This window comes from Aegilops tauschii, chromosome 2 (genome assembly GCF_002575655.3).
Source record: "Aegilops tauschii subsp. strangulata cultivar AL8/78 chromosome 2, Aet v6.0, whole genome shotgun sequence".
NCBI classification, from domain to species: Eukaryota; Viridiplantae; Streptophyta; class Magnoliopsida; order Poales; family Poaceae; genus Aegilops; species Aegilops tauschii.
This window is the reverse complement of record NC_053036.3, coordinates 472,920,447-472,990,998: the sequence shown is the minus strand read 5'-3', so window position 1 is coordinate 472,990,998 and position 70,552 is coordinate 472,920,447. Positions and strand designations below refer to the sequence as shown.

Here is a 70,552-nt window from a genome sequence, read left to right as displayed (position 1 = left end):
GGATTTGTCACTCCGTGTAAACGGAGAGGTATCTCTGGGCCCACTCGGTAGGACATCATCATTATGTGCACAATGTGACCAAGGAGTTGATCACGGGATGATGTGAGTTACGGAACGAGTAAAGAGACTTGCCGGTAACGAGATTGAACAAGGTATAGGGATACCGACGATCGAATCTCGGGCAAGTAACATACCGATAGACAAAGGGAATTGAATACAGGATTGATTGAATCCCCGACATCGTGGTTCATCCGATGAGATCATCGTGGAACATGTGGGAGCCAACATGGGTATCCAAATCCCGCTGTTGGTTATTGGCCGGAGAACGCTCGGTCATGTCTGCATGGTTCCCGAACCCGTAGGGTCTACACACTTAAGGTTCGATGACGCTAGGGTTATAGGGAAAGTATGTATGTGGTTACCGAATGTTGTTCGGAGTCCCGGATGAGATCCCGGACGTCACGAGGAGTTCCGGAATGGTCCGGAGGTAAAGATTTATATATGGGAAGTCCTGTTTTGGTCACCGGAAAAGTTTCGGGTGATATCGGTAATGTACCGGGACCACCGGGAGGGTCCCGGGGGTCCACCAAGTGGGGCCACCAGCCCCAGAAGGCTGCGTGGGCCAAGTGTGGGAGGGGACCAGCCCCAGGTGGGCTGGTGCGCCCCCCCACCAAGGCCCAAGCGCATGGGAGAGTGGGAGGGGGCAAACCCTAGGTCCAGATGGGCCTTAAGGCCCACCCTAGTGGCGCCCCCCCTCTCCTCCCCTTGGCCGCACCCCTTGGATGGGATCTAGGGCTGGCCGCCACCCCTTGGGGTGGGAACCCTAGAGGGGGCGCAGCCCCATCCCCCCCCCCCCCCCCTATATATAGTTGAGGTCTAGGGGCTGCCCAAGACATAAGAACGTCTCTCTTTCGGCGCAGCCCTACCCTCTCCCTCCTCCTCCTCTCCCGCGGTGCTTGGCGAAGCCCTGCGGGATTGCCACGCTCCTCCATCACCACCACGCCGTTGTGCTGCTGCTGGATGGAGTCTTCCCCAACCTCTCCCTCTCTCCTTGCTGGATCAAGGCGTGGGAGACGTCACCGGGCTGCACGTGTGTTGAACGCGGAGGCACCGTTCTTCGGTGCTCAGATCGGAATCAACCGCGATCTGAATCGCTACGAGTACGACTCCCTCATCCGCGTTCTTGCAACGCTTCCGCATCGTGATCTACAATGGTATGTAGATGCACTCCCCTTCCCCTCGTTGCTAGATTACTCCATAGATTGATCTTGGTGATGCGTAGAAAATTTTGAATTTCTGCTACGTTCCCCAACAACTACTCCCCAGCTCCCCATGTATAGTAGCTAGGGTTCGTCGGCTGGTCCAACATCACCTACTATTATAGAGGAAGTGCCACTCGAAAAGTTGTCCTGATTTATGCCTCGGTGGAGGTATACATTTTGTTTCGACAAAAAGTACATGGTGGTTGTGCGGTCATTGTCCATATGCTCCTATTGCTGCTGCTAATCTAATACTATCACTGGTTAAATGAAGAAATGCTTTTTTTCTCGGGTATCCTGGTTTAGTTCCCATCAAGATAATCATGATGCTTCTGTTTGTGGGTGTACTTTTCATAATTCTTATTGACAATTGAGATGTCGTTGTTAATCTTGTAAAACAAAGTAACAACACTATATCCCATTTTTATATTTTTGGAAACAGCGATGCGTATCTCCATACCTGGGCATGTCTTCCTCAATTTTAGTGGAACTGCACAAAATTGGATGGCCATTGTTGTTCCGCCTCACTGTCCTCTGCCACGTGGTTCTTCCTTCCTCGAGCTTGACTACTGAGAAGAAACAGACCACAGTGAGGATTTGTCGAACTTCATAGGTGCCTCACCCAAACTTGATGCCAAATGGATGATGCATCACCACGATGACCTATCGATGCTCATGGTTGCGTCGGCTGGTGAAGCTGATCGATTTTCAATGAAAAACCAGCTGTCTTCCATCAGTGCTCTTTGCTTGTTACCCACAAAGATGATATCCTTCGTCAGTTCACCTTGGTTGTGTTGTAGACGCAGTCGTCTTTCACATTGGTGCAATTTTATCACACAATTGGCTATGAACCAAATGTTTCCTTGAAGAAGGATCGACGTTGGTACTAAGAGCATAAGTTTTGTATTGATTTCTAAGCCTTCTCACAACTTTGTCTCCAGCTCCCCTGTAATTTTCTTTGTCCAGCTATTAACTTTGATTAAAAAAATGGTGTGGACTAAAAACCCGGATGGACATAGTAGCCCTCCATTTTTATTTACTCCGCATATTAGATTTGACTGAAGTCAAACTTTGTAAAGTTTGACCAAGTTTAGGCCGAACACAACAAACCATAATTATTAGAGAGGGCAAACTGTACATACTCTCAAACCTTTCCGATAATTGAAATTAAAATTCTTTGTTTGTACACACTCTCACACGTTTTCGATAATTTGGCGCATGTGCAGTTGTTCACTTAAGGGAGGGTAGTGTACCGCAAGTGAAGGACAGGAAGTGCGACCAGGACGCGTGGATCGTTAGTTCATCGGAAGTACTCCCTCCGTTCCTAAATATTTGTCTTTCAAGTGGTTTGCAATGGACTACCACATACGGATGTATATAGACATTTTTTTACAGTGTAGATTCACTCATTTTGCTCCGTATGTTGTCATTTGTTGAAATCTCTAGAAAGACAAATATTTAGGAACAGAGGGAGTAGTAGTTTTCTTCACTGGTACGTTAAATAAAGAGTTTCGTTTCGTACTTACACAATTTAAAACGATTGTTATGGAGAGAATAAGAAAACCACTCCACTATATATTAGTCGTATACACGAGTACTATATGGACGCAGCTTCATTGACTTTAGTGCACCTGCCTTTGGATTTATGATAGGTGGGCCCAAAATGTGGCTGGCCCACCTGTCATACAGCCAAAAGCAGGTGCAGTTAAGGCAACGGAGCTCAGTCCGTACTACAATATATATATAAGCTGGAGCCTCAGCGCTTGTTCGCTAGGGTTTGCACTCTCCACACTCTCGTCGCACTACATATATATATACACGCTGGAGGCCCAGCGTTCTTTGCTAGGGTTTGCTATATTCACTGTCTCTCACCCTCTTCACCAGATCTAAACAAGATTGCGTTGTGACCTCTGTCTCTCTCACCCCCCTCACACACAGCTGGCGAAGGAGGCATCCGGATCCCGTCGCACCGGGAAGGGGAGGAGGTGCAGTTCACTCTATCGCCTTCGGCGAGGGAGGCAATCCACTGCCGGCTGCGCTTTTCTCTTTCACCCAGCTCCTGTGCGGGAGGTCCACCGACCCCTTCTTCCTCGCTGTCGTACGTAGTGTGAGCAGATCCGACCTCCCACCGCACTCCTTGCCACATCCCGACGACCCTAAGGTATAAGTTTCTTCGAAACCATCATTGGTCTAGCTGCATGCTGATCTTTTTCGATTCTGTAGTCGAATCTAGGTCTTGGTTCAAAGAGGAAAGAAGGGTGCGGTGGGGTGGAGCATGAATCTAGGACGTGGTTCAATGAGGAAAGGAGGGAGGGAAAGTAGTATAGACTAGCTATCCAGCCGCTTTGTTGGTCGAAAAGGGAAAAGGGGGGGTAACCCAGTACACACATCTGTAAGGAACCCAACTCTTTGTTGAAAAGGGAAAGAAACTGGGGGGTCGGGTAGTTTGTGCAGGACTAGATTTGCTGCCCTCACATCAGAAAAAGTTTCAAAGAGAACAAATATGGGACCAACGCAGATATGCTTCTTGGCTACATACGCTGCATCACCCATTTATACGTGTGGACGCACATGGTGCTGGCATGTCCCATGTCCCATCCACATGATCGTGCAGTGTGTTTTGAGATGTTGTGCTACTTGTATTGGTACTGTTTTAAATAAATTTTGAATTGAAGCTATTGTATTTTAAGCAATGACACTCTCAGAATTAACTACTGAACTATTTTAAAAGAATTTCTCTATTAATATGAATCAATGCAACCGTTTTAGAAATGCTACTGTCCTATACTTTGTTTTCCATCAAGATAAGGTAGATGCTTCTTTTTGTGGCCGCATGTTTCATCCTCCTTTATTGGCAGTAATTGTTTCCTTTTTTGCCTCTGTTAAATCAGGGATATCTATTCAACTTGTTGCTATAGCAAACTTAAATGTCTCACCGGCGACTTTACTTGATTTCAGAGTAACTGCACAAAACGATATTGGATTTCCTATTCGTGTTGGCAGATTCGTACGTGATCTTGTGTGCGTCATGACAGGTTGGTACTTTCCTTCATCCACATGATCGTGTAGTGTGTTTTGAGATGCTGTGCTACTTATATTGGTACTGTTTTAAATAAATGTTGAATTGAAGCTATTATATTGCTGTCCTTTCCCATTAAGTAGTGAACAAAAATGGGACCAACCCAGACATTATGCTTGTTGCTTTGTTACAACAAACTCTGCATCACCCCCTTTATAAGTAGATGGAAGCACATGTTGTTGTTGCGCCCACTCTCCCCTGGAACTGTTTATGCTTTTTGTTAATCTAATGCCGCTGGTAAAATTAAGCAATGCCACTCTTAGAATTAATTGCTGAATCTTATTTCAAAACTGCAACACTTGTTAGGGATTGGCGGGATTACCATTTTTGTGGCCGCATGTTTCATCCTCCTTTATTGGCCAGTAATTGATTCCTTTTTTGCCTCTGTTAAAACAGGGATATCTATTCAACTTGTTGCTATTGCGACATTTTGCTTTGCTTAATTTTGATGGAACTGCACAAAATGAGACCGGATGTCCATATATGTGTTGAGATCTCTTTTAGATCCACCTCAGGCGTTGTTTCAAATCTTGGTCTTGAAAGGTCAGTACCTACTTTCCTTAGAATTAACTACTGAATCTTAGTTCAAAACTGCAACACTTGTTAGGGATCGGCGGGAGTACCATTTCTGTTAGGGATCGGCCGGAGTACATGTTTAAGAAATGTATTGTTCAGATAATGTCTCTGTTATTATATATCAGTTACAGTGTTTTATAAATGGTACTATCCTGCTTTGTAGTTTTTTCTACATGTTTAACCAAGGTATTTTTAAGATAATGTCTCTGTTAAAATGAATCAGCCGCATTGTTTTAGGAATGATACTTTTCTGCTTTGTCGTTCTTTATACATGTTGAAACAAGGCATTGTTAAGATAATGTCTCAGTTACTATGAATGAATCACACTGATTGAAAATTGCTACTCTCCTGCTTTGTTTCCCATTAAGATAAGGTAGATCAGTAGATGTTTTTCTTCTGGGAGTACAAGTCATCAACCGTTATTTCTCAGTAATTGTTTCCCTTATACCTTTTGTTGCTTACAGGGATATCAAAATTAAAGCTCGGTTTTATTCCGACTTTGATTTTAGTTGAACTGCACAAAAGGAGCCAATGTGTCTAAGGAAAACTGCTGCATTAGTGGGTCTAGTTGGTCTTACCACTTTGCAGAAAGAAGCAGTCACTATTTGCGCTACATTACACAAGGAATGATTAAGAAGCTTTACAGAGTATTAGTAGACGCTGGTGACATGGCTAGTCTGCAGAGATGGCTGCTTTACTTGTGGTTCGGAGGAACACTGGGCAAACAAGTGCCCAAACAAGTACCAAAAAGCGAGGACAGGACTCCAAGTCTGTCAATGTCAGTCTACGCAACAATGATGGGGCATCTGGGTATGGTAATCTGTTTACCGTACTTTCAGTTTGTTAGTCCACCGATTGGTGGGTTGACACTGGGGCCAATATTCATGTGTGTGCTGATGTGTCTTTGTTTTCTGGCAGCATATAAATACGAAATCCACAGGGATGCGCAGCTTGATTTTAGTGGAACTGCACAAAATATTGAGATGGTTCGTGTCCTCCATAATAATACTTCATCATGCACAATACATCGAATGGTTCTCTAATCATTCGTCGTCACCTTGAGCCAGCGAACTATCAGATGACAAACTGATGACAAACCCTGCCCGTTCCACAATCATAGGCATTACATATTTTGAATGGGAAAAGCTTGTCAAAGTTGACATTAGTTTAATATATTGGAATTGGAAAACCTTGTCAATTTTTGCTGATTGATGTTAGCCAGAAGACATGCATTTGATATGAGCACCTTTGTTTTCATGTGAGAAACGTCGATCATTTTTTCCTATTCTTGTCTTCAGATCAGAAGTAAATATTTACTCTGCTGAGATGCATAGTCACATGAATGTTGACTTATGTAAGATATTTTAGGAGTTTGTTCTGAATATTGTCTATGTAATGCCAGGCCTTGTGTTTGATTGCAAAGTTGAGCTTGGAATGTTGTGGCATGCGGCATCACGAGCTGTTCACCGTGCCTCCTGAGAATAATGCTTCGTATTGTTTTGCATGTCGATCTAATGCCAGTGAGTTGCTTGTTAGGAAGATCATCCTCTTCTGTTGTTTCCGTGCTTAAGAATTTCATCGTCTTATGTTTCATTCATAGCCTATACGACAAGTCGGGTAGGTTAGACGTGAAACCATATGATCTTCCGACCAACTCATCATCTTAGGTCGTGATTGGATCGTCGTTTTCCAACCAAAACCGCTTGTAAAACTGACGCTTGTAAATAAAAGCAGATGGTCTCGGGCGAAGCGCTTGGTTGGTCGATTTCGACTAGTAAAATATACACCGGTCTCTCAAATTACACGCGTAACCCGCCGGTTTTACTTACAGACCTCGGGCCCTCGGTTCCATTACGCCTGTATTTTACGCGTTGTTTCCGATGACGAGTAAATTACACCTGTATCTTAATACAGTTGTGAAATAAACCAGAGCTCCCAAGCGCGGCCTTACCTATTCATGTTGTCTCAGTCTCTCGAAGGTGCTCATAGTCCGATGATCCTGGCTTCCTGAATGAGCAGCGGGCGCTGTATCAGACCATCCGTAGGGCCCGCGAGGCCCTCTCAGTCGTCCTTTGAGTTGTTGCGCTCGCCGTGGCGCCGAGCATTGTTAACATGGTCAATGAACATGAGGATTCAGGAGATGACTTTATTTTGCCTGGTTGACAGTAGGGACCCACTAGGGCCATAGCCGTACGTAAGCAAGTGCCTCCTTATTATGTACAACTATATTTTTTTGCTTCCTCCTGGTTTCCTGACATCACGGTCCCACACCATTGTCAACCTATGTAGTCAATAAACGAGAGAATTGCACAAGGTGCGGCCGACAGCTGGGACCAAGCAGCTCGAGCAATATTTGTGTTTTTGAGGCGTGAGTACTGCAGAGTTTTTCTTGGCGATGTTTTCGTTGTTGTTCAGAGGAGAGCAGGGTATTAACTGGGCGGGCTGTGGCCCGTCTAGCCCAGGACAGATATCCAGCCCAGATATTAATTTTTTTTAAGATGAAAATGGCTAGCCCAACTATACGTTTTTCTGAGGAATACCCAAGCAAGGTCAACTTGTTATTCTTCGCCCGCTGGGCTGCAAATCTTTCCTAGGAGTGATGCATTAGGCTTAACAGGAAAATGGGCTTTAAAAAATAATAAATGGGATGTAATTATAAAAACTGGGCAGTAACTATAAAAAATGCACCAAGCACAGAATTAGTTTATAAAATATTATTTATGGATTTTGAAAATCTTAATTTTTAATTATTGCGCGCGCAATGTTTCGTTAGATTTTTACGTAATACAAACTTATATTTAATCTGACTAGAAATTTCGGGATAAAAATATTTCGGATCCCATCAAAATGTGGGAAATTTTTATTGAATTCTGTCTTGAACGGTTGGTTGAAATTATTAATCGTTGAAAATGGGCTGTACTTTTAACAAACTGTAAATGGGCTGTAGTAATTCCATTAGAATTCAAAAATGGGTTGTACATTCTTACAAATCGCAAATGGGCTATAAGTTCTCTCCCACACACTTGTGGGCCTGCTAAATTGACGCATCCCCTAAAAAAGAAGTTGACGCGTATGCAAGGCTTTGTCAACTTATTATAGTCAACACACGGTTCTAGCAGCAGTGGCCGTTGGATGTCCATCCAACGGATGCCGTGCTTCTTCTTCAATCTCGGATATTCTAGCTTCACCCGCCCAAAAAATGATTCCTCCCCCTGACATCTGGGGCGCACCATTTCGGAAGCTGACCTGTGGGCCTACTAAGTTGACGCGTACCAAGGGCTTTGTCAACTTAGTCAATATGAACGATTCTAGCTGCACTGACCGTACGATGTCCATCCAACGGCCGTAGTGCTTCTTCAACCTCTGGTCTTCTTGCTCCAGCCGCCCAAAGGAGCGTCGGTCGTGCCGCGTGCTCCTGCCTCCCGTGGCCGACTGTGATGCCGCGGAGGCCTCACCGCCCCCTACTACTCCCACCGCTGGCCAGGCCATCCCTCTACTCACCCACACCCCTGTTATTCCGCTGCGACGGCAGCCTCACACCGCAGCCGAACCAGTGAACCCTCGTACTCCTCTCCGCGCGAGCTTCCACTGTCGCCTTCCCCGGCTCCGCGTCGTCCCCTTCCTAGGCCTCGTCGTCGTCCACCGCCCTGGTGCTCTCGGCGCGGCGCGGTCAACATGGTCAAGGAACGGCTTCCATCGGACGTGGACTGTACGTGGAGAGGCTGACAGCTGGGTCCACGACGGCAGCAAGGAAGTGCCTCCTTATTACGCGCAAAATAATGATTCCTCCACCCGACAGCAGGGACCCACCGGACGGGCCATCGTATTTCGCAAAAAAATGTTTGCCCCCTGACTGCTGGGAGCCACCGAACGGGCCACCGTATTGCATGAAAAAAATGTTCCCCCCACTGTCAGCTCGGACCCACCGGAAGTGCCTCCTTATTATGCACAAAAAAATGAATACTCCCCCTGCTGGTTGGGACCCACCTTGATGGGAGGCTGACTTGTGGGCCTACTAAGTTGACGGGGACGGAGTGCTTTGTCAACTTAGTCAATATGAACGATTCTAGCTCCAGTGACCGTACGATGTCCATCCAACGGCCGTAGTGCTTCTTCAACCTCTGGTCTTGTTGCTCCAGCCGCCCAAAGCAGCGCCGGTCGTGCCGCATGCTCCTGCCTCCCGTGGCCGGTTGTGCTGCCGCGGAGGCCTCACCGCCCCCTACTATTCCCACCGCTGGCCAGGCCCTGCGGCGACGACAGCCTCACACCGCAGCCAAACCAGTGAACCCTCGTACTCCTCTCCGCGCGGGCTTCCACTGCCGCGTCTTCCCCGGCTCTGCGTCGTCCCCTTCCTAGGCCTCGCCGTCGTCCACCGCCCTGATGCTCTCGGCGCGGCGTGGTCAACATGGTCAAGGAACGACTTCCATCGGAAGACTACTGTCGTGGAGAGGCTAACAGCTGGGTCCACGATCGCAGCAAGGAAGTGCGTCCTTATTACGGGCAAATTAATTATTCCTCCACCTGACAGCGGGAACCCACCGGACGGGCCACCGTATTTCGTGAAAAAAAACATTTCCCCCTGACTGCTGGGACCCACCAGCTACATCTTCGCACGCAAGGAAGTGCGTCCGGGCAAAAAAATGATTCGCGCCCTGACAGTCGGGACCCACCTGGTCGAAGCGTACGTAGCGTTGTCATTCTGGCCGCGAACGTGTACGTACATACTGGTCGATGTAGAGGCGCGCACGTGTCGTAGTAGAGGCGCGCACGTAGCATGTACACGTACGTACAGCGGCCAGGGTGCAAGAAAGTAAATACGGCCACGTACGTACATACGGGTGGGGTCTCGAACGCCTACTCGCGCGTACGTACGGCCAGGGCTCGTGTACATGGCTGGGTCGGAATGGAGAAACAACGTCGTCGTCGTGTTCATGGGGAGGCAACAGAATGCGTCGTGTTCATCGGGAGGAAACGGAACGCGTGGGAGCCAACCGGCTTGGACGGAACAACTGATGGAAACGAGGCCTGGCGTACCGCAGAACGGAGGAAACGGCCTTGTGTTCGACCGGCCACGTTCGAAACGGGATCCTGTTCATCGGGAGGGTCTGGCGTACCGCAAAACGGAGGAAACAGACCTCCTACGGTCGAAATGGGGGTCCTGTTGATCGGGAGGGGTGTGGCGTACCTCAAAACGGAGGAAACGGACTTGTGTTGGAGCGCTACGGTCGAAACGGGGGTACTGTTCATCGGGAGGGGTGTTGCGTACCGCAAAACGGGACTCCACGGGATACTGTTCATCTCCACCGTCGACCCCCTCCAGCCTCCACGGGCTACTGTTCATCCACCGTCGACCTCCTCCAGCCTCCACCTATGACTGTTCATCCACGGGCTCCTGTTCATCCAGCCTCCACCGCGCGCTACTCCACCGGCTACTGTTCATCCAGCCCTCTCCACGGGCTCCTGTTCAACCACCCCTCCACGGGCTACTGTTCATCCTGCCCTCCACTGTCTACTGTTCATCCTGCCCTCCACTGTCTACTGTTCATCCTGCCCTCCACGGGGTGGTCCTATTCATCCTGCCCTCCACGGGGTCCTGTTCATCCAGCCCCAACCGGCTCGATCGATCGGGGTCACTGTTCATCCAGAGGCAACATCGACCGGCTTCAGTTAGCAGCAGTAGGGAAGGAATCGCTCGATCGGGTTCAGTTAACAACCATCGATCGATCGCTCGGGTTCAGTAACGCGTAGCCTGTAGTGCAATCGCTCGGGTTCAGTTAGAGCCCAACGCCTCGCTCGGGTTCAGTTAGAGCCCAACGCCTCGCACACATGCGCGTACATACGAGAGAAATGCGCATCGCTCGGCCCCCGACCACCCACCGTAACCGGGGACTCCCCGATATTTTCCGCGCCCTCGCTTCTAGCACGGTTTTTTACGTCATGGACGGCCCAAAGAATGTCATGCAGCTGCGTCTCCGGCCCGCCCAGGACGAAAAGCCCATTTTCTGTCATGATTTTTTGTCATAGAAGTAGGACCCCACCACATCTATGATGATACCGGGTTTTGTCACAATTATCGTCATAGAAAGTATGACAGAAAAGATTTTCGTTCGGCCCAAAATGTCACGGATGTGTCTTTTTTTTATAGTGATATGACCGAGGTGTGTAACTGTGGAGGGGGGCACCGCACACGGCTAAGACAAATCTTGAGTGCCTTTGGGGTGCCCCCTGGCCATGTATATGAAGGAAGGGAGGGAAGAGGTGGCCGGCCCAAGGGGGCGTGCCAGGTGTGGGGAATCCAAGTAGGATTCCCCTCCTCTTTCCTATTCGGAGTAGGAGAGAAGGAAAGAGAGGGAGAGGGAGAAGGAAAGGGGGGCCGCGCCCCCACCCCTTGTCCAATTCGGTTTCGGCGGGGGGGGGGGAGGCGCGCGCCACCTCTTGGCCCTTCTCCCCTCTCTCCACTAAAGCCCAATAAGGCCCATTACTTCTCCCGGCGAATTCCCGTAACTCTCCGGTACTCCGAAAAATACCCGAATCACTCGGAACCTTTCCGATGTCTGAATATAACCTTCCAATATATCGATCTTTACGTCTCGACCATTTCGAGACTCCTCGTTATGTCCGTGATCTCATCTGGGACTCCGAACAACCTTCGGTACATCAAATCACATAACTCATAATACAAATCGTCATCGAACGTTAAGCGTGCGGACCCTATGGGTTCGAGAACTATGTAGTAGGGGTGGGCATAAAAACCGACGAACCGAAAACCGAACCGAAGCCGATACCGAAAAAACCGAATTTTCGGTTTTTCTTGCTGCTACAGGAAATTTCGGTTTCTAGCTCTATTAACCGAATTAAATTCGGCAGGTTCAGTTTAATACCGATTCACCGAAACAAAAACCGAAGTTAACCTCGACGAACAGCACAAAGCCTGGCTTCTTGGTGCCCACCACGTAGCTAACGACAAGAAGCATAGCCAGGCTACAGCCGCTCGCGAGTCAATGCCGGCAATCACGTGTGGCCGCACTCGCTTGGGTTGACCACATGTACGTGGTACTATGAAGGAGGCCTAATCTTCTTGTGCATGGCATATCCCAGCCCATGCCACTCTTCGGCAAAAAAAAGCAGTGTGCGTGCGAGCGTCCGGCCAGCAAGACTTTAGTCCCACATCGCCTGGCTGTTGAGAAAACGTGGAGACTTGCGGCTATATTAGAGGGTACTCTGACCACAGTCTGTAGAGGCAAGGTCCGATCGGTATTAACCGAATACCGTACCGAATCAGTCGGTTAACCGAATTTTCCGATTTTTAATTTATGTTGGCATTTTCAGTTTCTAGTTTTGTGAACCGAATTTGAATAAAAACCGAATGGTAGAAACCAAAAATTCGGTTTATACCGAATGCCCACCCTTACTATGTAGACATGACCGAGACACATCTCCGGTCAATAACCAATAGCGAAACCTGGATGCTCATATTGGCTCCTACATATTCTACGAAGATCTTTATCGGTCAAACTGCATAACAACATACATTGTTCCCTTTGTCATCGGTATGTTACTTTGCCGAGATTCGATTGTCGGTATCATCATACCTAGTTCAATCTCGTTACCAGCAAGTCTCTTTACTCGTTCCATAATGCATCATCCCGCAACTAACTCATTAGTCACATTGCTTGCAAGGCTTATAGTGATGTGCATTACCGAGAAGGCCCAGAGATACCTCTCCGATATACTGAATGACAAATCCTAATCTCGATATACGCCAACTCAACAAACACCTTCGGAGACACCTGTAGAGCATCTTTATAATCACCCAGTTACGTTGTGACGTTTGATAGCACACAAAGTGTTCCTTCGGTATTCGGGAGTTGCATAATCTCATAGTCAGAGGAACATGTATAAGTCATGAAGAAAGCAGTAGCAATGAAACTAAAATGATCATAATGCTAAGCTAACGAATGGGTCTTGTCCATCACATCATTCTGTAATGATGTGATCCCGTTCATCAAATGATAACACATGTCTATGGTCAGGAAACATAGCCATTTTTTATTAACGAGCTAGTCAAGTAGAGGCATACTAGGGACACTCTGTTTTGTCTATGTATTCACACATGTACTAAGTTTCCGGTTAATACAATTCTAGCATGAATAATAAACATTTATCATGAAATAAGGAAATAATTAATAACTTTATTGTTGCCTCTAGGACATATTTCCTTCACATGGTTGGTGGCATGGTCTTGGGATAGGTCTCCCACACTCTACACCGTAGGTCTAGTTTTGCTTGCAATGGCTTTGCTATTCTATTGGACTGAATTATTGGTATGTGCTCATTTGAGTTTGACTCTGTGCATCTTGGTTGTGTAGAGGCTAGCGTGTACTTATTATGTTTTTTATTCTTTTGATGCTACATTTTAAGTTAATAAAATACGTCCTTTATTGAAAAATGAGTGATTAAGGGAAAATTAGGATGTCGTTGAGACCAGGCCTCATGTTATTTTGTAGTGCGGATTCAGCTGCTTGGTTTGGTATCAATATTTGATATGCCAAATATTTAGATGCATCATAAGTGTCAATTTTAGAATTTTGGCAATATCATAATTTTTGTATTTTGTTACGGGATTGCTAAATCTCACTCGACTTAACCAAGTCTCAATCAAGGCTATATCCATGGGATTTTACATCAAGATCCGTTCAAAATTTTCTTTTTAGTTTTTCTTTCTTCCTTTTTGCGAGGAAGTTTTTTTTCTTACATGTTATGTCACTTGACTTAGATTTGATTAAGTCTCAGTCGACTAAGACCTAGACACTCCCTTTTTGTTAGCATAATTGTAGGTAAAGTAACCGATGAAGTCGTGTGCCCATGCCCAACGACAACGACATGTATTTAGGGACATAGAGACGACAGTAAAGAGAAGATGCATAACACTGCTGCATGCATCTCTTAATATATCACTCGAAGGAAATAAGCCTTACATGTCGTAATGCATGTCACCCAGCATAATGATGGATGAAATATAAAAGAAAAAGCATAATGATGGATGCAAAATTACTAATTATAAGGGAGAAACTACCGCACCCCTCTTTGGCTGTAATAAGTATTAAGCCGACTGACTTAATCAAACCTTCAGCTCTTATTTTACCGTAGTAACTTTTTTTTTTCTGAAAAGGGAGTACCCAGCTTCTGCATCACAATGCACAAAGCCATTTTACCGTAGTAACTCAAGGCAGCTTATTATAGAAGAGCCAAATGCAGCATCCCCAGCACCAACTAAGATTAATTAGTTAATCAAGCCAGGTCCACCCTCAAGCTTAATTAACTAACCAATTAGTTAAGATGGGTGATGCATGAAATGAGATCACTTGCATGTGGCGACGAGGACCCTCCTGGGCGCCAGCGACGGCCGGCGGCCGTGGAGCGTTGCGAGGTTGTCGAGGATGAGCACGTCGCCCTTCTCCCACCGGAACTGGATGCTCTCCTCCTCGATGATCTCGCCGCACCGGCGCACGAAGTCCGCCGGTATCTCGGAGCCGTCGGCGAACGTGGCGGAGCTGAGCTCCTTGCCGTGCATCCCCACCACCGTGTTGAACCACATCCGCCGGCCCTTCCGGCCCGGGAACACCCGCGTCAGCTGCCTCGGCCCGAGGATGGTCCTCACGCCGCCTTCCTCCGGCAGCCACTCCACGTCCATCCCCAGCGCGCGGGCTCTCTGCTCGGCCACGGCCTTGTCGGTGGTGGCGAAGGCGTCCTCCCACCCTCGCCCCCGCATGGACTTGGTGTCGTCCTTGCTCAGCGCGGTGAAGGTGTAGCGGAGCCCCTTGGCGTCCAGCTCCTCCACCATGTCCGGGAACTCCTGCAGCGCGCGCTCCGTCACCCGGAAGCTCGGCACGAACGGCGTCTCCCCGCCCTCCGGCGGCGGCACCTCGCAGAACAGGATCACCTTCCCCGGGAACTCCTTGATCTGCACGTTAATTCGTTACACAACAACACGGCGGCAATGGCGCCGTCGCCGCCCGTCCATCAATTAATGGCGAACGAGCGATGGGAGCAAGCAGGATCGAGCTGCAGGAGCACTTACGAGGACCATCTCGTGGTGGTAGTAGATGAACTCCTCGAGGGGGCCCTCGTTGGCGGTCCAGATGCGGCCGTGGACGTGGGTGCGCGGGGCGGGGCCGACGTACCGGATGTCCGGCCACCCGAGCGCGTCCACGATGGCGTCGAACTCCACGGCGTCGCGGACGCCGAAGCCGCGCAGCAGCACGCCGCTGTTGGCCACCACTTTCTCCTCCACCCACTCCCGGTTGGCCACCAGGGCCGCCACCAGCGCCTTGTGGTCGTGGCCGCTCACCTCCTCGCTGCCCGGCGTCAGGACCAGTGGCACCTGCTCGCCGTCGATCACCACCTGGCCCTTGCACTCGCCCAGGCCGAAGAAGCCGTCGCGCGAGGCGGCGACAACAGCTGCAGCTTCTCCCATGGCGCTGGCCTAGCTTCTGAGCTCTGATGCGTGGATTGGTATTTGGTAATTGGTAGTGCGTGCCTGACTGCCTGTAAATACATGGATATTTATACAGCGATACGGTGACAGTTTGGAGGTGATCTCGAACAAGGTTTGTGATGGAAACCATGCAACTCGTTTGACCTCTGTGATGCTTGGTTACCGTGGGAGATAGAAACAAGCTGATCAATCAACAACACGACAGTAAATTTTCATGAAAGTTCCGTTTTCTTTTTGTCTGGATCGAACACGAACAAAGTGAAGAATTGCGCCGCTGCTATTGACCCGGGCGACCGAGTGCGCGCATTGCCATGTCGTGCTGACGCCCTGGCTGGCGTCCATTGCATTGCGTCCAGCGCGCCTCGCGCCATAGCGCAGTACAAACTGACGGATTGATCAGAGTTTCGGTTTACTGGCCGGATCGAGCCTTAAAAACAGTAAAAACAATAAGTCCTAATCGAAGAGACAGTAAAACTGAGGCACGTACAACCCACAGCCATTTGACGTCATCAGTCGTCACATAAGCGATCGATAATGTTGAAAATCCGATGTCAGATTTTTTTTAGCATGACAAATTGAATGTTTTTTATAGCAATTTAGGTGTAGTGAGGAGGGCAATTTTTTTGTAAAGTATGGCAAATCCTGACAACAAAATGAATTGCCATATACTTGCTAAAGGAACTTGTCCCTTGTGACAACTAAATTTGCCATGCTAAGAGCATCTCCAACAGCCGCGCCAAACTAGCGCCGCGCCGCAAAATTGCCCGTTTTAGCGCGCGCACAACCGGTATAGTTGCTCCAGCGGGCGCACAAAAACAGCGCGCGCGGCATATGTAGTTCAGCGCGCGGGCCGAAACTCAACCGCGCGCCGCTTATTTGCTGCGCCCGCTCCCGCGCGCTCGCTCGCAACTCCCACCCCCCATCCAGCCGCGCCGCCGCCGCCGACCGCGCCACCCAGCGACCGTTCCGGCGCTTCCCCGGCCTATCCCCGCCCTGCGGCGGCTTCTCCGCCCCCCCCCCCTCTAGTCCCGCCGCCCCTCGCGCGCGTCCGTCCTCCGACGAACAGCGCCCGCGCGTTCGCTGCCGCTCGGCGCCCGCAAGGTGTTCGACAAAACGCCTAGAAGGTATGTATTGCTCAAAAGCCATGAATTTCATGCATGTTGATTGTAGTTTTTATAGCATAGTATTGAACATTGTAGATGAGTTCGTCGTATGATTCTTCCGAAGAAGAATTTGATATGGAAGAGGAGGAGGATCTTGCAATGATCCTAGCTATGCATATCAATAAAAAACCGAAGCACAGTGGTTCGGTTATGGGTCGGCAGAAAATTTGGAGGGATAGGATCGATGCCCACAACAGATTGATCAGGCATTATTTTGCGGAGAATCCCACATACCCCAAGTCGTATTTTCGTCGCCGGTTTAGGATGAGCACCGAGTTGTTCAGGCGCATTGCAGAGAAACTAGCGAGCCATGACCGCTTTTTTCAGCAAAGGAGGAATGCCGCCGGAGAGCTCGGGCATAGCACTTTTCAGAAGGTGACAGCCGCTTTGCGTATGTTGGCATACGGTATACCGGCTGATCTAGTTGATGATCACTTGGCTATGGGTGAGAGCCAAGCCATCATGTGTGTCAAGCGCTTCGCAGTCGGAATTGTGCAAGTGTTTGGCAGGAGTATTTGAGATCTCCCAATGCTGAAGACGCCGCAAGGCTATTGGCGATGAACAAAGCTCGTGGCTTTCCTGGCACGCTTGGCTCAATAGATTGCATGCATTGGAGTTGGAAGAATTGTCCAAAGGCATGGCATGGGCAATTCCACGGCCAAAAAAAGGGTTCCACTATAATCCTTGAAGTGGTGGCCGATCAAGAGACTTGGATTTGGCATGCATTCTTTGGAATGCCTGGATCTTTGAATGACATCAATGTTGTCAACCGGTCACCATTGATGAATAAGATTGCAAATGGTGAGTTGCCACCGGTGCAGTTTGTAGCAAATGGCCGTACATACAACTATGGCTATTATCTAGCGGATGGCATCTATCCAAAGTGGCAAACCTTTGTCAAGCCGTTGAAAAAGCCAGAAGGTAAGAAAAATCTTGATTTCCACAATGCTCAGGCGGCGGCTAGAAAAGATGTGGAGAGAACTTTTGGGATTTTGCAAGCCCAATTTGCTATTGTGAGAGGACCGGCTAGATTTTGGGATCAGAAAATGCTTTGGTACATCATGCACGCTTGTGTGATCATGCATAACATGATCATCGAGAATGAGCGTGGCCAAGATGTAGACTACTCTCAGTATGAGCTCTTGGGACATCCCGTGCGAGTGCGACGGAGGGCTGAAAGGGTGGCCCGTTTTGTTGCCTCCTATCATGCCATTCGACGTCCCGCAGCGCATAATGATCTTCAGAAGGATCTCATTGAGGAGTGGTGGGCATGGAATGGACGACAAAGAGCATCATGATTTGTGCGTTCGATATTGTATTGTTGAACTATTTGTTGTGTTTATTGCACTATTTGTTGTATTGAACGATAAAATGTTTGTTTGAGTTGTAATAACGAAATTGAACTATTTATTTTGATTTATTTTTATTTGGTTTGATCTTTTTGCTTCTGTTTTGAAATGCATATGTTGTTTGTGCGAGAGTCGCGCGCGCTGCTGGAGCGGCGCGCGTGCTGCTTTTTAGCGCGGCTGCTGGAGCCAGCGCTGCACGCCGCGTCAAACCAGGCGATGGACGCGCGGCAAAGCAGTTTTTTGCGCGCGGCGCATTTGGCGCCTGTTGGAGATGCTCTAAAAATCTGGGGTTCGTTTTGTAGTGAAATCGGATGCTCCACATCCTCATGTCGTTCATCTGGTGGCTGATTGAAAGCACAGATTTTTTGCACTTGAGACCCAGTTTTGTCAGTATTCTCCAATGTTTACGGGTCATGGATTAATTTTGAGAAAAGGCATCAGCCCGACTTTATAAATAAAGCCACCAGACAGTGTTTACAACAAAACAATCACCACAACAGAGCAACGGCCACCACAGAAAGTTAGGACAGGACGGGGATACATGGCGCCCAGGCCAAAGACAGCACGCATGCCGCAAAAGCTAAGAAAGGACAGGATAAGCACGACAAAAGGAACCACCAAGTTCCTCTAGCCATGGATTAATTTTGTCTCATCATGGCTCCGCCCTTACTTTTCACCGTCACCAAGACGGGACCTTCTATTTAGCGCTATTTAGCGCGTAGCGTGCTAGACAACAAGCAAACGCGCATGTCGGGAAGAGTTACTTGCGGCTAGACCCGGCTCTGAGGATAAGTCATCTCTGAAGTTAAGTCGTCTATGAGGATAAGTCATCTCTGGAGTTAGGTCGTTTCTGGAGTTAAGTCATCTCTGGAGTTAAGTCAGTCCGCTACAATCTTGACCCGGCTACAATCATGACCCGGTCTGCTACAAGATCTGGACTTAGACAAAATTCCACCAAGGAGTCCAAAACTCCAAATACAAGACGGAGACCTCAAGCTTGGAAGACATGGAGGATTTAGAGTAGGACTCCGACTGCGGGTATAACCTGAAATCTCTTGTAACCCCAGGGACACAACTATTATATAAAGGAAATCCCTGGGTCATTAGAATGGTAGGTTTTTAGACAGATAAGTCTCGAGACAGATGTTTTGACAGGTCTCGAGATAGATGTTTTGATAGCTCTCGAGACATAGGTATAGAAATAATGCCCTTGTAATCAAGACCACCACAATTAATAGCAATCAAGTAGGATGTAGACTTTTACCTCCACCGTGAGGGGCCCAACCTGGGTAAACTCATGTCTTCTCGTTTCCGATCAACCCCATCCAAGCTTCCACCTAGTAGCGATTACCTCACAACTTAGTCTTCTCACGAAGAAATCTGTGGTGACAAAACCACAACAACGCAGGTTGGCGCATACTATTCAGCGGTCCCACTTACACAATTTTGTTGTATTTTTTCTAGCACGAAGCAGAGCACACATATTTTTTAAAATTTCACAAAAAAACTAAATTGGTTTTGAGTCAGTTTTTCCTAGAACGACACTACTGTAACAATTTAAAAATATTCATGATTTTCTAAAAATCTTCACAAATTTTAAACAAGGTCGCAAAATAAAAAATGATTGCAAATTCAGACAAATCAGCAATTTAAAAAAATATGTAAGAATTTTAAAAGAAAAACCAAATTTTGCACTTTTCCATGAAAAACCAAATTCCGCAAGAAGACCATGTCCATGAGAGAAGCACAATTGTGCTTCCCCCCAAAAGAGAAAAACATAGCTTGCGCCTCCACGAGACGTGCTTCCCTAAAATGGATGCCAAATCGATTAGGCAGTTCCTGCGTAGTTGGGGGCCTAATATGGACATGGAGCTTAGGGCTCGTAAAAGAGCCCTTCTCGATCAGATTAGGTCATTGGATGTGATTACCGACGGCCTTGGCCTTTCTGCCAACGAGTGGCTCCAGCGCTACACCCTTGGAGCCTCCCTTATGGAGATCTTCAAGGGTGAAGATCTCTTCTGGCAGCGTCGCGGGGGCTAGAATTGGATTCTGAAAGGGGGCGGGTGGCCATAACGCCTATTTCCATGCCATTACGAATGCGTGGCGTCAGAAATGCTCTATCCCGAGTCTGTGGGATGGAGACGTCTCCTTGAGCAGTTAGGGGAGATCATGTCGCACATTTGCTCCTTCTATAAGGAGCTCTTCAAGGTGAAACTCCGCTCTAGGGTTTCTCTGGCAGAGGATTTGTTGGCCAGCAGAGGCCAATGTCTCGACCATTGAGAATGGCGAGCTAACTTTTCCATTCTTGCCAAAGGAGGTAGGTCGGGCGATTGTTGTGATGGAGGCTAGTTCGTCCTCTAGCTCTAATGGCCTTCTGGGGGCCTTCTTCCAGAAGTTCTTGTTACTACAACCAAACATCTTATATTATGGACGGATGGAGTACATTACATGATTCATCCATGTCAGTTGTCGCCATAAGCAAACATAGAAGACACCTCATGGATTAGGTGTATTACTGGAATATGTTCAGATGCCCCTTCCTGATTATTCCTAATTGTTATATTCTTTAGCTATTAAGAATTTCAGAAGGGCTATGATTCTCTTTTCATTTTGTGTATTAATATGGAGATTAACATTAAAGTTGCCCCAGGATCTCATGCTAATGCGAATAAGCCTAATAGATTGGCATGCATTATGTCTACAGCTTTACATTAAATTCAGTATTATGAAGTAGATGAGTTCATGAGTTAATTGCATAATGGAAAAAAAAAACTTGAACTTAGCCTCATCCGAATAATTCTGTACATGTTCTATTTTCCTTTTTGCTCTCGGTTGTACCAAGTTCCTTTGTGATGGTTTTTCTTTTCGGTGGTCGGACTTGCTTACCATGTATAATCACCTTCTTTTATCCTTCGGCTCCGCATTACAACTCTAAAATTTTCTGAAAACAAAAATTGGTAACATCAGCCAACTACGAATTAGTATTACACTGAAGGTGCAGCATCAGATTGTTCTGCGAGTAGTCTTGGCATCGAGGGCATATCAATCTCCTGTAGAACCTCACCCCGACCGATCAAACTGATTTGTTTCCACTTCACCCATAGTAGTCCATGCTATCACATGAAAACGTTATAGCTGCAACTAGGTAGACATACTTTTGGACAGCTTCAATGACTACAAGTTTGAGGTTCTGGCATTTTCCAAACATGTTTGACATGCTCCATTTTTCTTTCTTTCCCTGCAATGAACAGACGCTATAGAGCTATGGCTGGGATCTCGCCGGCTGCCATGGTGGTATCTCAATGTTGGCGAAACCGGCCGCCTACATTGGCAAATCGTTCAAGATGGACGGCTGCAACATCAGGGAAGCCATCCTCAGTTCCACTGGACTATGTATAAGTAGCAGCAAATGGACCAGGATTCCGTACTTTTGCCGGTTCAGCTTTGCACCGACCCGAGAGCGGCGAACTCGACCGGGCAATGGACTGCAGAATTCAGTTCAGGGGCTTGGTTCTGGGAGGCAATGTTCAGATGAGTGGTAGTGGTAACTATACTAACTAGGGTTAAGTGAGTCGTCATCGTGTAAAAAAACTGAAGAAATGTACTAACTTTCTACATTTTGTCTGCCTTGTTGATTCTAGGAATTTTTCCTAATGTAATATTGGCGAGTGCTTCTGTTCTGGAGAACGGAGCCTTTATAAGTTGTCTGAGAAGATGCATCTTTTTTTTCCTGGTGGTTGTGAAAACTTCTTACTGGGTGTCCATTTGATGACCTTGTCCGAATTATGGATGTTTGTGTTTTTTTCCATCATAGAGAACTATTTTGTAGGCTGTCAAATATAATCGTCTCTGTAGTAGTGAATAAGCAGCTTACAAGTGACACATCTCTGAGATGAAATAATTATTGGGAGTATCTTTCTCTCTTAACAAAGTAGTGGCATTTATTTCGCTATAATGCTTCCTTTATACTCCCTCCATCACAGTATATAGGGCGCAGTTTCAAAACCAGATTTTTTCACAATCCCTTTGAAATAGGGCGCACCTCCTTAATTAGGCTATTAATTACTTAGCATTAGTACTCCCGCATGCATGGTTTGGCTAGTGGGAACATGAATTTTTTTGCCTCCCGTATGCAGGTGTGAACATGAGTGTATGTGAGGCATGCAAGTGTGAACATGAGCCTACTCCCGCATGCAGTTTCTCCCTCCCTCTCTCCTTCGGCTCCCGCATGCAACATGTATAAAACCGCTGCCATGGAGGTGCAAGGCGTGGTGGAGTTTGCTCTCTTTCAGTTTCTCCCTCTCTCTCTCCTTCGGCTCCCTAGGCTGCTGCCATGAAGGAGGTGCAAGGCGTGGTGGAGGTTGCTGCCATGAAGGAGGTGCAAGGCGTGGTGGAGGTTGCTGCCATGGAGGAGGTGCAAGGCGTGGTGGAGGTTGCTGCCATGGAGGAGGTGCAAGGCGTGGTGGAAGTTCATGCCATGAAGGAGATGGTGCAAGAGCAAGAGATGGTACGCAAAACCTACTCCAACCCGACCTCAACTTGTGAGGTGTGCATTCATCCGGCTTTGTGCCTCAAGTGTGGCATCCGTGGTGAGGCTTCTATATTCCTTTGCTTGGGGTGTAGGCTCCCGGTTCCAAAAGATTTACGTTCTTGCACCTCGTGTGGAAATCCTTGCCTGTGTGACAATTATTGGTGCAAGGATTGTGCGATTACGGCGGCGATAAACAAAGATGGGATATGCATAAGGTGCCGTCGCAACCCATCTATCTATCTCGAGGAGGAAAAGAAAGCGCATAATGTGCCGGATAGTCAAGTTTAGATTCGCCGGATGATGAAAAAAAAGTGAGTTGTAATGGTTATATATGTTTCAAGTTTATAACATTACATGATCTTATGTAAGAAAATGAGTATGAATATGGTTTTATATGATCTTATATGAAGAGCTATTTGATATGATCTTGTCATGTAATGTTACTCCATCATAAACCCTACGGTGTAAATTTTCAGTTCAAAACAGTCCACAAATTTTTTGATAAAATTAATGAAACTAATACTCGAATAGTAGCACCATCACATGAGGCAGTACAAATCATGTTGAGTTCAAGAACTCAATTGCTTGCTCAACATATTCTAGATCAATCGTCAAACGAACCGGGAGAAGTCCTCGTCTCTCTAATGCTTTTTTCTTCAAGTGAGGAACTGCGTAGTGGATAGACCCTTTGTGCTTGATGATCTCTCTCATGCACGCTTGATGACTCAACCAGATCCTGTTGAGCTTTTGATGGGGGTACTCAGCTAGGGATTGATTAACCTATGACACATAACAGCAAGAAAACTCAAATCATTACATACGCAAATAGCTATGTATCACAAATAACATATAAATACTCAAATGGAACATTGCAAGACCTTTTGGACAATCTCGGCTAGGGTCTTGGGCATCTTTCTATGGAACATGGCTTGAATTGAGGCAAACCAACCAAGATTAATATGTTTGTGTCGAGAGAATTAGGTGGTTGGTATATCATCCTAAAATCCCAACCACCCCTAGCAGCTTCCTGCAAAAAAAGTGGATCATCTGGTTTTATATGAGTCCTAGCATTGTCTTGCTGTACGTAGATGGTGTTTCATCTATCGCTCTCAGGCCACTTTTCCTTTATAGCCGGCAGTACGTATTTCACTAAGTATTCCCGACTTTTCTCCCTGTCCACTGTATGGCAAGGCTTGAGCTCCCATGTCCCTCTCAACCTTATGGATATAGAAACAAAGTAAATAATGTGCACATAAAAATTTAGCACAAAGTAGTAGTAGTAACAAAAACAAGTGCGGACCTGTTTTGACTCTTCTTTTGAGCTTGCACCATTTCTGTGTAAGCCCAAACCCCAATCTTGCCATCAAAAACACAATTGCCTTGAGCATCATACCTCGGTCTAGCCATTGCGGACAAGAACATAATTTTTTGAATGTGGTTTTTATGTTTACATTCCCGGTGTGGTGCATTCTCTCTATGGCTCAAATACATGTTCTGGGTCTTCCGCGTGCGAAACCATTTCTCATCTATATGAACCACATCCATATCAGCCCTAAATGTGGGTTTGATACCGCCTAGGGACGTTAGGCTACATGGCTCAAGATGCTTTAGAGCATACTCCACACGAGCCCTTTCATTTGCAGCAGTCAAGGCAGGCTTCAATTCACTCGTTATTCGTCTAATTTCCTTCATCTTCAACCTACAAGAAAATATGACAACCAATATATCAATGACATAGACATTTGACATGTAAAAAATTGACATATATGAATGTATAACACTCACTTCCGCCAAACAGTGGAAGTTGACACGTTCATATGTCCAGCAACTTGTTCTAATGTTGTTCTCTCTCCAGGTGGGATGGCCTCCAATGCATCTAAGTCAAAATTAGTCTTCTTCCTTCCTGATTTGAGCTTCCGATTGTTTTTTACCCCAGTAATGCCGCCACCTTTTTTAGCCTCCTGCCATACCCTTTGCACTATCCTCCTAGGACATTTACAAGCTAGTGCAACAGCTTTAGAAACTCCATGCTTCAACCTATTACCCGTACCATTACGGGCAATGATCTCAGTATATATGTGACGCCTATCATCGATACGGTACTGTCTTCTTGTCTCCTTGTTCGACAAAACATCTAGATGCATTGGAAAAATAATTAGACAAACAAAAAATATGGAAGGTTAGTGAAAGACAAAAATGTGCTAAATGAGCTTACTCAAATCAATAGGTTGTCTTTGGGTTTGAACAGCCTCTTGACTAGGAGGGTATTCGTCGGCATGGGAAAAATTTGGGTTGTATCCAGGCCCTCGGTAGCCAATGGTACCCTCATTTCCACCAATACCTTGTGAAAATGAAGCATAGTAACCATGTGATTTTAGAAACAAATGTGCATGAAAATGACTGTTTATGTTTACATTATGAACTAAATTATCTCTATAGAAATTATGTCTACACTATCTCTATGATCTGTCTATACAAGAACAAGGACAAAAGCCAGTACTTCTATGATTTTGTTTATGTTTACTCCATGGTTTAATCTGTTTATGTGATTTTAGAAACAATTATCTCTATTGATCTGGACATGAGTACTCCATCATGACCGAAACATGAGTACTCCATCAACAGAAACATGAGTACTCCATGGTTTAATCTGTTTATGTGATTTTAGAAACAATTATCTCTATTGATCTGGACATGAGTACTCCATCATGACCGAAACACGAGTACTCCATCAACAGAAACATGCAATTCTCATGGAGTAACAGAAACATGAGTACTCCATCAACATCAACCGAAACAACTAGGGTTTAATCTTGATTCAAAGTGACAGACAAAAATTGCATGATGTATGAGACTATAGGGTTTCTAGGGTTTACCTTCTCTGCTTCCACCATGGGAGGATCCTTCACTCCGATTGGCACCGGCGCCGGTTCTGAACGTGAAGTCCAGGGACTCGCTGCCGCCGCCAAACGATATCCCGCTGCCACCGCCACCGCCACCGCCAAACGAGATCACGCCGCCACCGCCACCGCCAAACGAGATCCTGCCGCTACCATTGATGAGGTGAAACCCCACGAACCCTCCGCTGCCTGTACCGGCCTCGGCGACGGAGGCACTCCAGTTCGAGGAACCGGCCTCGTTAGGTGCCGGAGCGCGAGATGGGCGTGTGAGGCCGACGCGCCATCGAGGCAAAGTTGTAGGAGGAGGAAGACGCTCGAAACCTGCCGTGCCGATGGAGAAGGAAGGAGCACCAGAGCGTCCAGTGAGACCAAGAGGAGGAAGACCTCCGGGCGGCGGCGATCTCGGCCGGAAAGCAACCCTAGAAAGCCCACGGAGGCCAAGAGGAGGAGGCCGGCGATCTGCACATTGCTGCGGCGGCGCCATTGGAGAGAGGAGGGAGGAGAGAAGATGCCGTCTGTACGTGTCCCTCCATCGCCGCAGCTAATTATAGAGCGGATCGGCGGGAGCTTTGAACTCCAAAATTTTCATTTTGTATTTGGCAGCAGATCGGCGGGAGATGGAAACCGAGCGGGGGAGAAAGGAATGGCGCGGGAGGAGGAAGGAATGGCGCGGGAGGAGGAAGAAACCCGCTAAAATTTCGCTCAGAAACGGCTCCACCAATGCATGCGCTCTGTTTCAGTTTTTATTGGACGGGAAGGTTACCAAGCGTCATTTTAGCGATTCATTAGGCGCCTTGCCATCAATTTCGCAGCACAATCGACTCCTTAATCCCTGCCTATCAGAAGGCACCTTGGTCCCAGAGCGACGCCATCGGCGCCCTATATACTGTGATGGAGGGAGTACTATATATAAGATAAGTAAATAACAGACGATTTGGAGATCGCAAGCTTGCCTCCTTTTATTCCTTGTTCTCCACATTACAACTTAAAAAAAATGTAGATACTCTCTCTGAGTTATTATTATTACATTGAAGTTGCAGCATCAGATTGTTCCATCATAGCTGCAAGGAGTCTTGGCATTGGGGGTATATCAATCTCTTGTAGACCCTCGAGAACACGGACCACTTCACTCATAGTCGGTCGATCAAACTCATTATCTTGGATGCACCACGATGCAACTTTGCAAACCCTTTCAGCCTCTTCCAAATTGAAGTCACCATGCAATTGTGTATCCACTAAACTTTTCACATCTCCCTCGTGAAGCTTCTTGATGGCTTGCACAGGGAAATATTCGTGATGTTGGTAACTGTTGCTGCTGCTCTCAGTGTTGTGTGATATTGCTGGTGAGGAATTCCTCCTTCCTGATATAATTTCCAGCAGGACCATGCCGAAGCCGTAAACGTCGACTTTTGGTGTGATCGCCACTCCGCTAAGCCACTCTGGGGCAAGATAACCTACCGTTCCTCTGAATGAAGTGAGAATTCGGCTGAAATCCCTCCCCACAAATGCTGCCAATCCAAAGTCTGCGACTTTAGGAATAAATGATGCATCCACAAGTATGTTCTCTGGCTTAATATCGCAGTGTATGATGCACTCGCGACAACTCTGATGCAAGTAGGACAATCCTCTGGCAATTCCTAGGGATATCTGATATCTGGTGTTCCAGTTTAGCACAACAGCATCAACATTATTGCTCTTCTTAAACAGATGACCATCAAGAGAACCATTTAACATGTGCTCGTACACAAGTAATCTGTGATCACCTTCGCAGCAGAAACCAACCAATTTCACAAGGTTGATATGTTGGATCAGTCCAATTGAACTCACCTCGGCCCTGAACTGCTTCTCCCCTTGACGGGCACCATCAAGCCTTTTCACTGCTACAGTAGTCTTCGAGTCACTTAACATCCCCTTGTATACAGAACCAAAACCTCCACCACCCAGCTTCTCAGAGAAGTTTTTAGTAGCACGAACTAAATCAGTATATCTGAAGGCTATAATCCCACCAACACTGCCTTGATTGTCATAGTGTAATGGAAGGAAACCACACCACTTAAATCTGTTCCTCCAAATCAGTAACAGAAACATGAGCATGAGTAACCCAAAGCCAATAATGCTTGCAGCGGTAACAACTCCAACGTTCGGTTTTCTTTTGTTTTTCCTCAAACTTGGCATGAAATCTTTGGCAGCAAGACGAAGATAAAGAACATCTTTAGAAGTGTATTCAATGCCATCACTAAGAGTTACACTAAGCAACTCCCCGTTCCAGACAGAGCATTTGCTATCATTATAGGAATAGGCAGTGCAGGAGCAGGAACCGAGACAAGTTGCTTCGCATTCGCTCTGAGTGGTAGCAACGGCTATGATTTGTGGACTGTAGGGCAATGTAACTTGAGCAATGGGCTGGAACATGTCTGTTGAACTTGTGATGTTTTTGTCACTAGTGCAATGCAAAGGTGTATTTCTGATGCATCCTCCTGTTCGATCTTGAAACTTCCAATCCTGCGGCGACTTCTGAGAGAAGCTCTCCATGCAGTTACATGATGGATTTGGATTGCCTCTGCAGACCGTAAAAGGTCCACAGGCAGCAGGCGGGTTGCAGGGATCGTCAGGTTGGGCATATATGATTTGCCAAGACTGATTAGCTTGCGACCAATGATTCAGCTTTATCTGACCAGACATGTCTAGTGAGACAAATACAGAAGGCGATGATTCATTGTGTGAAGTGTACATGTAGTACTCCTCTTGGTCGTTATCAACATATACTAGGTTATATAAACCTTTGGTCAGAGAATTCGAATCAAGCAGTGAGTTGAGTACTCGTACAAGATTGAATGATGATGTTGTGGAGGATGCATACTGCCAATACACTACAGATGGGTTGTTGCGGCGACTGAGGACAAGCCCCCTGGTGTCTTCTAATTCAATGCTGTATGAACCGAGCCCCGGATCAATGAGGCTCTTCCTTGAGATGGGTTGGCGAGTGAAACTAGTGACCTTGTTTCGGCCTAACTTAGCACCAGCAAGCACAACATCTGTTGGGTAGTCGAAGCTCTGCCATGCCAGTAGGTCAGATGACCGGCTCTCTTTGAGGACAAGGTTTCCACTGTTCAAGAGAACGGCAGAACTAGTGGCTTTGATGCTGCTGTGTGTCCTATTATTGACAATGTGAGTGGACCAAACAATGGATTCATTGTTGGCGGCATGGTTTACTATGACAAGATTGCCATCTCTTGATATCTTGAGCTGTGTTAGGTTGACACTGGGGTTGGTAATGGGCTGATCCCTATTAGCAATCCATACAGCTGTGAAAACTGGGATCTTATTGAACCATATGCCAAGGTACCACAAGCTGGAGCTGGGAGATGTGGTGTTGTGGGATGACTTACTGATGGTGCTTGCTGGATGGAACTGGAAGAAGCCAAGCGCGAACTTGCCATTTCTCGAGACAAGCTTGTCACCGAAGACCAGCTCTTGGCCTGCCATGAGAGTGTCATTGCTTGCAGTTGCAGAGGAGGAGCACCAAGGAGTAGTGTGCACGAAGAGAAGCCAGAGTGATAATATGTAGAGGGGAGGCATGGAGAAGAATGTGAATGTGCTCTGCTCTGCTATTCAGAGAAGGCAGAAGAGAATGTGTATATATAGACAGGATGGGAGAGGCTGAGCCTACAAATGTTCTTAGTTAGGCATGCATGCATGCTCTGCTGACAGAGAAGCCACTACAATCCACTTTGGACCAATTATTCAGATTGGGACAGGCTACTAGCTACGTACCCACTCGGGCTGCAACTTGAAATCGAAGGAAGTATTACCATAAAAAGCAAGTGCTAGATTAGCTTGTCTACAAGGAGGACCTTCAATGAAGCTTCCACCAAGTGGGCTGCATAGAACCACCATGGTCAAGGTCAAGTCAATCATGAGGCTTCCACCAACAGATCCTTCAGTATTTTAGTTATATCTGGCAAGTGCTAACCAACAGACAATTTAAAAATCCAACCTGCAAAATATTTTCTTCAATGAATATTACAAATACAAATTCAATGGATATCAACACAAAAGACCAACAAAAATGCGACGACATTCAAAAATAACAAATGTTGTAAGTTGAGTTGGCAAACTTAAAACACATGGGAGAGCAACTAGAAAAGGAACACAAATTAACCAAAAGGGATGGTGGTAGTACTGTCCATATCCATTTTACTAACCAACCCACAAAGGTAAATATTTTTTTTAGATAATGACAAAGATAAATGTTTGTGTTACAAATGCAAATTCAATGGATATCAACAGTCACCCTGCATTAGTGTGGCCAGAGAGAAAAACAACAAATGTTGTAAACTAAAGTTGGCAACTTAAAACACATAACTGGCGGAAAAACGGTAACTTATAACACATAACATAGATCTAGGGGGAAAGGCACAAACTATACAAAAGCGGCGGCGCTAGTATTGGCAATATCTCTGAACTGAAATTCAACTAATACATATACAAGATATGGAACCATCCCAGGCTCATTGGACCAAGGTCTTGTTTGGCATAGATTCGTCAATTCCTCTCGTTTGGTCTATCACACGCTTACTGAAAGCAGTCAATTCTCTGCATCACACTTGAGTGCTAATCTACAGAACATAAGATGACTGACGGGGGGAAGTCAAGATTAGCGACTACGGCGGCACTAGCTACGTACCCACTTGGCATGGCAACTTGAGATGGGTAGCTGTTCACCCATTCGGTGCTATCTATCTCTCTATATATAATGGAGATATTGTGATACAAACATGTGCTGGTTTAGCTTGCCTACAAGGAGGAGCATCAATGAAGCTTCCACCAAGTGGCTGAATGGAGCCAGCCATGGACAACCACGGTCACAGTCAAGTCGATCATGAGGTTTCCACCAAGCTTACCAGGCAGATCTTTCAATATTCTAGTGCTATATGGCAAGTGGTACCTTACCATACAATTTTTTTAAATCCAACCCCCGAATATTTGCTACAATGAATATATTACAAATGCAAATTCAACAGATATCAATGCAATAGACTAACCAAAACTCCCCAAAAAAAACGCGACCACAGACAGAATTATAACAAAAAGTTGGAAGCTAAAGTTGGCAAACTTAAAACACACAAGAGACAGTGGCTATAGTGCCAACATCAGAGTACCAGACTCACGTCTGCAGGACTGAAATTCAACTTATACTTTGACAAGCTATGGGACCGTGTGTCCCAGGCTCATTGGACCAAGGTCTCTTTCAGTTTCAATATGAGTTCATTGAACTATTTACTCCGTCACTCTCATTTGGTTGATCACGCGCCTATTGTGAAGCCAGTCGATTCTCTGCATCATGCTTGTAAGGGCAATGGTAGTTAATTCTACAGAATGTAAGACAGAAAGCTACTTACTCAGGAACCTAACTGCCAAGCTTTTTCCCTTATAGCATTTCCAAGTTTAGGATAAAGGAAATAATGCATAGCACTCATAGAGTAGAATAGGCTGCCTATTCTACATTGGCAGAATAAGAAAATAGCAACAGACATAATTAGGCACAGTCTGAAAACAATTATTTAATCTACACCTGGCATCTTGCCTAAGCATGCTAATAGTAACTTATCCACGGTAATTAGAAGTTCTGAAGTTACCATCCCGTGTCTATAGAAAAACACCTGAACTATCACCTAGATGTTTTTATTGGGGATGATTCGCTGCAGCTTTTGTTCTAGGCAATTTAGTATGAACACATAAGCATAGTGCAATTCAGTACCTTGAAAATCATGTAGTTCATGCCCACTTCCAGATGCCTATGCTTTCAAAGGAAAACACCTAAACACAGCGCATAAATTCATCAAAGCATTTCCAAACAGTAGAAAGGAAAAAAAATGGCAATCAGAATAGAAACAGTTCTTTGCTGCTTGGTGGAGAATCTATAACAAATTTATGAATGCATATAATAACCTCATAATTAGCCATTGGAGCAAATCATTCTAAAGAAAGAAAGATGCGCGCTTGACAATGAGAGACCCGACATTGTCAGTGGGCTAAAGCAGGGACGGTCTGATTGGTGGCGCTTCTTCTGGTGGTGCCTAGCGCTTAGGAGTGTAGCGTTGTAATTTTTGGGAGTTGCCCTTTGTAGGGCATGTACATAACTTTTTCTACTGACAATGCCTCACGACACAAAACTTTTGCATTTTCATGAAAAAAAACATTTCCAAGTTTAGGATAGAGCAAATAAAGCATAACACCCATAGATAAGAATAGGCTGCCTCTTTTACACTGGTAGAATAACAAAAGGCCTCAGATAAAAAATTGGATATACCAAGCGATTATATGGTATATGCGGTCTCTTCATTAGGTACAGTTTGAAATCAATTATTTAATTTTCTAGAAAAAAATATTTAAACTATAGCTGGCATCTTGCCTAAGCAAGCTATTAGTAACCTGTCCCTGCATTGTAATTAGAAGTTCTGAAGTTACCATCCCAAGTCTGAAAAGAACACCTCAACTTTCACCTAGATGTGTTTACTGAGGATGACTGGCTGCACTTCTGCTCTCGGCAATTTAATATGAGCAGGCAAAAACAGTGCAGTGCAGTGCCTTGAAAAGCCTGTGCTTCATGCTCCTTTCCAGATGCGCAAATACTAAACGCAGCACATATATTCATCAAAACATTTGCAGACATTACAAAAGGAGAAAAAACTGCGGCAATCAGAAGAGAAACAGCTGTTTGTTGCTGATGGGGAATCTTTACCAAATTTGCAAAATTTAGGATGCTTAAAACCAAAGGTGTTGTCCAGTAGGAGGATGTTTCTTCATTGCTTTGTCACCATGGACTGAATGTCACTTGTTATGCTCTCCCTAGCAGGGTTATGAACCTTACTGTCATCTGTGGTTGCTTTCTTCCAGGGGACTGAATGTAATAGCCTCATGACCTTGGAGCAAAATCATTCTACAGAAATAAATAATAGTGCGATCACATTCCTTGTCTTACATAGTATGGTATATGTGAAATAAGAATTATATCATCACTATAATCTCCAAAAAACTCAAAAGGCAATCATATCCTCAAGAGAAGATGGCCATAGCAGAAAGTTTAGCAGACATTATGTGAGTTTATATGTGGCAATAGTCAACATATTACATACCGTCATGTCACCTTTGACCGTCTTCAAACCTGGATTCCTTCATTTGTACCCATATTTTACTTCGCATCCATGCCGCACTGGAGCCTGCCGCAAATTTCGTCGCGCAGGTGTAGGGCCAGGCCACTCGGTTTCGTACCAGAACAACACACCATCAAGTGAGCATGAGGGATGACCAGGCCATGCGTACTCTTGATCAAGAATGGGTTGTGGCATACATGTACATTGACATCTTCCTTCGATTTAAAGATAGGTATCAAACTATCCCATCAACAAAACATACACATATTTCTAGGTCTGCCATATTTTGCTACAATGCTTGATTACATACGGCACTGAATAAGAGATAATTTAATTAGCATACCAGCTTTGCCTTCCTTTATTCCTTCCTCTCAACATTACTAAAACTCTAAAATTTGCTGAAATTAACAGATATTATTAGCATCGACTGCTAGTTATTATTACACTCAAGTTGCAGCACCAGGTTGTGCCGTTATAGCTGCAAGTAGTCTTGGCATCGGGGGCACATCAATCTCCTGTAGACCCTCGAGAACCCGGACGACTTCACCCATCGTCGGCCGATCAAACTCATTATCTTGGATGCACCAACCTGCAACTTTGCAAACCCTTTCAGCCTCTTCCAAATTGAAGTCACCATGCAACCGTGGATCCACCAAACTCTTCACATCTCCCCCATGAAGCTTGCTGATGGCTTGCACCGAGAAATATTCAACACGGTAACTGCCGCTGCTGCTAGTGTTGTATATTTCAGGTGAATTCCTCCTTCCTGATAAGACCTCCAGCAGCACCATGCCAAAGCCATAAACATCAACTTTCGGTGTAATAGCAACTCCGGTAAGCCACTCTGGGGCAAGATAGCCTGCAGTTCCTCTGAATGTAGTTAGAATTCGGCTAAAATCCCTTCCCACAAACGCTGCCAACCCAAAGTCTGCAACTTTAGGAACAAATGATGTGTCCACAAGTATGTTTTCTGGCTTAACATCACAGTGTATGATGCATTCATGGCAACTCTGATGCAAGTAGGACAACCCTCTGGCAACTCCTAAGGTTATCTGATATCTGCTGTTCCAGTTTAGGACAGCAGCATCGGCATTATTGCTCTTCTTAAATAGATGACCGTCAAGAGACCCATTTAATATGTGTTCGTATACAAGTAATCTGTGATCACCTTCGCAGCAGAAACCAATCAATTTGACAAGATTGATATGTTGGATCAGTCCAATTGAGCTCACCTCGGCCCTGAATTTCTTCTCTCCTTGCTGAGCACCATCAAGCTTTTTCACTGCTATAGTAGTCTTCAAGTCACTTAACACTCCCTTGTATACTGAACCAAAACCACCTCCTCCAAGCTTTTCTGAGAAGTTTTTAGTGGCATGAACTAATTCGGTGTATCTGAAGGCTATAATCCCACCAGCACTACCTTGATTGTCGTATAAAGGGGAACCACACCACTTGAATTTGTTCCTCCAAATAAGTAACAACACCATGAGCATTAGTAACCCAAAACCAAAAATGCTTGCAGCAGTGACCACTCCGACGTTTGGTTTTCTTTTGTTTTTTCTCAAACTTGGCAGCAAATCTTTGGCAGCAAGGCGAAGGTAAAGAACATCTTCAGAAGTATTATCAATCCCATCATTCAGATTTACACTAAGCAATTCCCCATGCCAGACAGAGCATCTGCTACTGTTATAGGAATAAGCAGTGCAGGAGCAGGAACTGAGACAAGCTTCTTCGCATTCGCTCTGTGTGTTAGCAAAGTCTATGCTTTGCGGGTTGTAGGGCAATGTAACTTGAGCAATGGAGTGGAACATGTCTGTTGAACTTGTGATGTTTTTGTTGTTACTACTAGTGTTGCAGTGTAACGGTGTACTTCTGATGCATCCTCCTGTTCGATCATTAAACTCCCAATCCAGAGGTGACTTCTGAGAGAAGTTCATCATACAGTCACAGAATGGCTGTGCAATGCCGTTGCAGACTGTGAAAGGTCCACAGGTAGCAGCCGGAGTGCAGGGATCGGCAGGCTGGGTATATATAATTTGCCAAGACTGGTTGGCTTGTGACCAAACATTCAGCTTTATCAGACCAGAGATGTCTAGTGAGACAAATGTGGGAGATGATTCATTCGGTGAAGTGTACGTGTAGTACTCCTCTTGGTTGTTATCAACATATGTTGTGTTAATCAAACCTTTGGTCCGTGGATCCAAATCCAGAATGGAATTGAGTATTGGTATAAGACTCAACGATGATGTTTTGGAGGATGCCCAGTGCCAATACACTACCAAGGGGTTGCGGCGCTTGAGGACGATCCCCTTGGTTTCTTCTAGTTCAATGCTGTATGAGCCAAGACCCGGATCAATGAGGCTCTTCTTTGAGATGCTCTGATGAATCAAGCCGGTGACCTTGTTCCGGCCAAACTTGGAACCAGGAAGAAAAATATCTGTTGGGTAATCAAAGCTCTGCCACAACGGTAGGTCAGATGATGATGGGCTCTCTGTGACTGTAAGGGCAAGGTTTCCACTGTTCAAGAGAACGGCAGCACCAATAGCCAACCCTGTCCGAGACGCCGCGCGGCGCGGGAGAGCGGAGCAGATTCCCGCGAACTCTTTTCTTCAGCCTGCACTCGTCCAAAACTGCTAAGTGCTGAGGGCTTTTGCCTTTGTGTGATATGGACCATTGGATCTGTTTTGGATGGAGATGAAGAGCCTAAAGTTGCAACGTGACTTCACCAAGCGAAGTCACTGGATCTCAGTCCTAACATGGAAGAGGACATGAGTGTGAACAAGCATGGAGGCAGGGGAAGTCAAGATTGGTGACTACTGACTAGGACAGCACTAGCTACGTATACCCACTTGGGCTGCCACTTGAGCTGGGTAGCTGCATACCCACTTGGACTTGGGGCTATCATCTCTGTATACAATACAAGGAGCAAGGCGCTGGCAGTATTGCCATGAAAACCGTGTGCTGCCCCGCATGAGGCACACCAAGGTTGACTTCCAATGAAGCATCCACTACAGTGATCGACTGGAGCCACTTCAGAGTGCTCACTGGATTCACCCCTTCATGACTGAAATGAAATCCAACTTCCCTCATAGTGCAGAAGGTCAGAAAGCGACTCAGAAACCTAACTGCAGGCAAGCTTTTCGTCTGTAGCATTTCCAAGTTCAGGGGAAAGGAAATGAAGCATACATCGATATATATCTAAAAGAATAGGCTGCCTCCTCTTGTATATTGGCAGAATAGGAAGAATGGAAACACATGAAGCAGCAAATAATAAACAAAATCTATCCTTTTTTCAGATAGAGAAGAAATAACAATCGACAGTCTGATGTAGAACAGGATGGTATGTAAGAGCCTGGGTAGTTTAACTTTCTTTGTAGAGGAAGAGAATCAGAAGAGAAAGCTCACCAGCAGCAGCCATTGTTCAGCTTGTAGATCCGAATCAGGGAGGCCGCCGCCGCCGTGAACTACCGGAATGAAAGTAAATGGAGCCCGCGTGACGGAGACTCGGCAGCTCGCCGGCCTCTCCATTGTTCCGCCGCCAGCCAAGCCTGAATGTCACCGCCTGCCGTGGTGTGGCCCGTCCCCCACCTCCACGCCTCCACTACCGACGGTTGCCACCCCCGCCCCCGCCCCCCGCGTGATTCGCAGCGTCGGCGCCGCCGGCCACCGGCAGAAGGTGATGTGAGGGTGAGGTCCGGCGGCCGTCAGAGGGAGAGCGGCGGCAGACTGAGTCCCACGGTGATAAATGATTTTTACCGATTGGTTCACAGCCGTCGGATGGATGAAACTCATGTAAATGATGTGTAATACACCACTCCATTGTTTTTTCGGACTCCATTGTTTGTCTCCCTTGCTTAAAAAAATATAAGGTTAGGGCATTTTTAAACCCGTGCATCAAAATGTTTGTAAATGTCCAGACAATATGATTCGGACCCGTTGTCTCTGCTTTGGTCGCCGTTGCCACCCACCCAGTTCCCTCTCATTTCTCGTACATCGCCACGATGAAGCCAGAGGTACTGGTGGAGATGTTCACAGTCCCGCCGGACCCGGACCCGGAGGACCCATCGGTGGTGGTCACCCATATTTTTTATTGTATGTTTGACTTTGTCGTTGTTTTCTAAAATCGCCTCAATTTTTCAACCTCTTATTCTTATTGATCCATTTGATGCCCTTTAAGATCCGGTTTGGATAGCAGAAAAGTTCCCTGCCTTTTCTTAAGGAGTAATTCCGAGTTATTAAACCCATAAGAGTCAAGTCTTTGTTAAATCAGACCTTTAACAATTAATCTTAGAGGTGTAAACACTAAAATTAAAACATGCATGAGTATGAGGTCTTACTCTCACAACCCTAGATTTATACTCGGGGTCATCATGATATTAATCTGTGCATTAGAAGACACCTATTAGGATGTGCTTCCGACACGATAATGTGAGGGATGTATCCAAAGTACGTCTTGACCGGCGCGCGACCTGAATCAAGAAATAACTGTCCAACCACAGACACTTACCGTCGCGCGGCGTTAGCTCGGTTATTAAAAATAAAATATTTGGAAAAAAGCATCGGGCATATGGCTAGGAACTGATGATATGACAGCGTTGCATGCATACACTAATGCAGAAAAATATAATTTATGACTTAAATGCGTGACTAACTTATGTTGCATCTATTAACCGGTGGGTTGTATCGGGTTGTATATTTATTAAGAAACAGAGGATAAGTATTCCTTGTTTAAGAATTTGTCCAAGTAACTAGTTAACTTGTCGATTAATTCACGAGTAGTCGATAAACTGATAAATTGACCAATTGATTGATTAAATGACCGATTAACTTGTCAATTGGCCTATTAATCCCCTACTCAGCAGCCAACCGCCCAACTACCAGTTAACGAGTTACTAACTTTTTTACATAATCACATTAATATATGGGCAGGTAAATCATGGATTAACCTACTACAATAATTATGCGATAGTTTTTAATAAACATACATATGTATGAGGAAGGTTCATACGTTATGCATATATTATGAGGCACGCCTTTGTAACCGCTTGTCTTTCTGCCCGTCGATACATGACCACAGTAGCCGCAGATTGGAGAAGGAGGTCATGAAAGAAATACAAAGTCCAGCTCACAGAGTTTAGTAAAGTCTTAACTCCTATACTCCTAGATTCTCGTGATATGGATAGTAAACATCCAGCGATAGGACTGCTCGTTCATGTCTCTTAGCTTCCAACGCTCTCCGAGTCGCAATGACACGACTCAAGGATGAATCCTGACACATGATGATGTCGCCGTGGGTGACCTGACCTAGGTGCTTGTTGCTGGCCTCGCCTCCCTCTCCACTTCAAGTCGCCGAAGCGGCTTCTCTGATGTGAGTCACCGGTGAGCACAAAAGGACCCGAATGGGAAGAGTTGAAGCACTGCCATGAGAGAGATGTGGAGTGGTGAAGGAAAGGCGAGGAGGGCGCCACCTTGATCAGGGAGATGAGAGAGAGAGAGAGAGAGAGAGAGAGAGAGAGAGAGAGAGAGAGAGAGAGAGAGAGAGAGAGAGAGAGATGTCAGAATTTTTCAGATAATGCAAGATAAGTGCAGAGTGGCTGGAAATATCCAATGTTGACCGCAAACAATTTACCTCAACCAAATCAAAGAAATCGATGTACAACAAATCAGGAGCAAAAACAGTTGTCAAGCGCTCGTTAATCCCATGACACCCCCCAAAAAATGGAGGAAATCTGAATGCTACACAATTTAGTTTTGTATTATATTATATATTGTTTGTATTATATGGGCTATATAAGCAGGACGAGAATTCAAGGCCCACATCCTCAACTTCAATGACAAGAATCCGATGATGCCCTATGTGCCCTTAGACATTTACGTTTGGGATGTAGGAAACGAGAAGCCCATGGTTATAACTTTACCGTTTTTCTTGACTTCTGATGACCGTCAGAGTTATATCACCGAGGGAATCCTTCAGTCTCACCTTTGGCACGAGGTTAGTGGGCTAGCTCAGTACTGTAGTAGCCAAGAGCGATTTTTTGAAGCTTTTAAAGGACTGGTTCGGTCCAGTTTTAGAAGGTTTGTGTTTCTTTCATTGGCACGAGGTTTGTGTTTTTCTTATCAGTTTTCATCGGCTTTCTTTCTTTCTTTCTTTCTTATATCGTTGTTCTTCAGGGTTCTTCAAATTTTTAGTTTTTTTTTCAAATACATGTCCAATATTTTCAATATATGATCTACATTTTTTCATACCCGTGGAACATCTTTTTGATACACATTCAACATTTCTCAAATGCATGATGAACATCTTAACTAATACATATTTGATTTTTGTTTGAAATAAATGCAAAAAAATCAAATATGCATCGAACATTTTTTGAATGGTATGAAACATTTTTTAAAGTAGGTGAACTTTTTTAACATTGTATAAACATTTTTGAAGACCACGAACATATTATTGGGATGCACGAACTTTTTTTTTCAAAAATATTTTGTTGAATGGTAAAAAGCATTTTTTAACCACTTGAACATTTTTTTACATTGTATCAATGTTTTCTTTGCAAATGTGACAAACATATTTTTGAAACGCGTGAACATTTTTTAAAAATGGCAACATTTTTTTAATCACGCAAACATTTTAAACACGTGAACCTTTTTTTAATGGTATAAAAACAGTTTCACCCGCAAAAAAATTAAGTTTCACGAACATTTTAAACACTGCATCAACATTTTTAACGCGTATGAACGTTTTTAAAAATTTAAGATAATATTTTTGAAGTATTTACACGTAGAACATTTCGAAATATAAACAGAGCTTGATGTGCGCGCTTATAGGCCTGACCCATTTACAAGTAGCAGCAGATGCGACGGTACATACCTTTCCGCCAAAGGCGAGACAAAGCCGCCCCCGCTCGACGACGACCGGAGTGCTTTACTCAAGCCCTCGAGATGCCATGAGAAACCTCGGGACACGACGATTCCGTGGGTAGGTGCGCCGCCCAGCGACACGTTACGGCCGAGCAGGGCCGCAGCACCATGCACGCGCCCACGTCGTGCCGTCGCCGCCACGTACCACGGGCTCTGAGCCGCTTTATATGGCTGCGCGGCCTCGGCGCCACTCCCCCCACACACTGTTAACCTCGGTAGCAGAGGCATCACTCCACAGCTTGCCTGCAAGCCATCTTCTCCACGATTCCGCTCACGGTTCATCGGTTGCCACCCGATTCTGGTGCGCCGTCGCAGGGCGGCGAAGATGGCCACCAAGGGGCGCAAGGTCGTCGAGGTCCGTGACGCGAGCAGGACGGACGGGAAGGGCGACGCCGCGGACGTCCACGTCGTCCGCGAGGGGAAGAGCGACCACGACACCGCCGGCGGCGTCGGCCACCGCGGCGCGAGCAGGACGGACGGGCATGGCGACGCGGGCGGCAAGGTCGGGGACTTCCGCGGCATCGACGGGAAGGACTCCCTGAAGATCGTCGCGATGCAGGCGCCGGTCACCGTGGAGCGCCCCGTCCGCGGCGACCTCGAGGAGCACGTCCCCAAGCCCTGTGAGCAACGCATACATACGTCTGCCCTTTCGGTTTTTGACTGACATGTTATGATGTTAATAACTGGGCCGAGCAGATTTGGCGAGGGCTTTGGCGGCTCCGGACATGTACCACCCGGAGGGGACGACGGATGATCACCAGCACCACAACATGAGCGTGCTGCAGCAGCACGTCGCCTTCTTCGACCGCGACAACAACGGCATCATCTATCCCTGGGAGACTTACGATGGTACGTACGTGTGCTGCACCGCGCTTCGTCTTGATTTGTGATTTCAGTTCGGCCAGCGCAGAAGACATTTTTAAGGTCTTCTCTTTTGTCCATGTACGATTGATGTAGGATGCCGTGCGGTTGGGTTCAACGTGTTCATGTCCGCCTTCATCGCGTTTCTGGTGAACCTGGTCATGAGCTATCCCACCCTGCCCGTGAGTGAGCTATCAAAGAACTTGAGAAATCACACCGTGTTTCATTCAGTCTTTGTATGTATTGACTGCGTTTTTGTGGCTGTGCAGGGTTGGCTGCCGAACCCTCTCTTCCCGATCTACGTGCACAACATCCACAAGAGCAAGCACGGGAGTGATTCGGGGACCTATGACAAAGAGGGCCGGTATGTTGTACTAGTAGTAGTTACTGTTAATTATGCACTGACGGGCTGGCGGCGAATGTGAAATGTTTGTGGTGTTGTGCAGGTTCATGCCGGTGAATTTCGAGAACATCTTCAGCAAGTACGCCCGCACGTACCCGGACAGGCTCAGCTACAGGGAGCTGTGGCGGATGACCGAGGGGTGCCGGGAGGTGTTCGATTTCTTCGGCTGGTAACTGGCTAATTTACTCGACGATCAGCATGAATGAACCTTCAGTTTCAGTTGCTGCATGCTGCGGCTATGTTGTTGTATAGCTAACTGGTGTGAGATGGGATGGATGGATGGACGGATGCAGGGTGGCGATGAAGCTGGAGTGGTCGTTCCTGTACGTGCTGGCTCGGGACGACGAAGGGTACCTGTCGAGGGAGGCCATCCGGCGCATGTACGACGGCAGCCTCTTCGAGTACATGGAGAGGCAGCGCATGGAGCACGTCAAGATGTCCTAGATCACAGTCGACGGTGAAACTCGCATGGTCGGAGCTGCACCCACCTGTGATGCTTTCCGTGTCCGTGTGTGTGATGTACAGCAGGCCACAGATCCATGCGGTGTGCCGCTGGTGTGGCGAAATGAAAACATAAATAACGTGATATATGCCATGGTTTGTATGTTTAGCCCCGTCCGGTCTCCCGTCCTTCCATGGTTTGTGTGTTTAGCCTCTTCCACCGGCCGGAGCGTCGATTCATTGCAGATAGATAAGGCCGAGGATCAGGATGGCAAGGGCGGTCGCTCTGGTGTACTAGGTCGTGCGTTGGAGGATCCGGATTAGTCGGTGCGCGGCAGGTGGAGGAACCGCGCGTCCTTCACAATGGTTCTGTGGTTACTCTCGGAAAAACAATGGTTAGAGCGGATTTGGGACCAACTAGAGACGTACAAACATTATTTATATAACCTGGTTTGGGACAAAAGTAACAACAAGGCCTATTAGCTCAGCTGGTTAGAGCGTCGTGCTAATAACGCGAAGGTCACAGGTTCGAGACCTGTATGGGCCAACTCTTTTTATGCACGGTCATCTGTGCCAAAAATAATAGTTTTTTTTTTGCAAATAGAAAAAGTAGGTTTTGTATAGACGTTGATAATCAAGATTTTTGAAGTTGCAGTTTATTTTCTTGCGTCCCGACACATGAGGAATTGCAGTGAAGGTGGTACAAAAAATGATTTTTATGCATGGTCATCTGTGCCAAAAATAATAGTTTTTTTTTTGCAAATAGAAAAAGTAGGTTTTGTATAGACGTTGATAATCAAGATTTTTGAAGTTGCAGTTTATTTTCTTGCGTCCCGACACATGAGGAATTGCAGTGAAGGTGGTACAAAAAATGATTTTTATGCATGGTCATCTGTGCCAAAAATAATAGTTTTTTTTTTGCAAATAGAAAAAGTAGGTTTTGTATAGACGTTGATAATCAAGATTTTTGAAGTTGCAGTTTATTTTCTTGCGTCCCGACACATGAGGAATTGCAGTGAAGGTGGTACAAAAAATGATTTCTTAAAGACACATGAGGAAGACTGTCTAAGGCAATGATCCAGCGTCTGCTATTTCTCAGGGAGCATTAGTCTGGTACAAAGAATCGAAATCCATTACAAGCTGCATTAGTCTGGTACAAAGAATCGAAATCCATGACAAGCTAAATATAGTTCAGTAGAAAACATCAAATTTAGTACAAAGAGCATATGTCCACTACATCAAATTTAGTACAAAGAGCATATGTCCACTACAATGCTGATGAATATTTCACTCATACAAAAGGTGACATACATATATACTTTTTTACAAAGGGATATTGCCTAACCCATACTAAAATAGCTATGTGCATGATTTGGGAAATCAGCAAGAGAAGGCAAGTATCAGCAACGATATGAACCCAGCACATCGAGTATCCATCCATAAAAATATGCAAAAGGATTAACCAGTAAACACCAACAAAATGGTATCTCTTTCAGGAGCAGCAACAAAATGGTATCTCTTTCAGGAGCAGCAGGGCAAATGGGATACAAGAAAGCCACATCGCAAGATATTAGTCCTGCATCATACAAACATTACAATTAGATAATTATGATGAAATATCTTAGAACTTTGCTTAGCAAATGGAAACATTAAGCTCCTTGATACAATGATAGGTAAACCTTTACTGGGTGCCTAACTATTCAATGATAAGTAAACCTCTACTGGGTGCCTAATCAAATAGTTAATGTTAACCATTGTTTAAGATAAGATGCTTAAGGTAAACCCGCAAGCCTCCTTCAATGAAGACATGCAAAAAGATTAACTTGTGACCACAACAACTAATTCAGCACAAAGAGATTAGATTTCAAAAACGTATATTAAAAAACACCATAAACAATTACAACTTGATAAGCACAGCCTACAGTACTAAAAAATGTATCCGCAAAAAAAAATACAGTACTAAAAAATGAGGAAATCAAGTTGAGATCAGAGAGAGGGAGAGAGAGAGCAACCGGGTGGCTGGGTGATGGTGCCCTCCTCCTGATGGAACGACAATGATATATGCGTCTTCCCAGGGAAAAGCTCCTCCCCGGTGCACAGTAGGTGGGCCAACGAGGCGGACGACAACGAGCTCGCCCAACCCTAGGTTAGGGGCGAGGGAAATGGGCTTGACGGCGCGGGAATTGGGGCAGCACTGGTGTGGCTGCGCACACCAATGAGGAACACGAGAGGGTCCGAGAAGCGAAGAAGGCGGCGAGGGTCCGAGCTCGCGAGGGTTGGGAGTCGGTGAAGGTCACAGGTTCGAGACCTGTATGGGCCAACTCTTTTTATGCACGGTCATCTGTGCCAAAAATAATATATTTTTTTGCAAATAGAAAAAGTAGGTTTTGTATAGAAGTTGATAATCAAGATTTTTGAAGTTGCAGTTTATTTTCTTGCGTCCCGAAGAATCACCAAAATCATTTGTTCGCAAAATTTTCTTACGGTGATCACAACAAAAAATGTCAAAAACAATTATAAATTTTGGGAATATGCTTGTGCCCTATGACTCAAATTCCTGCCATGGCCATGAATACTAGATGGAAACTGCGGCTTGCCGCACCCCGCACCCCTGCCGGATGCGGTTGTATCCAAGCTGGTAATAAAGGTATCAAATCAAAGATGCAAGAACAACATCAGGATGCAACAATCCAATGGGCATTTTCATCAAAATTAAAACAACTCAAAGCGAGCCATGTAAACAACTCAAAGCAGTCCAACCTTATGTCCGACCAAACGTTGTATTCGTAATTGCAATGAAGGTGGGAAAAAAGATATAGGTAGAGCGGCGCCAAATAGATACAAAAGGAAAAATTGAGCCACTGATCCAGCATTAGAATTTCTCAAAGACACATGAGGAATTGCAATGAAGGTGGTACAAAAAATGATTTCTCAAAGACACATGAGGAAGACTGTCTAAGGCAATGATCCAGCGTCTGCTATTTCTCAGGGAGCATTAGTCTGGTACAAAGAATCAAAATCCATTACAAGCTGCATTAGTTTGGTACAAAGAATCGAAATCCATTACAAGCTAAATATAGTTCAGTAGAAAACATCAAATTTAGTACAAAGAGCATATGTCCACTACATCAAATTTAGTACAAAGAGCATATGTCCACTACAATGCTGATGAATATTTCACTCATACAAAAGGTGACATACATATATACTTTTTTACAAAGGGATATTGCCTAACCCATACTAAAATAGCTATGTGCATGATTTGGGAAATCAGCAAGAGAAGGCAAGTATCAGCAACGATATGAACCCAGCACATCGAGTATCCATCCATAAAAATATGCAAAAGGATTAACCAGTAAACACTAACAAAATGGTATCTCTTTCAGGAGCAGCAGGGCAAATGGGATACAAGAAAGCCACATCGCAAGATATTAGTCCTGCATCATAAAAGCATTACAATTAGATAATTATGATGGAATATCTCAAAACTTTGCTTAGCAAATGGAAACAGTAAGCTCCTTGATACAATGATAGGTAAACCTCTACTGGGTGCCTAACTATTCAATGATAGGTAAACCTCTACTGGGTGCCTAACCGAATAGTTAATGTTGACCATTGTTTAAGATAAGATGCTTAAGGTAAACCCGCAAGCCTCCTTCAGTGAAGACATGCAAAAAGATTAACTTGTGATCACAACAACTAATTCAGCACAAAGAGATTAGATTTCAGAAACGTATATTAAAAAAACACCATAAACAATTGCAACTTGATAAGCACAGCCTACAGTACTAAAAAATGTATTCGCAAAAAAAATACAGTACTAAAAAATGAGGAAATCAAGTTGAGATCAGAGAGAGGGAGAGAGAGAGCAACCAAGTGGCTGGGTGATGGTGCCCTCCTCCTGATGGAACGACAATGATATATGCGTCTTCCCAAGGAAAAGCTCCTCCCCGGTGCACAGTAGGTGGGCCAACGAGGCGGACGACAACGAGCTTGCCCAACCCTAGGTTAGGGGCGAGGGAAATGGGCTTGACGGCGCGGGAGTTGGGGCAGCACTGGTGTGGCTGCGCACACCAATGAGGAACACGAGAGGGTCCGAGAAGCGAAGAAGGCGGCGAGGGTCCGAGCTCGCGAGGGTTGGGAGTCGCCGGATGCTGCCATGCCCCCCTTTCTAGCAGCCCGCTGCACCGATGGAATCAGGAGATAGCGCTGGTAGGACTAGGGTTCCTACCGACTCTACTCCTTAGGTTATAAGGGCAGAACAGCGGAGGTTGAGGGCGAGGACGCAAGCTCCGGCGCGTCGGCGCCGTCGCGAGGAAGGAGGAGGGCGGCGGCGGTTAGGGCTGGAGGCGGCTAGGGTTTCGGCTCCTCTGGGAGCCGGGCAATAGGGATAGAAAATATCTTTATTGCTTGATTCCGAAAAGAGTCTTACAGCCTATATTTATAACCTAGATAACTTGCATAATAATTAACCTAAGATAACTTGTGGGCCAAGCCCCTAACTACTGCCCGGTGGGCCTCCTCCGGTTATAAGCTAAACCGGTCATAACATCTCTCCCCGCCTGCGCAAACAACTCGTCCTCGAGCTGAAAGTCTGGATAGTGTTGGCGGAAGTCGTCACGCTGCTCCCAAGTAGCCTCCTCCTCCGGAAGGCCTGCCCACTGGATCAGAACGAACCACACCCCGCGACGGAGCTGCGCCCGCAACACCTTCTCCGGCTCCGGAAGAAGACGTCCGTCGGCGGTCGGAGGAAGCGCGGGTGGAGCGGCCGGTGGCTCTCCACGAAAAGGCTTGAGCAGCCCCACATGGAAAACGTCGTGGATGCGAGCACCGGCTGGAAGCTGAAGGCGATAGGCCACCTGCCCAATGCGCTCCAAGACGGTGAACGGCCCGGCGTAGCGAGGGCCGAGCTTGCGCTTCGCGCGCGGGTCTAGTGACTGCGTAGAGCGGTGGAGAAGACGCAGCCACACCCAATCACCCACCGCGAACTCCGCCTCGCGATGGTTGCCGTCGTAGTAATGCTTGGCTAGCTGCTGGGCCTGGAGGAGACGCTGACGGACCTCAGCAAGCATCTCGTCACGAGTGCGAATAAGCTCGCCCGCGGCCTCTGTCCGCGCCATCGCCGGGTCCACCGGCAAGATAGGCGGCAACGGCCGACCGTAGACCACCTCAAATGGTGTAGCACGCAGGGCGGAGTGATAGGAGGTGTTGTAGCAGTACTCCGCCCACGCGAGCCAATCCACCCAAGCCCGAGGGCGATCTCCTGTAACACAGCGCAAATACATGGCAATCACCTTGTTAACCACCTCTGATGGGCCGTCCGTCTGTGGGTGGAAGGCCGTGCTCAGGCGGAGCTTGACGCCCACCATCCTGAAGAGGTCGCGCCAAACATGGCCTGTGACACCGGGTCCCGATCACTGACGATCGAAGAGGGGAACCCGTGAAGACGAACGATCCCCTCGAAGAAGGCACGGGCCACGGACACGGCGGTATACGGATGCCCCAGCGCGATGAAGTGAGCATACTTGGAGAAGCGGTCGACCACAGTGAGAATGACGGATTTGCCGTCCACCTTGGGAAGGCCCTCGATGAAGTCCATGGAGATATCTGCCCAGACCTGAGATGGCATGTCCAAAGGCTGAAGCAGACCAGCCGGCCGTAATGTCTCCGTCTTGTTGCGCTGGCATGTCATGCAAGATCGCACCCAGTCACAGACCAAGGCGCGATCACCAGGAATGTAGAAGTCGACGCGTAGACAATGGAGGGTTTTCTGCACACCCTCATGACCAGCCGAGTGGGCCAGCAATAGGACCTGGTGACGGTGATCATCATGTGCCGGAACAAAGACGCGGTGCCCATGGAGGAGCAGGCCGTCAGTGAAGCGCCAAGGCTCCTCCAGGTCGCCGGCAGCTAGCTGCTGCCGAAGGAGGACCGTGTCTTCAGCGGTCGCCGTCGCCCGGTGAATCTCGGCGAAGAGGCCGAAGGTGGGCCCGGAGCGGATGCACAGCGCCGTCCCCTTGGAGGCGCCGTCGGTGGAGTCGAGGTCGGCATCGCGGCGCGACAAGGCGTCAGCCACGGTATTAAGACGACCCGGGCGATACTCGACGGAGAAGTCGAAGCCAAAGAGCTTGCTAATCCACTGGTGCTGCGGCACGGTCGAGAGCCTCTGGTCCAGCAAGAACTTGAGACTGTAGTGGTCCGTGCAAATCTGGAAAGACCGGCCCCACAGATAGGGCCGCCAATGGCGCACGGCCTGCACCAAGCCAATGAGCTCCCGCTCGTACGCCGCGAGCTTAAGATGGCGCGGAGCGAAGGGCCGGCTGAAGAAGGCGAGAGGACCATCGCCCTGATGAAGCACGGCGCCGAACCCCGCACCCGAGGCGTCATAGTCCACCACGAAGGGGCGGTCAAAATCCGGCATCTGAAGAACGGGCCCCGTCATGAGGGCCCCCTTGAGGGCCTCGAAGGCCGCTGTCGCCTCCTCGTCCCAGGCGAAGGCGTCGTGGTGCAGCAACCGCGTGAGTGGCGACGCAATGAGGCCGAACTCCCGGATGAACTTCCGGTAGTATTCGGCGAGGCCGAGAAAACCGCGAAGAGCCCGCGGTGAGTGCGGCGTCGGCCAGGCTGCGACGGCCGCCACCTTGTCGGCGTCCATAGCCACCCCGTCGGCCGAGATGACATGGCCGAGGTAGGCGACGGAAGGCGTACCGAACGAGCACTTCGAGCGCTTAAGATGAAGATGGTGCGCCCGAAGCTCGTTGAAGATGATGGCGACGTGCTGGAGGTGCTCTGCCCAAGAGGCGTTGTAGATCAGAATATCATCAAAGAAAACGAGCACAAACCAACGTAAGTAGGGCCAGAGGACATCGTTCATCAGGGCCTGGAAGGTCGCCGGGGCGTTGGTGAGGCCAAAGGGCATTACCAAGAACTCGAAAAGTGGCCATGGTGAGTCCGAAACGCCGTCTTGGCGATGTCATCTGGGTGCATGCGCACCTGGTGGTACCCCGACCGGAGATCAAGCTTGGTGAAGAAGCGCGCCCCGTGTAGCTCATCCAGGAGCTCATCAACCACCGGAATAGGGAACTTATCCTTAGGCGTAACAGCATTAAGGGCACTGTAGTCAATGCAGAAACGCCACGTGCCGTCCGACTTGCGGACAAGAAGCACTGGCGCGGTAAACGGCGAGGTGGAGATACGGATGATGCATGCCGCGAGCATAAGCGCACACTGCCGCTCCAACTCGTCCTTCTGCAGCTGCGGGTAGTGGTAAGGATGCACCGCCACCGGCGCAGAGCCCGGCAAGAGATGTATACAGTGATCATATGCCCGGGCAGGCGGAAGACCCTGTGGCTCGGTGAAGAGGTCGTCGTGCTGATGCAGAAGGTTCTCCAAGAGCGGATGCTCGGCCTCGGAGGTGGCCGCGGCCAGCTGAAGCTGAGGTGGTGCGGGCGTGGCGCCCCCAACGCCGTCCCACCGAATGCGGCGGCCCAGGCGGCAGAAAGTCATCGTCAGCGCGTCGAAGTCCCAAAGAATGGGACCGAGGGTCCGCAGGAAGTCGACGCCAAGGATGAAGTCGAAGCATCCCAAGTCGATGCCCGCACAGGTGATGGAGAAGTGTCCCCGCCGATGGTGATGGGGACGTCCCATGCGAGTCCATGACACCGGAGGCGATCGCCGTTGGACACCGTGACCTGAAGTTGCTCCCCGCCCGTCGGCTGAAGCGCTAAGCGACGCATGGTAGCCTCGGGCAGGAACTTATGGGTGGAGCCTGTATCCACCAAGGCCACCAAGATCTCGCTGTGGATCATCACCGGCAAGAGCATGGTCCGCTCGTCACGGATCCCGGCGAGCGCGTGGAGAGAGACTACAAGGGTCGTCGCCGGGGCAGCCGCGGGTGCGCCCTCAGCCGCCGCTGGGGGTGGTAGTGCCGTGGCCTCATCGGCCAAAGCGTCCTCCTCGATGAAGTCGACCGTCTCCAAGTAGAAGAGGCGCAGGCACACATGGGTCGGCGTATAGGGCTCGTCACAGTTAAAGCAAAGGCCCTGTCGCCGCCGCTCCATCTGCTCCGCCGGAGAGAGACGCCGAAAGGGGCGCGTCATGGCCGAGGTAGTGGGCGCCGGTGTGGCCGGGGGTGGCCGGCCTGGTGCAGGTGGCGGGCGGCTGGTCTGCCGGCCTCCTTGGGCCCGGGCAGCCGGCAGCATGGCCTGGGCGCGAGCCTCGAATGCCCGGGCGTAATACATGGCCATCTGGAGATCCTGAGGGCCGCGAAGCTCCACGTCGACGCAAATGTGATCCGGGAGGCCACCAACAAAGAGGTCGGCGCGCTGCTGCGCCGTCACGCCCGACGCATGGCACGCCAAGGCCTGGAAGCGGTCGGCGAAGTCCTGCACCGTAGAGGTGAAGGGAAGGCGGCCGAGCTCGGACAGGCGGCTCCCGCGAACCGGGGGCCCAAAACGGAGGAGGCAGAGCTCGCGGAAGCGCTCCCAAGTAGGCATGGCACCCTCGTCCTACTCGAGAGCGTAGTACCACGTCTGTGCTGCGTCGCGGAGGTGATAAGAGGCAAGCCGGGTCCGCTCCGAAGCGAGTGTGCGCTACCCGCAAAAGAACTGGTCGCACTGGTTGAGCCAGTTGAGGGGGTCCTCCGCGCCGTCATAAGTGGCGAAGTCGATCTTGGCGAACCGCGGCGGTGCCTGGGAGGGAACACCGTGTCGAGCTGGCTCGGAGGTGCGGAGCAGCGAGGCGGGTGGCGCCTGGTCGGAGTACTCCGGGTATGGACCGGCGGAACCAGATGCCCCCCCGAACTGCAGGAACGGAGTCGGCTGTTCGGGGCCGTGGTGTAGACCGGCGAAGGCGAAGACCCAGCCGCCCACGTTGGAAGTGGCGACGGGGAGGGCGGAAACCGGACCTGATGAATCGGGAGGCCGGTCGGCGAGGGTGCCCCCGAGCTAGGCAGGGGCGGCGCCGGTGGTTGTAGCGTCGGTGGCGGGGGGTGGGCAGGGGCGTCGGTGGCCGCGGGGGAGGGTGACTGCAAGTACCACAGAGGGGCCGCGGCCTGCGTGGTCCCGCCGGGGTGTCCCTCCTGGAACGGCGGCAGCGGCTGCCCGGTGCAAGTCGGCGCAGAGAACGGCTGCAGTGGTCCGGTGGCCGCCGCCTGCGGCATCTGCTGTAGCGGCCAGGGGCCCGATGACGGCGTCGGCGCCAAGGGCCAGAGGGGTGCCGCGGCAGCCGGAGGGCCGCCCGGTGGAGCCGCCTGGAACGGCAGCATCAGAGGGGCGCCGTACGGGGAGACGCCTTAGGGTGGCCACGGCGTGTGGCCGTAGGCGACAACGGGCGCCGTCGGCAGGGGCATGTAGGGCCCGGCCACGTACTGCTGCTGCTACAAGTGGAGGCTCTGGACGGCGGTGACGAGGTCCCGCAGGGTGGCCGTGACCTGCTCCGGTGTGAAGACGGCGGACGGCGGTGGCGCAGAGGGAACCAGGGATGGCGGCGCGGGCGGGGCCGCGGTGGAGACGTGGCCCGCCAGCGTGGTTGTCCCGGTGGTGGACGTCATCGGCGCATTGAGGGGTGGCGCCGTCGTCATCGGCGCGTTGAGGGGCAGCGCCATCGTCATCGGCGCGGTGGAGCCGCTGGAAAGCGCCGGCGGTGGTGGTGGCAGCGACATGATCGGAACTTGGTCTCTGATTACCAAATTGGTAGGACTAGGGTTCCTACCGACTCTACTCCTTAGGTTATAAGGGCAGAACAGCGGAGGTTGAGGGCGAGGACGCGAGCTCCGGCGCGTCGGCGCTTTCGCGAGGAAGGAGGAGGGCGGCGGCGGTTAGGGCTGGAAGCGGCTAGGGTTCCGGCTCCTCTGGGAGCTGGGCAATAGGGATAGAAAATATCTTTATTGCTTGATTCCGAAAAGAGTTACAGCTTATATTTATAACCTAGATAACTTGCATAATAATTAACCTAAGATAACTTGTGGGCCAAGCCCCTAACTACTGCCCGGTGGGCCTCCTCCGGTTATAAGCTAAATCGGTCATAACAAGCGCACATCTTAATCAGGAAAGGCAGACAGAAACGAAGCCAACAGAAGCTGAATAAAGTAACAGAAGGAACCAATCCCTTGTCGGTACCCAGCAGATATGGTTCAATTTTCTTTCAACTAAAATACATATGCAAAGGTGAGTCTGGTTACCTTGCATTGAATTAACAGCAATGAATTTTGCTTCCGGTTGAAACACAAACACGAACATAATTAGTGCAAGTTCAGTACATGATTCAATTCTTTTCAGAAAACAGTATATGCGAAGGTGAGTATGGCTATCTTGCAGGAATTTAACAGGAATATTTTTTGCTTCCCATTAATATACAAACACGAACATGCACTACTTACAAAAAAAGAGAATATGGAATCAAATATCAGTTACCAAAAAAAAGCTTCCCACTGGAACACAAACATGAACATATTCAGCGCAAGTTCAGTACATATTCAATTTTGTCGCAAAAATATATGCAAAGGTGAGTCTGGTTATTTTTCAGTACTTGAACAGAAATACAGGCTCAGTTGGCAAATGCTCAAAGCCTGCAGGCTACAGATAAAACACTATCTGAACAAATTATGCAGCAACATATAATTTACCATGATAGTATACAATGTTTTTTTCTATCATAGGATCCTATGGAAAAGGAAAACTAACTCAAAATCAAAAAAGAAACATTAGCCTAAACGAACTCAAAATTTAAGCAAGAATTTTCATATTGTAAGAAAATGATCAAAAGAAAAATGGCACATAATCAAGATGACATAATTCAAGCTAACCATCATACTTCGGAAAAAAGCATATAGGTGTGGATAGTAATCTGACATTGAAAAATTTGAGTATAGATGTTCACTTTGCTGAATAAAAAAAACATACACATGGGTATTTATGTATAACTTCCAAATCAATACGAAGCAAAAAAATCCAAGTTCAATCACTATTATGTATTGGTTCAACAACTGAGCTCACACGAGTACAACAATTTCAAGAACACACATACATCTCCCTAAACAGGGAGACGGGCAAAAAGAACTTAAAAATCAAGCCATAACTATCGCGCGGAGTTGCTTAAAGTAATGGTTGCAGATAGTAACAAAATAGGATTGTAGAAATCACCTTTAAGAGTTTCAGCAGCATCACACATGCGAATGATCTGTTATCAACACTGTCTAGTCATGTGCAATGTAAAACTTTAATGCATCAAACAACACGAAAGGATAAAAATGGCAAGCAACACGAGTCATAAGGACAGATCAACTACCTCAGCGTCCAGAAAGACCAAGTCGGTGTGCTTTATGGGCCCAACATTAGTGGCCCCACGATGCTGCCACATTCGCGCGACGAAAACACGAACCGTGACAGTGCTAATTCCCGGGACAAGTTCAGCCAAAGTAGTGATCGACATCTGCAGCAAAGTCGCAACAAAAGTACATCACAAGAGAAGGCAAAATGTCCGAAAGATCTAAAACATGGTACATACGGATAGCAGAAAGATCATCATAATGTAAAATAACACAGTAATAAAATGCAATAGAAAAAGACCTTAGATCTAAGGAATCCTATATCCTACAACTCACCCGCAAAAAAAGATAGGCTACGAAAGCTTTCCAGTAAAAACACATTGCAATCCTATTAGTAGTAGACTCAACGAAGCATCAATACATTTAATTTGTCAGATTTTATATAATTCTAATCGATGGTGGTAATTTTGCTGCACGACTCAACTAATACAAATACATCTCAAATACATAGCAACCTCACACAAATCGAAGCTACAAAAGCATACGCTTTGCGGACTTATGACTGATATGGTTGCAAACGTCAACAAGTACATTATCTAAAGATTGGTGCTTGAACACTGACCTTTGTGGGAGTAGGGAGCAGGGAACTCTGGAACTCGCAATTCAGCCTTTGCGATTAGAAAGCTAGCTCAACTCGTTAGACCCCTATCTGGCCTCCCAAAGTATAACCAGAAACCAACCAATGAACCAAACACGCACACACAACGCTTGAGTCACTACCCATGGCGCCTCATAATTTTCCTCTTGTTTTCTTCTTGCTGACTTGATCGATCTTTTCTTACTAACAACATGAATAGTTCTTCCCCATTACTTCCTTTGTTCCTCAATCTTGTTAGCAGGTGTCGGCGTTCTGGGAACGGGGGTCCCCAGACTTGCCTGCCTGCGGCCCACAGCGAGGCTAAGCCAGCAGGCCGTACGGCCCATCTTCATCAACAAGGCATCCAAGACCCTCGTGAGGGTCCAAGCCTCACGAGGCGGACGATGCAAGACCTCCTCTGGAGTGGCCGAGCCAGGCAGGCTCACGAGGAGCGGAGATATCAAGGCGGGGCAAACCTCACGAGGCTCTCGTGACGTGAGGCATGACAAACGGCACCAGGCGGGCGCCAGGCGGGCGCCAGCGCGCGCAGCGTCCTTATTTCCTCTTTGGTGCTAAGGAGGCCAGCGCAGGCGAAGAGTACCGAGGCATCAGGCAAAGGTTTCTATATTGGTGCGACGAGACCAAGACCAGGAGGACGGCAAGACGGAGGTCATCGTGGAGCCCAAGACGGCGTCACCACCAGAGCTTTTCGCAGGCGAAGACCGCTTTTGTCAGGATAGCTTGTACTAGCTGTCCCCCTTCAAATTTGCCCGCCGTTGTTGGCTCCCTTCCCGCTCGATATTTGGGAAGAGGACCATGGCCTCTATAAATAGGTCTAGCCACCATAGTAGGAAGCAACGGATTCGGATCATCCTCAGCTACACAAGAACAAGAACACCTCAACCTCGGGAGGCTGTTCTTCCCTTGTACTGTTCATCATCAGCCCAAGAGGCAATCCACCACCACCACACTGGAGTAGGGTATTACACCACAACGGTGGCCCGAACCAGTATAAACCTCGTGTCTTTCTGTGTTGCGAGTTCGTCGAGTTCGTCCGCGAGATCTTAGCGAGCTAGGGCGTAGATCGGTAGGGGGGAAAAGCTTCGCGCGCACCCCAGTGTTTAAACCTTAAGGGTTTGCCGGAACCCCACATCCGACATTTGGCGTGCCAGGTAGGGGTGCGCCGTAGCTTCCCTTCCATCAGTTCGTCGCTCCGTCGCTCCATCGTCTTCATGGCGGACGCTCGCCATGCTCGAGCTGAGCGTCGGGCTGCCCTCACCGCCCGCGTCGCTCAGACGGCTCCCGTTGGCGGGCCACCTCGTCGTTCTCCGTCCCCCGCCGCCAACGCTGCCACCGGCCTGGCGGGGAACGAGCAGCAGGCATCCTCACTCCATCCTTCGGTGCGGCAGGACGGCCACACCGCTACTCCATCACTGACCCCTGCCGGTTCTTCGTCCCACGCGCACCGCGCTCCCATGGAGGCACGGGCCGCGCTCCTTGCGGCGAACGAGCTCCTGCGCTACCGCCCCGTCGACGACCTCTACGAGGAGTGACTCGATCGCGTCGCCGAGCTCATCCGTGCCGCAGGGGGCTCTTCGACGCCGTCCCACTCTCTGCCTCCCCCTCAACCAGCCACGGGCGACGGGGCTCATGGCGTGCCTCCACCACCTCAGCCCCAAGACGAAGCCTTGGCACCAAGGCGCGCGGCTCCGCGCCGTGATCCACCATGCCCGGCGCCCGCGCGCGAAGAGAGAAGCTGCCAAGAAATGCCGCGGCCGCGAGAAGCTGCACCTGCGCTCCCCGCGCCACCTCGTCAAGACCGCGCACCGCCCGCAGCGGCGCAGCGCGGACCTCGTCAAGACCAAGCTCCACCTCCGAAGTGGGCCCCGGCAACCACGGCTGGCTGCCGCGCCTTCACCCCCAAGCTGCGTAGCGTCGCCTGGCCAGGCAAGTTCAAGCCGGACCTGCCTCCTTGCTATGACGGCACCGCCGACCCCGCGGAGTTCCTGCAACTCTATGAATTGAGCATCGAAGCGGCCAACAGCGACGAAAAAGTCATGGCAAACTGGTTTCCCATGGCTCTCAAGGATGGAGCTCGCTCCTGGCTCCTGAACCTGCAGCACGGCTCGATCTCCTCCTGGGACGAGATGCGCGACCGCTTCGTCGCCAACTTCCAGGGCACTCGCGACCGCCCACCGGCCGCGGGTGATCTGCGCTGCATCAAGCAGCAACCAGGAGAGACCCTCCAGAAGTACATCCAGCGCTTCAACAACACCCGCCTCAAGATCCCCAAGGTCAGGGACGAGGCCATCATCTCCGCGTTTTCCGACGGCGTCCGTGACGTCAAGATGAAGGAAGAGCTTGCCATCCATGAGGAGCTTTGCACCTCTCAGGAGCTGTTCAGCCTGGCGACCAAGTGCGCAAGAGCTGAGGAGGGGCGCCTCTCTCTCCTTGAGCTGCCAGCCGCAGGCGCGTAAGAGAAGAAGGCCAAGGCCAAGGACATGAAGCGCAAGGAGGCAGTTGTGCTCGCAGCGGAGCCCGACACCAAGCGGGGCAGAGATCAGCCCGAGTCATCCAAGAATGGCCGACCGTTCTGCGCCTTCCACAACCTGAACACCCACAACACCAGCGACTGTCAAGAGCTCAGAGCCATACGGGAAGGACGCTACGGTCGACGCCCTGAGCGCAACGACCGGGCCTATGGCCGCGGAGGAGGACGTGGAGGCGGACGCTGGGACGACCGTGGCCCGCGCTAGGAGTGGCGTGACCGGCCTCGTGAGGACCGCTGGCAGGACCAACCTCGCGAGGGCGCCTGGAGGGACCCGCCTCATGAGGATCGCCCCAGGGCAACACCGGTCTTCCCCCGCTGCCGCCACCAAGGAGGAACGACGATCACCACCAGGACGAGGGGGCTGGGGGCTTCCAGGAGCCGCGTGCGATCGCCTGCATCTTGGGCGGCGCCTAGGCCCCAGCCTCTCAGCGCATTTTCAAACAGTTCGCTCGCGAGGTGAACGCGGTGCTCCCGAAGCTCGAGGCCACGCGCCCGCTCAGGTGGTCCCAATGTGCCATCACTTTCAACTCAGCGGATCAGCTCAAGTGCGCAGCCACCGCTGGCGCCCTCCCTATGTTGTGTTCCCCAGTCATCAGCAATGTGCAGGTCACCAAGACCCTCATCGACGGCGGCGCAGGGCTCAACATCCTGTCCGTCAACACGTTCGACAACCTTCAAGTGCCATACGAACAGCTCCAGCCCACCAAGCCTTTCTCAGGAGTGACCGACGGTTCCACCACACCGTTAGGGCAGGTCCGCCTGCCTGTCACCTTCGGGGAGCGCAAGAACTACCGCACCGAGCTCATCGACTTCGACGTCGCCCACATCCGCTTGCCGTACAATGCCATCCTCGGGTATCCAGCCCTGGCCAAGTTCATGGCAGTCACTCATCACGGCTACAACGTTCTCAAGATGCCAGGAAGCGGAGGAATCATCACGGTCCCGTGTGAAGAGAGGGATGCGGTGTGCTCCCTCGAGCACGCCTTCCAAGCCGCAGCAATCGACGACCCCGACGGCATAAGTGAAGGCCCTCCGGAGGCCATCCCCAAGAAGAAGCAGCCGCGCCGCGCAGGACCTCAGGAAGATGGCGTCGCGGCAGGATCAGCGCCCGCTCCAGGGGCGCCTCCCTCCATCGCATAGGAAGACGCCCCGGCGCCCTTCTCGGGCAGGGCTCGGGGGCTCTCTTCTGGAGGGCCTCAGACCATGCCAACCTCACGAGGGAGGCGCTTGGGCACCACTTGGAGGCGTGCTTCGCGGCACGTGACCCTCAGGAGAGCACAGGGCAAGGAGTGCCCACCACTCAGGAGTTCATCACCAACACCATTCAGGAACTGCAAGAAGCAAGAGCCATGCGCGGCGACAGCCGCTCACGAGGCGCAGCTCCGCATCCTGGTGAGGATGTTGGGCTGCGTGTTTTCATCGACGTCCCCGGGCTCAATAGGGCCGCATCTCAGGAGCGTTTCTGGCCTTCGCGTGTGGGCCACTACGAGGGCCTGCTGCACAGCTACGTTCGCATGCCCTTCGGCTTGCCGAGTGTGGCGTCAGCCTATCAACGCGACCTACGGCGTGTCCTGGTGGCTCAGGAGGCCATGTACCACGCCGTCCTGGAGGAGATGGAGACGGTCTTCAGGGAACCTCCCGAGCCCCCAGAGCCTCCCGAGGCTCAGGGTCCCGGTGGCTCATGAGGAGTCATTTCTTCAGCGCACGCCTTCAGCTGTACCAACTCTACTTCGTCTACAGAACCAGGTGACATCTTCCAAGTTCGTTTAAGCTGGGAGTGCCCCTCGGGCTGCATTATTCCCAGGCCACATGGGTCCGTCCCTGTGGCATGTATCCCTTTTGCTTATGTCTTTAGCTTACCTTGCTGGGGGCGCCCCTCGGGCTGCATCATCCCCAAGCCGCTCGGGCCGGACCCAGTGGCATGTATCTTCCTGCATTTATCCAAGTTGATCTGCTCTCCATGCTTAACCTGCCAATGGCTATCGCCCGCTCGATTGCCGCTCGCCGCCCGCCTGTTCATCCTATGCAATCCGCTTGCACGTTAAAAGGGGGGCTCCTGAGCATCGCGACTCAGGAGCTCTTACTGGCTCTCCAGCCCTCACCCCCTGGCCTTGACCACGGCATCGCGACCTGGCATACCAGCGGCGGCTGAGCTTGCTCGAGGGCCGGGACCTGAGGACGTAGAGTGCTTGCATCTAACCGCCTTACAGAAAAAATCACCAAGACTCAAGACCAGGCGCAACCCGCCTTGAGGTAGGGCCTCGTGAGTCCCGCGCTGGCTCACGAGTGCCCAGATACACCTCACAGCCCTGTCGTGCAAGCCACGTGTCAGGGCGGGGCTGTACACGCCCCGGGGGCTCCTCCTGGAGGGGGCCCCCATCCCACGCCCAAGTGGAAGCACCATGCTCCGCGCTGGCTGTCGACACTGCCGAGGAGCGGCTATGCCCGTGCACAAGCGGAAGCACTATGCTCCGCGCTGGTGATAAACAACTGAGGGCGGCCCCACGGTCGTACCAACCTCAGGGAGCCCAGAGCTCAGCGTCCAGCCTCACCGCAACGCCTCCCCTCGGGAGATCCGCGCGAGGGGGCTGGGCACGGGGGCTGCGCTCGGGTCACGCCCAAGCGCATGCCACCCAACCAGGTCCTCGGACCTGGGCGTCGCGCGCCCCTCCCGAGGCCTCGGCGAGGGCAGGTATGGAAATTGTTTGCACGTCAAGGGGGACTCCTGAGCATCGCGACTCAGGAGCCTAACTGGTCACGTAGCCCCTCACTCCTTGGTCCGTCCTGGTCTCCGGTCGGCCCAATGGCAGTTGAGATATGCGTGGGGCCGGGCTCTGCCGACGTAGAACATTAATCTATCCTCACGAACTCTCCCTATATGTTGTTCGCACGTCAAGGGGTACTCCTGAGCATCGCGACTCAGGAGCCTAACTGGTCACGTAGCCCCTCACTCCTTGGTCCGTCCTGGTCTCCGGTCGGCCCAATGGTGGTTGAGGTATGCGCGGGGCCGGGCTCTGCCGACGCAGAACGCAAAGCAAATAGGAAGGAAATCGCAAAATCTCAAAGCAAATATTACAAGCATATTGTCCTCAGAATACCAAATGAAAAGTCTAAACGCCTCCACGAGGCCTGATACATGTCGCAGGAACGGAACAGGAAGAATGGTCGCGGGTCACCTCTAGACGTCGTCGTCGCCTGCGGAAGGTGCTCCCTCGTGAGCAATTTTGTCTTCACCTTCACCACCAGCTGCAAGGTCGGCGACATCGCCGGACAGAGGAGCGAAGACAAAGCCGCGGAACTTCCTCAGCAAGGCCCCCACTTGATTTTGCACGGCCGCGGCAGCCGCCTCGCATTGATCTTCAGCTACAGGCTCCAGCAGCTCGTCAAGGCAAGCGTTGGGGTCGCGAAGGTGCAGGTGGCTAAAGACGCGAGTCAGTGCGGCTGAAGACAGGACGCGAGCTTCTGCCTCCGCCATGGGACCGAGACCATCAACGACCTCCTCAAGCGCCTTCACCACGAGAGGAAGCAGCTGGGCAGGGCCGTCCTCGTCGGTGTCCAGAGGCTTCTCCAGGCCGTGCTCATAAAGCGTCTTCAGCGCCTTGCGAGATCTCTTCTCGAGATCGGTGAAGGACACGCGGTCTTCGGCCAGGACTCGCGCCTTGGCATCAAGATCGGCCTCCCTCGTCCCCATCTTCTGCTCCAACTCTTCCAACCGGTTGCGCTCAGCGGCCTGCTTCTTCTCCAGCTCCGCCAGCTCGGCATCACAGTTCTTGACAGCTTCCTCCCGGGCCTTCATCTCCACCTCCTTCGCTTGGCGGCAGCGTACCTCTTCGGCGTGCTTGTCGCGCAGGCTCTGCAACTCGCCCTCCAGCACTTGGCAGCGGTCACGAGCGGCCTTGGCGTCCTTCAGCGCCACCTCACGATCGGCTGCAGCGCTGGCGGCTCCTTGCTTCTCCTTCTCGGAAGCCGCGGCAGCCTGGCCCAGCGCCGCGCGAACCGCCAGGTCAGAGTGAAGCCAGCCAGAGGCCAACTCCAGGCGCGGGTCCGCACTCAGGAGATCCGCCTGTAGCTGGGTCATCTCCGAAAGGGCGTGCTCCAAGACAGCAGCAGGAGCAGAAGAATCAGGGAGTGGAGGTGCAGCAGTGGGAGGGAGCGACATCGTCACCAGGGCTTGGGAGACCGCGAACCCCGGAGCAGCTGGGACCTCGTCAGCCGCGCCAAGCGCCGGCACCTCCGGAGCCAGCGGGGCCATGGGGGCTGATTCCACGCTGCGATGTTCCTCTTGGCCCTGCGAGGACGACCGGGCTGGGGAGATGCGGGCGCTGCTGCCTCCTTTCTCTGCGGAGGGAGGCACGGTCGCCGTATCCTCCTTCCTCTTGGGAAGCTTGAAGCCTGACAGCATCGGGACCTGAGGGGCAGGCGTTCGGGTCCCGGCAGCAGCAGGCGGTGCAGAAGCAGAACCGGATCCAGCCCCAGGAGGTGTCGGGCTGGAGGCGGCACCGCGGGCCACCAGCAATGACCTACCCCTTGTCAGGATGAGGGGCTGCTCCCTCTCCCCTTGGTAGGCGTCGGCCTTGGCATCATCAGGAAGGGCGCGGAGAATCTCGGCCTTGCTCAGAGGGGAAGTCTCCCCCACCTCTTCCAGGGTCTTCTCCGAGTCCACCTCCTCTTCCCCCTCTCCGCGGGACTCGCCAGAAGACACCTCCACCGGTTTCTGCGTCATAGGAGCTTCCGGAAGCGCCGGCGACACTAGCCCGCGCGCATCAAAAGTCGGCCTGGAGGCAACGAATTCCTCTCGGTCCCTGCGTTGGAACAGGGGAACGAAGGCGCTAGGCGGGTACTCCTGGTTGTCCTCGACTATGAGGCGAAGGACGGCGTCCAATTCATTGCCAGGCAGGTCCCCTGGCCTCAGGCGGGTCTTGTTCTCCTCTTCGTCAAGCTCCCAGAGGGGGCGCGCGCGCGCCTGGAGTGGGGCAACCCGCAGCATCAATAACTCCCTCAGGAGCATCGCCCCTATTATCTTGGCCGCCCTCGCGTTGCCCGGCTTCAGGTCGGTCATCATCTGCCCCAACACTGACGATGCCCGCTCGTCGACAAGCTCCGCCTTGGGCCACCCCTTGCCCTATCGGGGCGCCTCCGTCGGCAGCGCCAGGCACGGATCGACACGCTGGGCATCCATCATGACCCATTTGGATCGGATGTTGTCGGCCCTCTTCCCGGTGCTCGAGATCGAGTTGGCCTTGTCGCATGCGACGAAGTTAGCGCATCCGGAGATGTGACCCTCACCGACACGAAGGAAGAAGAAATGGCGAAGCAACGCCACGGACGGCATCACGCCCAGGTACGCCTCACAGTAGTAAGCGAAGATGGACAGGAGGAGGACAGAGTTGGGATGGAGATGCAACGCCTGCAGACCGCAGTGGTCGAGGACTTCATAAAAGAAATCAGAGAAAGGGGGACCAACCCAACGGCGATGCTGCTCGAGAAGAAAAGGAAGAAGGTGCTCCCTTCAGACTCCGGCTCGTCGGAGGCGAGCCGAAGCTCCGTCTTCCCCCACTCATTTCTCTCGCCCGCCGTCAGCAGGCGCATGGAGGCGAGGCTTTTCTCCGTGATGGAGGGCGCCTCAAGGGCCGGCTCATACCAAGCCAGTGTTGAGGAAGTCTTGACTTTGCGCGGTGCCATGGATTGCGGGTACAGGATGAGATTGGAGCAGATCTGGAGGTAGCGGTGGCGAGGAGCAAGAAAGGGGATCTGGAGCAAGGCAAGGAAGAAGCAATGAAGGTAGGTGCTGCCTGCGCCAGCCTCTTGTCAAGTCGTGCAGTTGCCGAGGCAGCGTGGGGAAGCAGAGACGCCCACGTCCAATCAACTGCCACGCGTCAACCGAGGCCGCAGGCTTTTGGGGCCCGCCGTGCTCCGAACTTGACCCTTGGCTTCGCCGTGAAGCCAAGCCCGAGCGCACCTTGGGCCCGGGGGCTACTGTCGGCGTTCTGGGAACGGGGGTCCCTAGACTTGCCTGCCTGCAGCCCACAGCGAGGCTAAGCCAGCAGGCCGTACGGCCCATCTTCATCAACAAGGCATCCAAGACCCTCGCGAGGCAGACGACGCAAGACCTCCTCTGGAGTAGCCGAGCCAGGCAGGCTCACGAGGAGCGGAGATATCAAGGCGGGGCAAACCTCATGAGGCTCTCGTGACGTGAGCCATGACAAACGGCACCAGGCGGGCGCCAGGCGGGCGCCAGCGCGCGCATCGTCCTTATTTCCTCTTTGGTGCTAAGGAGGCCAGCGTAGGCGAAGAGTACCGAGGCATCAGGCAAAGGTTGCTATATTGGTGCAACGAGACCAAGACCAGGAGGACGGCAAGACGGAGGTCATCGTGGAGCCCAAGACGGCGTCACCACCAGAGCTTTTCGCAGGCGAAGACCGCTTTTGTCAGGATAGCTTGTACTAGCTGCCCCCCTTCAAATTTGCCCGCCGTTGTTGGCTCCCTTCCCGCTCGATATTTGGGAAGAGGACCAGGGCCTCTATAAATAGGTCTAGCCACCATAGTAGGAGGCAACGGATTCGGATCATCCTCAACTACACAAGCACAAGAACACCTCAACCTCAGGAGGCTGTTCTTCCCTTGTACTGTTCATCATCAGCCCAAGAGGCAATCCACCACCACCACACTGGAGTAGGGTATTACACCACAACGGTGGCCCAAACCAGTATAAACCTCGTGTCTTTCTATGTTGCGAGTTCGTCGAGTTCGTCTGCGAGATCTTAGCGAGCTAGGGCGTAGATCGGTAGGGGGAAAAGCTTCGCGCGCACCCCAGTGTTCGAACCTTAAGGGTTTGCCAGAACCCCACATCCGACAGCAGGAGAGCAGAATGATCCAAGAAATCAAAGCCTTGCCATGTCCCGCCTGTTTCCAAATATGTCTATCAGAAAATTAAGCTACTTGAACATGTAAATAATCTATAACAAAAATAAATAAATAACTATGTTAATGAGTTCCAAGGAATGAAACAACACATGAATATTACAAAATAAATAACTATAACATCACATGAATGTAGCCAGATGAGTATATTCCTAGTTTTATTAGAAGCATAAATTAGGTGAGAACCTTTCAGAGCTGTAGTGTAAGTACTAATTATGCAATTCAGAACAAAAGTGAGCCATAGTTACTACCATACAGAAGTTGAAGAAATCGCTATATGTACAACAGTTTTGGCAAGACAAAATTCAGGCCTAAATATGCAATATCCCAACCCCTTGATATTTCTGGAAATCTGCATCTCACAATGACTAAATATTACTACAGTACATGGCAAAAGTTCACATCAGACATAAGGTAGCCATGTAAGCATCACTACTTAATATCAGGAAATTGTGGCACCAGAGATCAAAATAGAGTACATTTTCTTAGCCCAGATGATTCCATTGGTAAGCATCCAGTAGACAATGCTACCACCCAATCCAGTGCAGGATTAACTGATTAACAACTATGGAGAAAAACATACAAAATGGAAAAACATTATGGGCAGAGAACAGAGATCAGCTCACCTTGGCTCTTGTTGAGTGTCGAGGAGGCGAGGCACCTACTGCACAGTAGGGTGAATCCGAGGATGGAAAAGAGATGCAGCAGGGTGAATCAGAGGAGGCGAGGCACCTACTGCCAGCCGCACCCCATACAGTCCGTTTTAACTAACCCGGTGACATACATCATATAAAGGCAGGTGAAATGCAAAGAGAATAGATAGGTGTTGGGGAACGTAGCAATAATTCAAAAAAAAATCCTACGTGTCACCAAGATCAATCTAGGAGATGCTAGCAACGAGAGAGAGGGAGTGCATCTTCATACCCTTGAAGACCGCTAAGTGGAAGCATTACAAGAACGCGGTTGATGGAGTCGTACTCGCGGCGATTCAAATCGCAGAAGATCCGATCTAGCGCCGAACGGACGGCGCCTCCGCGTTCAACACACGTACAGCCCGGGGACGTCTCCTCCTTCTTGATCCAGCAAGGGGAGAGGAGAAGTTGAGGAAGAACTCTAGCAGCACGACGGCGCGGTGGCAATGGAGCTCGTGGTTCTCCGGCAGGGCTTCGCCAAGCACTACGGAGGAGGAGAAGGAGTTGGAGGAGGAGAGGGCTGCGCCAGGGATGTGGTGCGGCTGCCCTCCCACCCCTCCTCTATTTATAGGGGCAAGGGAGAGGGGGCTGGCCCCCTCCAGATGGATCTAGAGGGGGGCGGCGGCCAAGGGGGGAGGCTTGCCCCCCAAGCCAAGGGGGCGCCCCCTTTAGGGTTTCCCCCCAACCCTAGGCGCATGGGCCCTAGGGGGGTTTGGCGCCCAGCCCACCTAGGGGCTGGTTCCCCTCTATATTCGGCCCATAGGGCCCTCCGGGGCAGGTGGACCCTCCCGGTGGACCCCCGGAACCCTTTCGGTGCTCCCGGTACAATACCGATATACCCCCGAACACTTCCGGCGACCGAATAAGGACTTCCCATATATAAATCTTCGTCTCCGGACCATTTTGGAACTCCTCGTGACGTCCGGGATCTCATCCGGGACTCCGAACAACCTTCGGTAACCACATACTATTTCCCATAACAACTCTAGCGTCACCGAACCTTAAGTGTGTAGACCCTACGGGTTCGGGAACCATGCAGACATGACCGAGACACCTCTCCGGCCAATAACCAATAGCGGGATCTGGATACCCATATTGGCTCCCACATGTTCCATGATGATCTCATCGGATGAACCACGATGTCGGGGATTCAATCAATCCCGTATACAATTCCCTTTGTCCATCGGTATGTTACTTGCCCGAGATTCGATCGTCGGTATCCCAATACCTCATTCAATCTCGTTACCGGGAAGTCTCTTTACTCGTTCCGTAATGCATGATCCCGTGGCTAACTCCTTAGTCACATTGAGCTCATTATGATGATGCATTACCGAGTGGGCCCAGAGATACCTCTCCGTCATACGGAGTGACAAATCCCAGTCTCGATTCGTGCCAACCCAACAGACACTTTCGGAGATACCCGTAGTATACCTTTATAGCCACCCAGTTACGTTGTGACGTTTGGTACACCCAAAGCATTCCTACGGTATCCGGGAGTTGCACAATCTCATGGTCTAAGGAAATGATACTTGACATTAGAAAAGCTCTTAGCAAACGAACTACACGATCTTGTGCTATGCTTAGGATTGGGTCTTGTCCATCACATCATTCTCCTAATGATGTGATCCCGTTATCAATGACATCCAATGTCCATGGTCAGGAAACCATAACCATCTATTGATCAATGAGCTAGTCAACTAGAGGCTTACTAGAGACATGTTGTGGTCTATGTATTCACACATGTATTACGGTTTCCAGTTAATACAATTATAGCATGAACAATAGACAATTATCATGAACAAGGAAATACAATAATAACCATTTTATTATTGCCTCTAGGGCATATTTCCAACAGTCTCCCACTTGCACTAGAGTCAATAATCTAGTTCACATCACCATGTGATTAACACTCAAAGTTCACATCGCCATGTGACTAATACCCAAGAGTTTACTAGAGTCAATAATCTAGTTCACATCACCATGTGATTAACACTCAATGAGTTCTAGGGTTTGATCATGTTATGCTTACGAGAGAGGTTTTAGTCAACGGGTCTGCAACATTCAGATCCGTGTGTGCTTTACAAATCTCTATGTCATCTTGTAGATGCAGCTACCACGCGCTACTTGGAGCTATTCCAACTAACTGCTCTACTATACGAATCCGGTTCACTACTCAGAGTCATCCGGATTAGTGTCAAAGTTTGCATCGACGTAACCTTTTACGACGAACTCTTTTACCACCTCCATAATCGAGAAAATTCCTTAGTCCACTAGTTACTAAGGATAAGTTCGACCGCTGTCATGTGATCCATTCCTGGATCACTCTTGTACCCCTTGACTGACTCATGGCAAGGCACACTTCAGGTGCGGTACACAGCATAGCATACTGTAGAGCCTACGTCTAAAGCATAGGGGACAACCTTCGTCCTTTCTCTCTCTTCTGCCGTGGTCATGTTTTGAGTCTTACTCAATACTCACACCTTGTAACACAGCCAAGAACTCCTTCTTTGCTGATCTATTTTGAACTCCTTCAAAATCTTGTCACGGTATGTATTCATTTGAAAGTACTATTAAGCTTTTTTGATCTATCCTTATAGATCTTGATGCTCAATGTTCAAGTAGCTTAATCCAGGTTTTCCATTGAAAAACACTTTTCAAATAACCCTGTATACTTTCCAGAAATTCTACATCATTTCTGATCAACAATATGTTAACAACATATACTCATCAAAAATTCTATAGTGCTCCCACTCACTTCGTTGGAAATACAAGTTTCTCATAAACTTTGTATAAACCCAAAATCTTTGATCATCTCATCAAAGCGTACATTCCAACTCCGAGATGCTTACTCCAGTCCTTAGAAGGATTGCTGGAGCTTTGCATACTTGTTAGCATCTTTCAAGATTGACAAAACCTTCTGGTTGTATCACATACAACCTTTCCTCAAGAAAATCGTCGAGGAAACAATGTTTTGACATCCCATCTGCAAGATTTCATAAATAATGCAGTAACTGCTAATATAATTCCAACAGACTCTTAGCATCGCTACGAGTGAGAAAATCTCATCGTAGTCAACTCCTTGAACTTGTCGGAAAACATCTTAACGACAAGTCGAGCTTTCTTAATGGTGACACTTACCATCATTGTTCGTCTTCCTTTTAAAATCCATCTGCACCCAATAGCCTTACGACCATCAAGTAGTTCTTCCAAAGTCTATACTTTGCTTTTATACATGGATCCTCTCTCGGATTTTATGGCCTTGAGCCATTAGTCGGAATCCGGGCCCACCATCGCTTCTCCATAGCTCGTAGGTTCATTGTTGTCTAGCAACATGACTTCCAAGACAGGATTACGTACCACTCTAAAGTAGTACGCATCCTTGTCGACCTACGAGGTTTGGTAGTGACTTGATCCGAAGTTTCATGATCACTATCATAAGCTTCCACTTCAATTGGTGTAGGTGCCACAGGAACAACTTCCTGTGCCCTGCTACACACTAGTTGAAGTGATGGTTCAGTAACCTCATCAAGTCTTCACCATCCTCCCACTCAATTCTTTCGAGAGAAACTTTTCCTCGAGAAAGGACCCGTTTCTAGAAACAATCACTTTTGCTTCCAGATTTGAAATAGGAGGTATACCCAACTGTTTTGGGTATTCTATGAAGATGCATTTATCCGCTTTGGGTTCGAGCTTATCAGCCTGAAACTTTTTCACATAAGCGTCGCAGCCCCAAACTTTTAATAAACGACAGCTTAGGTTTCTCTAAACCATATTTCATATGGTGTCATCTCAACGGAATTACGTGGTGCCCTATTTAAAGTGAATGCGGTTGTCTCTAATGCCTAACCCATAAACGATAGTGTAATTCGATAAGAGACATCATGGTATGCACCATATCCAATAGGGTGCAGTTATGATGTTCGGACACACCATCACACTATGGTGTTCCAGGTGGTATTAGTTGTGAAACAATTTCCACAATGTCTTAATTGTGTGCCAAACTCGTAACTCAGATATTCATCTCTATGATCATATCACAGACATTTTATCCTCTTGTCACGACGATCTTCAACTTCACTCTGAAATTACTTGAACCTTTCAATAATTCAGACTTGTGTTTCATCAAGTAAATATACTCAGCATCTACTCAAATCATCTGTGAAGTAAGAACATAACGATATCCACTGCATGCCTCAGCACTCATTGAACTGCACACATCAAAATGTATTAATTCCAACAAGTTGCTTTCTTGTTCCATCTTACTGAAAACGAGGCCTTTCAGTCATCTTGCCCTTGTGTTATGATTTGCATGTCTCAAGTGATTCAAAATCAAGTGAGTCCAAACGATCCATCTGTATGGAGTTTCTTCATGCATATCTACCAATAGACATGGTTCGCATGTCTCAATCTTTTCAAAAACGAGTGAGTCCAAAGATCCATCAACATGGAGCTTCTTCATGCGTTTTATACCAATATGACTCAAATGGCAGTGCCACAAGTATGTGGTACTATCATTACTATCTTATATCTTTTGGCATGAACATGTGTATCACTACGATCGAGATTCAATAAACCATTCATTTTAGGTGCAAGACCATTGAAGGAATTATTCAAATAGACAGAGTAACCATTATTCTCCTTAAATGAATAACCGTATTGCGATAAACATAATCCAATCATGTCTATGCTCAACGCAAACACCAAATAACAATTATTTAGGTTTAACACCAATCTCGATGGTAGAGGGAGCATGCGATGCTTGATCACATCAACCTTGGAAACACTTCCAACACATATCGTCATCTCACCTTTAGCTAGTCTCCGTTTATTCTGTAGCCTTTTATTTCAAGTTACCAACACTTAGCAACCGAACCGGTATCTAATACCCTGGTGCTACTAGGAGTACTAGTAAGGTACACATTAATATAATGTATATCCAATATACTTCTGTCGACCTTGCCTGCCTTCTCATCTACCAAGTATCTAGGGTAGTTCTGCTTCAGTGACCGTTCCCCTCATTACAGAAGCACTTAGTCTCGGGTTTGGGTTCAACCTTGGGTTTCTTTACTAGAGCAGCAACTGATTTGCCGTTTCATGAAGTATCCCTTCTTTCCCTTGCCCTTCTTGAAACTAGTGGTTTTACTAACCATCAACAATTGATGCTCCTACTTGATTTCTACTTTCACGGTGTCAAACATCGCGAGTTGCTCAAGGATCATCATGTCTATCCCTGATATGTTATAGTTCATCACGAAGCTCTAATAGCTTGGTGGCAGTGACTATGGAGAACCATCACTATCTCATCTGGAAGATTAACTCCCACTCGATTCAAGCGATTGTAGTACTCAGACAATCTGAGCACATGCTCAACGATTGAGCTTTTCTCCCTTAGTTTGCAGGCTTAAGAAACTTGTCAGAGGTCTCATACCTCTTGACGTGGGCACTAGTCTGAAATCCCAATTTCAGTCTTTGGAACATCTCATATGTTCTGCGACATTTCAAAAACGTCTTTGGCGCCTCAATTCTAAATCGTTAGCATTACGCACTGAACTATCACGTAGTCATCAAAACGTGTATGTCAGATGTTCGCAACATCCTCAGACGACGCTCGAGGTTCACACACCGAGTGGTGCATTAAGGACATAAGCCTTCTGCGCAGCAATGAGGATAATCCTCAGTTTACGGACCCAGTCCGCATAATTTCTACTATCAACTTTCAACTAAATTTTCTCTAGGAACATATCTTAAACAGTAGAACTAAAGCGTAAGCTATGACATAATTTGCAAAGACCTTTTGACTATGTTCATGATAATTAAGTTCATCTGATTATTTAATGAACTCCCACTTAGATAGACATCCCTCTAGTCATCTAAGTGATACATGATCCGAGTCAACTAGGCCGTGTTCGATCATCACGTGAGACAGACTAGTCATCATCGGTGAACATCTTCATGTTGATCGTATCTACTATACGACTCATGTTCGACCTTTCGGTCTCTTGTGTTCCGAGGCCATGTCTGTACATGCTAGGCTCGTCAAGTCAACCTAAGTGTTCCGCATGTGTAAATCTGGCTTACACCCGTTGTATGCGAACGTTAGAATCTATCACACCCGATCATCACGTGGTGCTTCGAAACAACGAACCTTCGCAACGGTGCTCAGTTAGGGGGAACACATCTCTTGAAATTTTAGTGAGGGATCATCTTATTTATGCTACCGTCGTTCTAAGCAAATAAGATGTAAACATGACAAACATCACATGCAAATCATAAAGTGACATGATATGGCCAATATCATCTTGCGCCTTTGATCTCCATCTTCGAGGCGCGGCATGATCACCTTCGTCACCGGCATGACACCATGATCTCCATCATCATGTCTTCATGAAGTTGTCTCGCCAACTATTACTTCTACTACTATGGCTAACGGTTAGCAATAAAGTAAAGTAATTACATGGAGTTTTTCATTGACACGTAGGTCATACAATAAATTAAGATAACTCCTATGGCTCCAGCCGATTGTCATACTCATCGACATGCAAGTCGTGATTCCTATTACAAGAACATGATCAATCTCATACATCACATATATATAATTCATCACATCCTTTTGGCCATATCACATCACATAGCATACCCTGCAAAAACAAGTTAGACGTCCTCTAATTGTTGTTGCATGTTTTACGTGGCTGCTATGGGTTTCTAGCAAGAACGTTTCTTACCTACGCAAAACCACAACGGTGATATGCCAATTGCTATTTACCCTTCATAAGGACCCTCTTCATCGAATCCGATCCGACTAAAGTGGCAGAGACAGACACCCGCTAGCCACCTTCTGCATCAAGTGCATGTCAGTCGGTGGAACCTGTCTCACGTAAGAGTACGTGTAAGGTCGGTCCGGGCCGCATCATCCCACAATGCCGCTGAATCAAGATAAGACTAGTAACGGTAAGCAAATTGAACAAATCATCGCCCACAACTACTTTGTGTTCTACTCTTGCACAGAATCTACGCATAGACCTAGCTCATGATGCCACTGTTGGGGAATGTAGCAATAATTCAAAAAAATTCCTACGTGTCACCAAGATCAATCTAGGAGATGCTAGCAACGAGAGAGAGGGAGTGCATCTTCATACCCTTGAAGATCGCTAAGCGGAAGCGTTACAAGAACGCGGTTGATGGAGTCGTACTCGCGGCGATTCAAATCGCAGAAGATCCGATCTAGCGCCGAGCGGACGGCGCCTCCGCATTCAACACACATACAGCCCGGGGACGTCTCCTCCTTCTTGTTCCAGCAAGGGGAGAGGAGAAGTTGAGGGATAACTCCAGCAGCACGACGGCGTGGTG

The 70,552-nt window shown here is 48.9% G+C and overlaps 5 protein-coding genes, 1 non-coding gene and 2 pseudogenes across 7 annotated transcripts; 2 read left to right on the top strand and 6 right to left on the bottom strand.

Moving 5' to 3' along the window:
• Positions 1 to 13,824: 13,824 nt before the first annotated feature.
• Positions 13,825 to 15,437, bottom strand: LOC109742189 (clavaminate synthase-like protein At3g21360). Its single transcript, XM_020301281.3, has 2 exons — positions 14,996 to 15,437; positions 13,825 to 14,878 (listed from the first exon to the last, which is right to left on the bottom strand). The coding sequence occupies exons 1-2, from the start codon at positions 15,389 to 15,391 to the stop codon at positions 14,276 to 14,278; spliced, it is 999 nt and encodes a 332-aa protein (XP_020156870.1). The 5' UTR covers positions 15,392 to 15,437; the 3' UTR covers positions 13,825 to 14,275.
• A 7,529-nt stretch (positions 15,438 to 22,966) lies between these two features.
• On the bottom strand, positions 22,967 to 24,679 carry LOC120974623 (uncharacterized; annotated as a pseudogene).
• A 1,597-nt stretch (positions 24,680 to 26,276) lies between these two features.
• LOC109742161 (G-type lectin S-receptor-like serine/threonine-protein kinase At2g19130) lies at positions 26,277 to 36,289 on the bottom strand. 2 transcript variants are annotated; one of them, XM_040399443.3, is made up of 3 exons: positions 35,918 to 36,289; positions 31,117 to 31,175; positions 26,277 to 29,352 (listed from the first exon to the last, which is right to left on the bottom strand). In XM_040399443.3, exon 3 carries the CDS (start codon positions 28,932 to 28,934, stop codon positions 26,379 to 26,381), a length of 2,556 nt encoding a protein of 851 aa, XP_040255377.1. In that variant the 5' UTR covers positions 28,935 to 29,352; positions 31,117 to 31,175; positions 35,918 to 36,289; the 3' UTR covers positions 26,277 to 26,378. The 2 variants fall into 2 exon arrangements, 1 of the variants encoding a protein (XP_040255377.1); XR_012203095.1 differs by lacking the exons at positions 26,277 to 29,352; positions 31,117 to 31,175 and adding an exon at positions 31,989 to 32,298.
• On the bottom strand, positions 32,734 to 35,911 carry LOC109742175 (G-type lectin S-receptor-like serine/threonine-protein kinase At2g19130). Its single transcript, XM_045233556.2, has one exon. It carries the CDS (start codon positions 34,450 to 34,452, stop codon positions 32,959 to 32,961), a length of 1,494 nt encoding a protein of 497 aa, XP_045089491.2. The 5' UTR covers positions 34,453 to 35,911; the 3' UTR covers positions 32,734 to 32,958.
• A 3,333-nt stretch (positions 36,290 to 39,622) lies between the features above and the next one.
• On the top strand, positions 39,623 to 41,311 carry LOC109742179 (peroxygenase). Its single transcript, XM_020301266.4, has 6 exons — positions 39,623 to 40,053; positions 40,130 to 40,282; positions 40,391 to 40,476; positions 40,564 to 40,658; positions 40,741 to 40,866; positions 40,991 to 41,311. Exons 1-6 carry the CDS (start codon positions 39,759 to 39,761, stop codon positions 41,139 to 41,141), a joined length of 906 nt encoding a protein of 301 aa, XP_020156855.1. The 5' UTR covers positions 39,623 to 39,758; the 3' UTR covers positions 41,142 to 41,311.
• Positions 41,312 to 41,611: 300 nt separating this feature from the next.
• Positions 41,612 to 41,685, top strand: TRNAI-AAU (transfer RNA isoleucine (anticodon AAU)). Its single transcript has one exon. It is a non-coding gene; the product is annotated as a tRNA-Ile (tRNA).
• A 3,955-nt stretch (positions 41,686 to 45,640) lies between these two features.
• On the bottom strand, positions 45,641 to 46,258 carry LOC141041137 (uncharacterized). The gene has a single exon (XM_073507248.1). It carries the CDS (start codon positions 46,256 to 46,258, stop codon positions 45,641 to 45,643), a length of 618 nt encoding a protein of 205 aa, XP_073363349.1.
• A 2,388-nt stretch (positions 46,259 to 48,646) lies between these two features.
• Positions 48,647 to 50,298, bottom strand: LOC141041136 (uncharacterized; annotated as a pseudogene).
• Between the last annotated feature and the right edge of the window lie 20,254 nt (positions 50,299 to 70,552).

Excerpts from the sequence above, each read along its gene's own strand:
- LOC109742189 (XM_020301281.3), bottom strand. The coding sequence starts at position 15,391 with ATGGGAGAAGCTGCAGCTGTTGTCGCCGCCTCGCGCGACGGCTTCTTC. Across the intron at positions 14,879-14,995 it reads ACCACCACGAGATGGTCCTC|ATCAAGGAGTTCCCGGGGAA; the intron begins GTAAGTGCTCCT and ends ATTAACGTGCAG.
- LOC109742161 (XM_040399443.3), bottom strand. The coding sequence starts at position 28,934 with ATGCCTCCCCTCTACATATTATCACTCTGGCTTCTCTTCGTGCACACT.
- LOC109742175 (XM_045233556.2), bottom strand. The coding sequence starts at position 34,452 with ATGATGAACTTCTCTCAGAAGTCACCTCTGGATTGGGAGTTTAATGAT.
- LOC109742179 (XM_020301266.4), top strand. The coding sequence starts at position 39,759 with ATGGCCACCAAGGGGCGCAAGGTCGTCGAGGTCCGTGACGCGAGCAGG. Across the intron at positions 40,283-40,390 it reads TCCCTGGGAGACTTACGATG|GATGCCGTGCGGTTGGGTTC; the intron begins GTACGTACGTGT and ends CGATTGATGTAG. Across the intron at positions 40,477-40,563 it reads TGAGCTATCCCACCCTGCCC|GGTTGGCTGCCGAACCCTCT; the intron begins GTGAGTGAGCTA and ends GTGGCTGTGCAG.
- LOC141041137 (XM_073507248.1), bottom strand. The coding sequence starts at position 46,258 with ATGGCGCGGACAGAGGCCGCGGGCGAGCTTATTCGCACTCGTGACGAG.